Source organism: Brienomyrus brachyistius, chromosome 5, assembly GCF_023856365.1.
Source record: "Brienomyrus brachyistius isolate T26 chromosome 5, BBRACH_0.4, whole genome shotgun sequence".
In the NCBI taxonomy this organism is placed as follows: domain Eukaryota; kingdom Metazoa; phylum Chordata; class Actinopteri; order Osteoglossiformes; family Mormyridae; genus Brienomyrus; species Brienomyrus brachyistius.
Genome location: NC_064537.1, coordinates 11774098 through 11831664, shown reverse-complemented (window position 1 = coordinate 11831664; position 57567 = coordinate 11774098). Strand labels below are relative to the sequence as shown.

Below are 57567 nucleotides of genomic sequence, written 5' to 3'. Positions count from 1 at the left end.
ATATAGGGTCAGAGTTATAGCCGATTAATAGTAAGAGACCATACTGTGTCTTTTTTGGCCAATGAAATACGGTCAAAGAATGTATACTGTGTCTTTAGCCAATCAAGCAATTTTATGAAAACGCACGCTATATACACAAGCTGAATAATTGGTGATGACAGCAGTATCGCACATTGCCGCCATGTTCAAAGGTTAGGTGAATAAAAACAAATGCAGTTAAATTAAATGAGTGGTGAAACAGACAAGGGAGACCTGTTACAGTTACTGGAACACATTTCAGTTCTGATTTTCCATGTCATGTTCTTAGTGCGGAATTCCACCAAGCCGGCTAGAGTCAATGGCATTTCAAGAAATGCTGAAGTTGATTTAATAGATGTCTCATGTAACGCTTATAAAAGACTCACTGCTCACTGTTTTTTAAGTTGTCCACACATTTTCATAAAGGGGTAAAGCTAATTCATTTTAATTTTATTTATTTCAGTAATATACAGATCAGTAGTTAAATTCAAATGTGTAAACACAGTGATTGATGGAAATTGTATTATTAAAAGTATTACAGACTAAATCTTATATAGTTTTTGTATTAACTAAGGTGGCTTAAGTATACAAGTACAGGCTACTTGTTACAATACATTTTAAGAAATTATTTTATGTTAAAATTGAAGGGTGGGGTATGGGATCACAACTAATAGAATAAGATATTAAATTATAGAGTAAATGATCAGTTATCAATATATTCAATATATTAAGAGATTACACTACCATGTAGGATTATAGTTTCCCTATGAAACAGATCTGAACAAACCTTTGGAATGTTGTCGCTATGTGCAATATTTCTGGTGGATGTTCAGAATTATGTAGGATAAAGTGGCCCAAATGTTTTTGTGAAAGAGAATGTGTTTAGAGCTGGCTTTGGTGAAACGATGGATCAGAAATTTGTGTCCGATTAGGGAACATTGTTTAAAGTTCAGTGAATGTATTTCAGTCAGAGGCTGAGCTGATAAAATATTTCAATAGGATAGTGGTGGTGCAGCGAACATATTTGTCCCCGGTTTGTTGGGGCGATTATGCGGACTGGATTAAATTGTGTTTCGTTTAGAGTCTGCAAGCTGAGTACTCCTGATACAGAGGGCGTTTCCCAAAAGCATATTCGCTAATAACCTCAGCATCTGACATAATTGGAACCATGCAACTAAACAGCTCTATACAGCTCTATAGTTGTGTATGTTGCTAACGGGAGCATTTGGGAAACGTACCCATAGTCAGTAGTGATAAATACACGTAACAGTTTACAGGAGTTGGTTGTTATCATTTTTTTTTCCAGAGGGCGGATGGTATCCGCGTGATTCCTATGCCAACTTGAGCCCTGGGTTTATTGCATTAACAATTCAGAAAAACTGTAATCACACCAAAGCTTCCGCCTATTTGCAACATATCGGCCACCATCCCGGAAGTTTACGCCGTTTCTTAGCAACACAAGGACGCCTGGCAAACGAAGGTAATATCCAAGCTTTTTGGTTTCAGGGCTATTTATAAAGTAATTTTAGCTAATCAGTCTTTACAATCAAATATGTGAGTGGTTAGCTACGTTAATGGATAAATCACCTCATACTGAACGATTATCCCGCGGAGTGACAAAACTGCACCAAAAATAAAAGACAATCTCGGCACTGAAATAATTGATTTTTTTTGTATTGCTTTGTATTTATTCAAGTTCTGCAGTTTTACTCGGTGAAATTTTTCCTTATAATAGTTTGCTTTTTATTATCATTATCTTGATTTTGAAATTACATCAAACCAGACCTATATATTAAAATGACCTTTTTGTGTCATCTTGGTCAGATTAAGCACCAAATAACAAGATATACTGAGGAGAATGACAGTGAAAAATCGAGAGCAATTAACTGCTATTTATTTTATCCTGGTCTGGGGTGGGGGGGGGCGTTAAATGTTGTCATATTGGCTGCAGTGTATTGGATTCGACAGCAAATTAATGATCTAGGTTCCAGCCTACAATGGAAGTAGATGGAGAAAAAGAAAAGGAGATGGAAGTGTTTGCAGCCCAGAATGACAAGGACGGTGAACTGGCTTGTGATCTGGGGGAGACAGCAGACGGCTCTGGGATATCACTGCCCCTCCTGCATGAGGTAAGGAGGAAGGGGTGATCGGGGAAGGGGATTCACTGTTTGTTTCAGTCAGTTTGCATTATTGAATTGCAAGGTGTTATTATTTTACGATGTTCACATGCTGTAGCCTTACAGGTGACATGTACTGTGTTCTGCTTGACAGGATGGACCAGAAGAAGAATCGGAGATGGGAGGGACTGGAATCAACAGTACAAACCCCTTCGCACAGTGTGACTCCAATGGCAGGGGGGCCATACTAATCACTCCCAGTTACTCAGGTTAGCACAGAGGCCATATTACCATTGTTCACTGGTTAACTCTCCCTTTGTGTTATATGCAACCACTGGATTTCCAGCTGTTGCCTGTCACCTTAATCGTGCATGGATGTTTAGGCATATCACATGTTTATAAAGTGAGTCTAACACTAGGTGATATACAGCCTCTCCCCAGTTTACGATGGGGCTACGTTCAGTTAAACCTATCAAAAGGCGAAAATGCATGTCAATACAACACACCTAACCTATCACACATCATAGCCTAGCGTATAGCCTGCCTTAAACATGCTAAGAATAGTGATAAGCAGAATGGAATTGGAATATCCATCGTAAAGTCAATATATCGTAATATGGACCATCGTAACCCGAGGAGTGTCTGTAATTTAAACTGCTGCTGATTAACTGATTATAGTCCATTGATACATGACTGATGCATCCTTCAGGAGACACAACAGATGTCCCCATTGCACCTGAGGCCTCTTTGGACCTCACCATCCCCGTCTCTGCCAGCGAGCGGGAAGAGCCTAATGGCGGTGAGGAAGAGGAGCACGAGGAGCTGGCAGTTCTGGACCCCGAACATGTCAGTAACTGCTCTTTCACTCTGACTTATTTTTTCATTCACCTGGATTCTTGCATGAAGGAGTTAAACCACAAAGTAGTGTGACGACCCAGTTGCCTCATCTGTGTCTGTTTGCAGCCCCTAATGAGGAGATTCCAGTCGGCGCTGAAGAACCATCTAAAAAAGCAATTAGACGGGCTGAACATGGAGATCCGGGAAAAGGTTAGATCGTCTGCTTCCTTTTGTTTGCTCTTTATCTGCTATGAGACCAAGGGCAGCAGTGATGCTCCTCAAAGTGAGGTCTATGCTAGATAAACAGCTGATGTGGCCCTCACCACTCACAACTAGCTGAAGCTGTGCGCCGAGAAGCTGAAGCTGTGTCTTGAAAAGCCGATGCTGGATTTGCTAGAAAAGGTTGACTACACCAGCTGGTAGCTCGTAATTGTACATCTTCAGTGCATTTAAAATTAATATAATAGATTGTTATGTACTATATACACCCACTAGAGTCAGAAATCACCATGTATTCACATAGAGGCAATTCTGCAAAGAGTTTTTGGTTATATTTTGTACAGGCAAATATATTACCAATCAATTTTGCTTTGTGCCATCTTTGCTGGGAGGGACTGCAAGCTTACTGTGATCCTGTCAGAAGCAGTGCAGCAGGACACTGCAACTCCCCAGTTCTATGGAAAATGTAGTCTCTAATTCAGCTACGTTTCTGGACATGGAAAGGAACATGTAAATACCGGGAAGGTGTGCAAATATCACCCACACAACCATAGTCAAAACCATGAAGGTGTGAGGTCATCGTGCTCCCCACTGAGCTGCAGTAAGGATTTTATGTTTTATGTTTATATATAGGATAAGTGGGCAGAGAAAATGGATGGATGGATATACAGTCACCCCTTCACATTGGTGACGGTTATGGGTGGAAGTTTCCAACGAATGTGGAAAATTTGCAAATAATACTTTGGCCCATTATTAAAAATGCAAAATGAATGACACTGAAAACTTTAGAAGTTACTGTGAGAAACGTGAGATTCCACTGTCACAGAGACAGCTAACACACGTGTGAGTGAAGCGTGTTGCCAAGACACAGTTGCGTGGCAAACACAAGCTAAGATGTGAAGGTTCTTTTGTTTTTGTTACTGAAAATAATTTTTGATATTAAAGACCTCATATGCACATACACTAACAAATTTCAAATAACACTGATACTAATATGTGATTTTTTTTGTGATCCAAATTAGCTTCAGGATTGTATATATTTTTGGCTTACGCATAGTCCAAAAATATTACCCATTTAATTGTTCGTGGACAACTCGCAATTAACCAAAACTGTGAATGTTAAATTTACAAATCTGAAGGAGCAACTTTATATGTAAAAATACATGTCAGACGAATGTGTCTCATGGTCTTGTTGAAAACCCCAGTGTCCTGTACCCCTGTTACTGCACATTTGTTGCTGCATGCTCTTTCTCCCAGAAGTGAGCCTCTGACTCCGTCTTTCCCAGCTGGCCATGGAGCAAGTGGAGTGCGCTCAACGAGAGGAGCTGGGCGTGGAACTGTACTCTGTGCAGCAGCAGTTGGCCCAGTTGCAGGCCGCCCTGGAGGGTCGTCACGAGGCCAACGCACAGGCAGCCAAGCAGCGTCTATGCGCCCAGGAGCAGCTTGAGGAAATCCGCAGCCATTACCGTGCTGCTGTTAACAAGACTGGCCAGCAGAGGGTGCAGGGTGAGGCGGCACAGAGAGAGTAACATAAGGCTGTTAAAACAGTGAAATAGCGCGGAAGACCGTGTGCACCACCTGGAGGAGAAAAAATACACATCTCTGAATTGTGAAATCAGAATTGAGACTTACTGAGAATGAATTCTGAGATTCAGAGTCAGAACTGCGACTTAATAGGTCAGAATTCTAAGGTAATAAGTCAGAAATCCAATTTAATAAGTCAGAATTTTTTTATTACTTCATATGGCGGAAGTAGGCTTCTATAAAATACAGCAAACCCATGAGTGTAGAAGCCCAGTACATAATGATTTATTTTCATCAGTCAATCCGTAATTAATTAGTGGATCAGTTTGATTGCTGTAACCTGACGGTACAAGCAAGTTCTGCTGAAGTGCACAGCGAGTTTTATTGCCAAGTTTTCAGAATGCTGGAATAGAGTTGCCTTTGAAAATACCCGCATACCCCAGTGAAAATGTCTGGACAGTGCGAAATGATAGTTATGCAGGTACCTCCACACCTGCTCATGTAGTGCTCACCATAACTAGGACAAGAACTATATTTGTTCATGATTCGTTCTTGAGTAGTAAATGAGTTACTAAGTTACTTGTGCCCCCTCAAGTAAACTATTACCAAAAAATCTATTAATTAAATTCTATTGTATTCTACTTTTTTTCATTGAGCTCTGCTCTGTCAAAGGTAGTGCTGCCACCTACTGGAACCACGTAGTCATTTTTCTTGCATTTGCACGGTTGACACACATCAACGTGTATGATGTCCACCGGCCATAAAGGTCTGGGCCGACAGTCCTCTGATGGTGAAATTTTCATTACTCAGCCTGTGCGTGGACCATAAACACATGCGAAAAAGTATGAATTGGTATTGAGACGCTGGATGTTGTTGAGAGGCAGCACTGTTAGATAGTTTTAACGGTGCAGAGATGTGGAAGATGGCCACAGGCAGGGCCAAAGGGGGTCAAAACATTAGGAGGGAGCGAGGCCACAATGCGACAGCAGCCTTGTCGCATGGTAAGGAGAAAGTGCATTTCAGCATGCACTGTTGCAGCGCCTACAACACTTCAGAAACCATGACTGTGAAAAATTTCATCCTGGGCAACCTTTGTCCACAGTGTCTCAGCTGCAGACGGAGGTGGAGAACCTGGCCCTGCGCCTCTTCTACATGCAGGAAGTAAGCGAGGGCGTGCGATCTGACCTCACCACCATGAAGAACGCCTCTCGTAAGGCCCAAGCTGAGAAGCTGCAAGCGGAGGAGGAGAAGCAGAAGCAAGTAGGGTTAACACTCACCGCCGCTCCCATGACGGCCTGGTTGGCTTTGGCCCTCTTGTTTCGTTTTGACAGGATATGGGTGACTGAAATCTTTCCGGTTTGCTTCTGTTTCCTCAGGACCTGTATGTGGAGCGGCTGACCAAGCATGTGGAGAAGCTGACCGAGCAGATCACGCTGTATGAATTCCAGATCAGCACCCAGTCCAAGGAGACCCAGGCTGCCAAGCAGGTCCTTGCAGAGGTCCGTTTGCTTACCTCTACCTGTTGGAGGTCGCGGCTCTTCTCCGGAAGCACAGATTAGCCTTTGAGCCGCCCATGAACGCCCCAAGGCCTCGTGCCAGGACCTCATATGCCCTGTGTCACCCAGGCCCAGATGGAGATCGACTCCCTGGAGGTGGAGCGAAAGCAGCTCGTGCAGCAGTGGAACAGCAGCCTGGTGGGCATGCAGCGGCGAGACGAGGCCTACGCCGCCAAGCAGCGGGAGCTGAGGTGGGGGTCCATCCCGCCGTCTGCAAAGCATGTGATGATTGCAGATTACCCGGAACGCCCTGACACAGCAGGTTTCAGGATCAGTGCGCGTCATGCATGCACGCATGTCCGTCCCGTCCAGGATAACTCGTCACCACATGCAGTCACTGGACACAGAGATAGAGGGCTTCAAGAAATCCATTACGCAGGAGGAGGAGCGGAACGAGCTGCTGACGGCACTGCTGAGTCGCACGCAGATGGGCCAGGCCGCCACCCGCCGACTCATCGCCAACAGCCATGCCCAGCAGGAGGCGCTGCAGGCCCAATATAGCACCTATGCGCGCACACTGCAGGACACTGAGCAGACTCTGTCTCGCCACGAAGGGGTGAAGTTCCCCCCATTATCTTTTTCCAACCAGAGTATTGTACATGTAGATTATAAAATACCTTTTTAACTCATGCAATTTAGAATATAATGGTCAACCTAGTTTTTTGCTTCTTCTACTTCTCTGTGAAGAAACTCAGCTTCCTTGAGATCTGTTTCCTAATTAATATAAAACATGTTACTTAACCCTGGGAGCACCGCTGAATGCTAACTTGTCTTGAACGCGCCCCATCTCCATTTCTACAGGAATGTGCCGCACGTCAAACTGAAGCCGCTTCCCTCCGAAAGGAGGTCGAGAAGGAGTCTGCAATTCGGCAGGAGCTGGAGGAGAAGATCATGGCCAAGATGCAGGAGCAGCAGATACATGGCAACGCTGCCAAGTTCTCCCACGGGCTGATTGAGAAAATGGCCGCCCACAGGAGGGAGAAGGTGGGTGTTTAGGGAAGAGGTCTTTAAGGTCTCCTGGCACGTGTTTTCAAGGAGAAGTTGGAAGATGGAAGACATCCATGTGATCTGTGATTGGAGGAAGGGCTTCATTTGCGGGATGGCTTTTGCAATGTGGGGCTTTTAGCACGTTTACGTGATCCTCTTCGCAAACGTGCATGCGCATGTGTGCACCTGTGCATCCGAAGGAGGTACAGCTGGCGCAGCTGGAGAACGAGATGGCGCAGGTGGAGCTGGAGAGCGGCGAGACAGCACTGCGCTTGGACTTGCTGGAACGCCACCTCGGCGAGCTGCGGCAGGAGAATGCCCGTCGGCATGAGCTGCTGTCCCGCGGCGAGGCCGAATTCGACAGATGCGCTGCTGTGATCGCCCGCAAGCAATCAGCCATCAACGTATACAATAAGAAAATAGAGCAGATGGTCTTCAGTACTGGGGTCAGTATCACAGGGTCGCTAATGAAGAACTGGGCTGTAAAGAAAACTGGATGATGGCACATTGGGTAGCATTGTTGCCTCACACATTCAGAGTTAGGGGCTTGTTCTGTATATTTAGCATTTGCGTAATTTGTAGCTTATCAAGTATAGTGTTGTGCTAACAGCACAAAGGTTGTGTGTTCAAATCCCAGGGAGCAGGAGTGAATTGTATCCTTTCCCTGTACTGTAAATGATTTTGAGTAAAATCATCAAACAGATGAGTTAATGTAATGCTGCAGCAACACCCATGATATCCTCGTGGCCTGTGATGAACTGTCCTCCTCTCCTGGGTTTCTCTGTTTTGTTCCCCATCCTGCCTGGGATGAGCTCCAGGCCCCCTGTGACTCTACACTAGATTAGCTGTTGGAAGATGGATGGACAGATGGAATATTTATTAAGGCCTCTGCTGCCTTTTCTGGTTATATACTATATGTGTATGTGTGTGTGGGGGGGGGGGGGGGGGGGGGACCAGAATGTCCCCAAAGTTCGGTGAAACCTGAAGCTTCCTTACTTTCAGGGACACTTCTTCAGGCCCCCATTGGATAACCTCAAATTGATAGAAATCTGTGAATGGAAACAAGAAAGTAAAAGTGCCAAAAGTCTTCTATTTTGGTTGGTTACTTATGGTTAAGGTTAGGGCTGGGTGGGGGTTAAGGGTGTCGTGATCGGGATTAGGGATTTTCCCATAGAAATGAATGGACGGTCCCCATTTAGGTAGGAAGACCACTTTGGGTGTGTGTGTGTGTGTTTGTGTGCGGCTGCCTGTCCCATTTGGTGCATCTCTGTGTGTGCAAGCAGCATGCTGACCTGGGGCCTCTGGAGATCCGTGTCAGCACTCTGACCAAGCAGCTGGAGGAAGCAGCAGCAGGGATCGTGGAGCAGCAGCAGTTTTGGCTTCGGCACCAGGGGGAGCTAGTGAGGCTCACTCAGGAGAAGCAGGCACAAAGCGCCGCCCTGCTGGCCCAGCAGACTCGGCTCACCATCATGCAGCAGAGGAAAGTGCGCACGGAGGGTACGTGTCATGGAACCTCTCGAATCTGTCTAGCAGAGTATGTTCTGCTCAGAGCCCGAACGTTCACCTTCACTCTGAGAACACAGAGGGACCGCAGGTGAAGCGGCGAAAGTATTAAACAGCTGCAGTTTCTAATTCTGGATGTCTTTCTGGGCTCCTCACAGGGGAGATCCAGCAGGAGCAGCGGGAGCAGGCAGAGCTGGAGCGCCACATAAAGGGGCTGATGGCCGACACCGTGAAGCTCAACACTCTGCTCAGCAGGAACAGCCAGCTGCGCCAGGCGCTGGAGCAGGGCAATGCGCTCATGGAGAGCAACTTCCTGCACACGCTCAAGGTCCGCCTCCGCCGACGCCTTTTCGGGCGGGGTAGCCAAACGGCTCCCAGGTGACGTGTGCCCTGTGTTCATCTGCAGGAGGCTGAGAGGGAATCTGTCCAGATGCAAATGAAGCTGGAGGAGGTCCAGGAGAACAAGGAGAGATTGATCAGCAGACTGGTAGAGGCAGAGTAGGTCAATGAGACCCTGACTCAGAGAAGGTCAATGAGAGCTTATCACAGAATGAGACACTGACACCCTTTCGTGGAGTGACACATTGAGAGCCTATCACTGAGTGAGACACTGAGACCCTATCGTAGAGTGAGACACTGAGAGCCAATTGTAGAGTGAGATATTGAGAGTCCAACACAGAGTGACACCCTCAGAGCCTAATACAGGGTCACTGAGAGCCCAACACAGACTGAGACACTGATTCCCTATTGATGAGTGAGACACTGAGAGCCCAACACAGAGTGAGACCCTCAGATTATAACACAGGGTGACTGAGAGCCCAACACAGAGTGAGATCCTCAGATTATAACACAGGGTGACTGAGAGCCCAACACAGAGTGAGACCCTCAGATTATAACACAGGGTGACTGAGAGCCCAACACAGAGTGAGACCCTCAGATTATAACACAGGGTGACTGAGAGCCCAACACAGAGTGAGACCCTCAGATTATAACACAGGGTGACTGAGAGCCCAACACAGAGTGAGACCCTCAGATTATAACACAGGGTGACTGAGAGCCCAACACAGAGTGAGACCCTCAGATTATAACACAGGGTCACTGAGAGCCCAACACAGAGTGAGACCCTCAGATTATAACACAGGGTCACTGAGAGCCCAACACAGAGTGAGACCCTCAGATTATAACACAGGGTCACTGAGAGCCCAACACAGTGAGACACAGAGTCCAACACAGGGTGAGACACGGAGATTTAACACAGTATCCTCCAGTGGGCCTTATGGGCCACAGTTCATGGTGTCTTTACATCCCTATCAGCTTCACCTCTGAGAGCAGGTGCCACATTAGTGTGAGAGTGAGAACAGCTATAAGGCCTAGAATTTCATGCAGATAGTACAACCCGAGGGCTGCTGCCCCGCGATCACACTGACAACTGACACAGCCGGCTGAAGTGGTGTGCTTGTTATAGCTTTTATTTCTGCCAGTCGGGGTGATCACATTACCGTCCTCAAGGGGTGAGCCCACAAGTTTTTGTTCCAGTCGGGCACTGATCCACCTGATTCAACTAAATCCATTCATCCACCATTATGAGCTCTTGTGCTGTAATGGGAGTCATGGAACATACCGGATTCAGCCCTTCAGGACCATAACTGAATATTCCCAGTGAAGATGTACCCAAAACCTAAACCCGCTGTGTTGGTTTCAGGCGGCAGGTCATGTTGTGGGAGAAGAAGATACAGCTGGCCAAGGAGACCCGATTAGCCGTGGACTCCGAGGTCGGCCAGGGGGAGATCCGGCAGATGAAGGCTGAGATCCACCGCATGGAGGTAAGCCTTTGGGATGTCGCTGTGATGGTCTGTCTCATTCATCATACTGCCAATAGTGTGTGATAATGCGAGATGGTGAGTTTTACTGTTTTTGTGTATGTTCTGCGATAGACTGGCATTCTCTCCCCTGCCTTGTGCCTTCTGCTGCCAAAGATATGGTCCAACCCTATAGTGCATAAGAGGATGGAGGATGGATGGCTGAAGTACATCAGAGCCCATTACATTCACTTATATATCTTACATGGCATTAAAAATATGCTGCTGCTGATGTGTGGGAGCGCATGTTTATGCACATTTACTGGAGTAGCTCTTGGAAATACACGTTGAGGTTCCAGCAGCGATTTAATTTATAAACAGTGGGAGCTGTGGAGCAATGAGATGTGTGTGATACAGTGTGTGTGTGGGGGGGGTGTGTTTAAAACATGGTCAGGCTCTTAGTGTGGCAATGGGACAGTTTTGTTAACGTGAATCACTATTCATGTTGTGTTTATAGGCATGAAGCACAAGTCGATTGTCCAGCGGCCTCCTCTCTTTGTAAAACTCTCTTTGCTTTCTTACCACGTCAGTGATTGTGTGTGTGTGCGTGTGTGAGTGTGTGTGTGTGTGTGTGTGTGTGTGTGTGTGTGATCGGGTTTTGTATATATTAGATTGTGGGGACCAAATGACCCCACAATATGATAAGAACCTGTTATTTTGCATTGTGGGGACCATTTTTCCGGTCCCCACAAGGGAAAATTCAATTATGTAAAAATTTTGTGACTGCAATCAAAAAACTAAAAATGCCAAAAGGCTTGTGTTTTGTTTGGTTACTTATGGATAAAGTTAGGGCTTGGTAGGGGTTAAGGCTGTCATGTGGGGATTAGGGAGGGATATGTCCCTAGAGATGGATGGATGGATGGATGGATATGAATACAAACATATGTGTGTGCGTGTGTGTGTGCGTGCAGGTGCGCTACGCCCATCTGATGAAGCAACAGGAGCGGCTTGTGCGCGACATGGAGGCAGCGGTGGCCCAGCGGGAGGGCGGTGGCGGTGCGAGCCGCAGTGCGGGCCAAGGCGCGCCGCGGGCAGCCCACCCAGATTGAGTTCCAGGGCCTCCTGCAGGGTCTGCGCAGGAAGATCCAGGACACACAAAAGGTTAGGGAAGCTGCGCTCATCTTGTGCAGACCAGGCCTGGACATTTTCCCAGTGGGTCGATAGCGGCACTATGGGCCAGCAAAGTTCATTGCTGGTGATCACCTCCCACCCAGGAAAAATTTATTGTGCCCCCCCCCCCCCCCGTCAACAGATTTTATTGTAAGTATGTATGTGTGGTGGGCATCTATGCGCAAACGTCCAGGACCGATTTTCAATGTCAATCCAGCCCTAGTCTAGACTCTCCAGCTCATAAAAAAATATTAGTCAGGCAGGTGGGAAGGTAGATAGATAGACAGACAGGCAGACAGACTTTGTTGATTTTCAAGGGAAAATTAAATATTAACTTTGCTCTGACTTTAAAAGCCAGGTTCTTGTTTAATAGCTATAAATTAGTACATCATACGCAGACCTACCAGAGGATATTTGATTTAGGTAAGTGAGGGTGCTAACTGCAGCATGTGTGCCTGTGTGTTCCCAGCAAACGGCGGAGTGCGACGGCATCATTAAAAGTCTACAGGAAACCCAGACGAACCAGGGAGCCAGTTTCCGGGAGAAACAGCAGCACCTAAACCAGCTGCAGGACACCGGCGCCTCCCTGGCTGCAGACCTGCGCAGGCTGCAGGACAGCAAGGAGCAGGTGGGCAGGCCGTGCCAGCAGTCAGATGTGTGTCCCCTCGGTATCCAGTGTCTGCTTCAGTATTTACTGACCACATTCATGTCATCTGAACATTGTGCCTCGGCTTCACTCAAGTGAAATTATGTGCTGCAGAACCTGGCGAGGCTTGTGACACTGCAGGGCCGCGCCAAGCAGCTGCGGGCGGTGCAGGAGGGTCGCTACACCCGCCTGTCTGCCAGCGAGGAGGCACTACAGTCTGCTATACAGCGGCAAGAGGAGCGCCTCCACACCATCAGCACCATCCTGCACCGCGTCCGCCAAGACCTCCCCCAGCACCAGGGGGCGCTGCACCGCCTCTCCCTGGTCTTGAGCTTCCAGCTACAGGGACCGCAGGAGTCTGCGTGAGGACCCCACCATGGATGACTATCGACTGCCTGTACACTGTTCTGCAAACTGCTGTTCATTATAGCAACAGCAGGGTAGTAACAGCATCACTGTGGCTATCAGGAACTTTGATGTCATTTTAGAATTAAAAAAAATCCCCAGGGACACTGACATAGTCATCATACTCATGGAGCTCTTTATCCAGTGACCAGAATGCTATAACGTTACTCCGTCTTTCCATGTGACCTCTGCAGTTATCTGCACTGTTTTTAGCAGTGAGTAGATTTTCATTTTTGGGGTGTGACGTCGTCTGCAGCACTGAGAGTAATCAGATGTGTATCTCTGTAGTCGTTTGTGTACAGTGGTACTTTTACCCCATGCACTGACAGCCGACAGACAAACACGTCTCTCTCCTGCAAACTCTTTCGCATTTTTATCGCTGTCATATTGGTTTCCATCTTGTTTCATGGAAAAACTCTGGACAGCAATAAACTTAATTTAAAGGATTGATTTTGCATTGATTTGGATTTTTGGTTTCCTTTTTGCGTGCAGCTGAGCTCTTTGTTTTATTTTTATACTTATGTAAATGGTTGGATGTTTTGGGACCATATTTGAGGGCGTTTATGCTCCACGTGATGAGAGTACTTGTGGTTTACTCTATTGATGATAATACTTGTTGAACTGTTTCGCATTGCTGAGTTCTATGTTACCCTGTCTTTCTCTATTAATTATTAAAATTCGTTATTCAGCAGTGCTATGAAGGTCAGCAGTATTACTGCAGATGCTCTAAAAGCCATCTTCCATTAATCCTCATTTACTCTGCAACCACTGAATGAGATTATTTAAAATCCACTTATGATCTCTTATAATTACGAATGGAGATTGAATACAAACCCTGAATATTGCATGACCCCCTTAGAAGACACCAGTTTGCCACAGCATTAAAATGATCTCTGACAAGCTCGCAGCGCATTCCCAGTATCCCAGTTTACCAGGCATCCACCATTATCAACATCCTTATCGGAAATCCCTAACTTACGTCTGGCTTCTAGTACAGTGTTTCCCAACCTGATCCTCAGAGGCTCCTAAACAGTCCACGTTTTTGCTTCCACCCAGCTCCCAGTCAGACAGTCCACATTTCTGCTCCCTACTGGGAGCTGGGAGGGAGCAAAAACACGGACTGTTTGGAGGTCCCTGAGAATCGGATTAGGAAACACTCGAAACGCTCTGGAAGTCTTAGGAGTGCTTACTGCAGTCAGCCTGCCTGTAATATTAACTATCCACAGGGGTCACCCTCAGTACCTAGCTAGCCATCCATTCATTCATTTTGATCAGCTGCCTGCCCAGTACAGTCAGGCTGGAGCCTATTGCATGAAGCATATGATATGAGGCATGGGGCACTCTGAAGAGGATGCCCGTGAACTGCTGAAGCACACACACTACACACACACTATGGGCAATTTAAAGAAACCTATCCACTTAGCTGCATGCTTTGGGCTACAAGAAGAAATCAGAGTACCTGAAGGAAACCATTGCAACACAGGGAGAACGTGGAAGCTGCACACATGCACACACACACAGGTTTGTAATTACAGTATATCTTTGTGGGGACTCTCCATTTATTTCTGTTGGCAAAACCCTAATCCCAACAATGACGTCCTTAACCTCTACCCACCCTAACTTTAACCATAAGTAATCAAAAATATTACAAGACTTTTGGCATTTTTTATGTTTTGATTGCATTCACAGATCTTTGCGAGGACTTGAATAATGGTCCCCGCAATGTAATATAAGCATAATCCACACAGAGAGAACTGGGAATGAAGTCCAGGAACACTGTTGCTCACAATGCCATCTCTCGCCACCAACTGGAATATTTTCTCTTTTTATTTATTTTCTCCAGAAAATATTGTCGTAAGACTTTCCGATGAACACAGCACTTTAAAATGCATCCGAATCGCATCCTCATTCACCAAAGCTGGCCTTTTTTTCGTGCTCTGATTTCGTTTACCTTTGGCTATTTTAAGCCGTAGGTATCCCTGATTTCCGCCATTATCTGATACACGGCCGTGCAATCATAGAAAACCGGGTATTCTATTTGAAATATAAAGAAGCTGATTGAGTTACAGCGTGACCGGGACTTAGGCTGTAGGGCAGATTGTGGGAGATCTTAGAGCGGTATTCCGGTTTTGGTGACATAACCTGCAAAGGCACTGCGTCATCACCTCACATTGCGCCTTTGTACCACGGGCACAATCCCGCATTCACTGTGCTTTGCGGAAGGTGGAAAGATGACATACCAAGATATTTCCTGGCAGTGACCTGGAGCAAGAATTTACTTCCAGTAATATACCTCAGCGATAAACAAACGTGACTTACTGAACTGCATTTTATGGTGTGATGCTCAAACTAAAACAAAAAAAAGTTCCAAATCGTTTGGATAGTTTTCTTAAGTGTTACATCTGCCCGGAAATGATGACAAACGACAGTGTGTATTATTGAGACGAATTCTTCACGTAGTATAGATGACAAAGTTAGGCACATCAGCCGCGATTCATGTGTCAACACCCAAACTCATAAAATTCCTTGGGCCGAGCAGAGTTAGCACTTCATTTCCCGAAGTGTTCCCTCCCAGTGAAATGGGTGTTGGGTGATGAACTCCGTGGATGGATATGCCGCAGTGAATTTTTCAGTTGCACGTTGTATGTGGTAATATAACTAGATTGTGTAGCAATACAGGTACACCAGTACACTGAGGTGTTTGATGCAGTTTAATCACTCTAATAATTACTCACTTGTGAAATATCCATGGCAGGAAAAAAATCATGGAAGTGTAACACTGCAAACTTATCCATTGATTTTAGTCATGTACCCTGCCTGCCCCCTCCTAGGCAAAGTCATCAAGAATGTTGGGTGGTGGGTATACCTGAAGTGGGAAGGGTTGGGCTCCAATAAATCCGTCCAGCCTTTGTTGCCCCCCAGTTGGCGGTGCCACATTTAGGTCTTCATCCAACGTTGGTACCATTGCAGCATTTTGGCTAGAGGGTTATCTCACAGTGAAAGACGAACCCTCGTACGATATTGTACCACCAGCAACCGTGTAAATTGCCCCTGTATGTAATTTTTATTGTGAATACTCGCATGTGCCCTTGCCCTGTTACATCCTCACGTGTCTTTAGCCATGTGAATCACCCGCCATGTGTGTCCAGCGTCTGACCTCCCTGCCTTCCGGTGTGATGTAATGTCGGAATGTAGTTATTGCTATATTAAAGAATAGCTCTGTGTAACACCGTCTCGCCTTGTTTATCCGCTATGATGCCTCAGTCTGCCAGGCGCTACAGTATATTTTAGAGTAGGCCTACACTTCTGCACATACTGCATTTATTTAAGAGATTATTATTACTATTATTGTTATTGTTGTTGTTGTTAGTGTGTTGGCGACTGCCTAGGGTTGGTTCCCGACTGCGCTCATTGTCCCCGGGATAGGCTCCGAACCCGTCCCCCCCCCCCCCCCCCCCCCCCCCCCGCCCAACGACGGATAATTATTGTTGTTGTTTTTAGAGTGAAATTCTCAAAGAAAACATTCTTGTTTTATAGGTAAACAAAACCGCGCGCGCATTCGGTAGACTATGCCGTTTGCGCAACACACTGGAAACTCCGAAGACGTAAAAACTTCTCGGTAACCTGTTAAAACGCTGCGAGTAATTTATAAAGCTACGTGGGGCGTTTCCTCCGCTGACGGGTGTAAGTAACCGTGAAGAAGCCGTGTGAGAAAGGCGTTAAGAAATCAGATTAAGTGTCAGTGTAAGTAGGAAATGTGGATTATTTCTGTAGTCAAAGAAATAGTAGAATGCAAAAGGACTCTGAATTGTCCATCCGTGATTTCATTCTTCAAAGTAGGTCCCCATCGCCAACTCATCGCAGGGCTATATACATTTATGTGTGTGTGTGTGTGTGTATGTATGTGTGTGTATATACATATATACACATACACATATCATATATATATATATATATATATATATATATATATATATATATATATATATATATATATATATATATATATATATATATATATATATATATATACCCAACAACCAAAACATCCCCTCGCGCGCTCAGTATATGCAGGTATTTGCTAAACCACTCCTACCGTCTTTCTGGGATGATCGGGGCAGGCTGAGGACCTTGCCTCTTTGCTGTAGAGAGGTCGGTGCTCAGGATTTACAGCATTTTAAAAAAGCAGAAGTGCCGGAGTGCTTAAGTGGCGAGTCAAGTGTTTCTCTCTGACAAACACCGATTGCTCAGGTGCAAGATTTTGGGAAACGCGGCAGTGTGCCAGTTTTACGTCTGTTTGCCTGATAGATATTTTCGTTAAGTAAGACTAAGAGGTAAGATTGTTTCTGCCATGATATTGATTGCATTATTTCTAATGTCGGAAGAAATTAACGAAGTTGAAATATAATTTTAATGCTTAAACTGTGGACGTCTCATCCTTTTATAAACAGTATTACTGAGAGACTTGTGAACATCTACGTCGCTTTAGGAATAAACCTGATCGAAACTCTTGTAATTTGTTTTAATAAACCAGGTGGGAAACTTCGTTTTGATGAGAAAGTTTTGGAGATTGTACTTGAACTAGGCTCTTTTACTGATTTTGTCAAGTCCTTGCCGTCACCTGTCTTTCCTGTCATTGAAGTGCGTATTTATTGATCTTGTGTCTGTATTTGTGAGTAACACTTGGTTTTGCCATGAAAGTGTTTGTGTTGTCCCAACTATTGCGCCTTTGGTTATTCTTTGATTATACTTTAACTTTACCATGTGGAGTGAAGTCGGTTACCCAGTAACTATTGATTTTTCATTATGGTTTATACTTTATGAGCTTGCGGAAATGTCAGCTCCACACGCCCCTTCTTAGGCAACCTTAAGTGTTTAATTTAGTAATCGGAAAATTAACTCCCGGAAGGAAGTTTTTAATTTATCTTACTGTATGCCGGAGAAAAAGCCAAGTGTGTTTATTGCTTTTCAGTGCGTCATACCGTCTTGCATATGACCAGTGTTGGATTTCACTCCATAAACCTGTTCTTCGCGAGAGGGACCAACAAGAGTTTATTATTACCTGTGGACAGCTGTCATGCTGTCAAATTGTAAATATTATGGTACGTGCGAAATAATTTAATTAACAATAGTCTTGTACGGACAGGTCCGTCTTTAGGGACGCTGTGAAATCAGCGATCATACAGACTGATGTTTCTCAAACGATGTAATCATTTGGAGAGCCTTTCAGACACCTGCCAGCATTACTGCACCGCTGGTTCTGATGGCCGATCTCATTGTGAATGCTGCATGAATTAAAATTCTGTCAGTTAAAAAATATTTTTGAAAACATTACGCAACGTTTAATTATTCAACAAATTACTGCTTGTCTGCAAGCTGGGACACCACTGCTGTTAGCTCTGGATTTGTCATTCTTTGCAATCCTTTTTATATTTTCCCACTGTACACTGTAGTCAATCCAGAGCAAGTGCCCATGATGTGTTTACTACTGTTGATAATTTTTTCAGTATATAAAGAGTAGTCGGCATTTCACACAAAGGTGGCTGCATTGCTGCAGTAAATGAGAGCCCACGAGAGGCACGGCCTCACCCCGAGATCACCCCGAGAGGCACGGCCTCAACCCGAGAATCACGGCCTCACCGCGAGTAGCCGTGCGGATAGTGCAAACAAAGTAGTGCAGAGGTGAGCCGAGAAGGGAGGCAGCATGTGGGATGAGACCGAGAGGATATTTGCCTGATCGTGGGCCGCTTTAGTGGGGACAGCCCCCCTTTGATTCCGAACTGCCCAGAAGGAGGAAGCTGATTTTCAATTTTGATTAATGCCGCCAATGACGTAACATTAAACGTACAGCCTAAAAATAGAGTTAATTAGCTGTTTTAAAACCGCAACTTTCAGGGAGACAAAAAGGATAAAGATCGCTTACGGTCTATGTACAAGTCCCTGGGAGCACGCGCGAGTTTGAACCCTTCACTTTACGTTGCTATAGATAAAAGTATCAGAATGAATAAGTGCAAAAATAGCTGGGCCTGACTGCTCCCTTTCCACAGCCCATAATAAGAAATTACGTCTAGTATCGACTGGATTACTGCTCCTTTCCTTGTTGTTTCAAAATGATTTAAAAATTATGTGTTTATCGCTGACTCTGGCGGTGGAAATGATAGTTCTTCCAAGCAGTGTATGTTACAGTAGTAATATCATCATGGAATTAATGTTTAAGGTTAAGAAGACTGTATATTGACTTATTAAACAATGAAAGATAAAATTCTCTGCTGGTAGTGGCTAATCTAAAAACTCCCGATGATGGTTCTTTTCAAGAAACGAATTAACCGAGCTTTGGCCTGGCTGGTCAGCCGCCCAGATCAGCCGTCCATGGATGCCGGACAGAACCAGCATGATGCAGGAGCTCCCTTCAGAGCTGATGGGCGGCAGTGGGTCAGAGCGATGACTGGCGCTTCCCCACACTTCACTTTCACTTTTTTGTGGCAGGGTGTGCGGGCCAAGGTGCCCACCGAGCTCGCGGAGATGGAGGAGGACATGCCAGATGAGCGGGACCTTAAGGAGATGGAGGAGGAGGAGCTGTGGGACATGATCAACAACCACCGGTACCGCATCTCGCAGAACGTGAAGCCCTGCACGCTGATCCCCTACCTGCGGCAGGCCCGCGTCCTCAATGAGCTGGACGAGGATGAGATCCTCAACTTTGTCAAGTTCCCCAACTGGAGCCTGAGGACAAGTGAGACGCACAGGGGCTATGAGTAATCGGGGGGGGGGGGGGCAGTGTGGAGTAACATTGAGATTACCGATATAGCCTTCACTGACATATGTGAGTGATTTATTAGATGATGACAGTGACAGAGTTATGGCTGTGTGTTGGTTGGCAAGGAAATTCGGCGTCTGTTGCTTGTCCTATAAGCAAAAGCAGAGGAGCAGGGGGTTGGGCCACCTTTGCTCACCCATCCCTCCTGATGCACATTCCTCCTTCCCTGCCAGGCCACATGCTCGACATCCTGAGCATGCAAGGACGCAACGGCGCCATGGCCCTGCTGGAGAGCCTGATGATCCACTTCCCCAAGCTGTACACGCAGATCACCGGCCGCAAGCCCGCCATCGAGCCTTCGGGATTCAGCAGTAAGGGCCTCCCCCTGCATTCTGATACCCAGGCAGAGAATGTTTTCGATAAGATTCAACTTTGTCATTATGCTGAATACAAGAGCCCATCACATGCAGTTAGTATCTAACCAAATGTAAATAAAATATATACAAACAGGAGCATCAGAAATGGGGGGATGGGGGGGGTGCAGTGTTAGTCTTATTTTTAAATGATTTAAAAATCCTTTTGTTATCGCATCCTTTCATGATGTGACTATTGCACGGTCGCCCATTGCAATCGCATCCTCTCCCATCCCCACCGCTGGTCAAACACCTTCCAATGGCACTGCACATATATGTTTAGATGTTTAGATAAGTTATGAATTTAAATCTAAATTATTGTCCTATTTAAAATATGCATGAGGTGCTCCATAGAATAAGGTGCAGACAGGATGTACAGTAAGGTGCAGACAGGAAGTACAGTAAGGTGCATACAGGAAGTACAGTAAGGTGCTGACAGGAAGTACAGTAAGGTGCAGACAGGATGTACAGTAAGGTGCAGACAGGAAGTACAGTAAGGTGCAGACAGGAAGTACAGTAAGGTGCAGACAGGAAGTTCACAGAGAATGATTATGCTAGGAAATATGACAAGATGCAATGATACAAGTGCAAATGGGAACTATACATTGTGCAATGATGAGCAGTCAGTACAGACAAAGCACATGAAACTCACGCATGCACTGACACACTGAGTGAACGCCTATCCCCCCCCCATAGGCCTGATAAAGAACTCGGAGCTGACAGAGTACCTGGTGCGCGCAGTGACCAGCATGCAGCGTGAACTGCAGGAGGCGCGTGCCGAGGTCGACTCGCTGGCAATGCGCGGCGCCGAGCTGCGCGCCGAGCTTGCCCAGGCGCAGCGGCGGGCCGAGGACCAGCAGCAGCTGCAGGAGGAACACGTGCGCCTGCGCAGCCACATGGCCGGCCTGCAGCTCGACCTGCTCAAGCTTAAGGACGAGAAGTGCGACCTGTATGTGCGCTACACCGCAGCCATCCAGGAGAACTCCACCGTCAACATCCACTGCCGGGACCTCCAGCTGCAGGTCAGAGCAGATTCATCCGGAGCCTGGAATCGCAGCCCGTGTCATGATGAAGTGTGAATAACACCCCCCTCCGCCCCATTAGATGTACGAGCTGCAGTTTCAGCTGCTCAAAGCCCAAACTGAGACGGACTTCCACCAGAAATCCCTGAAGAGAAACAACGCCAACGAGATGCTACAGCTGCGGGAGGAGAACAGCTTCCTACGGCAGCGGCTGTTGGAGGCCGAGAAGTTCAGCCCGGTGAGGCTGCTGTCCCCCCCGTCGAGAGTTTGCTGTTTGGCCTGGCGCAGAGGCTCGGAGTACGCTTTCGGTGCTGTTTACTCTAAGGCAATTCTAGGATTCTTTAAGGCGGGGGGCATAAGAGGGGCCATAATTCATACAGAGGGGCCAACCGTACCATTAGCCAATGAATTAGTAAGTGACAGAGGAGGGGCATTCTGTAGGCCAATCAGCTTTCAGCTCGGACCAGCGTTCCTGTGGCCCCACCCCTACATACACTCCCATGTGGGTTTAGTTCCTGCCGGCAATGTGCATGTGGAGCAGTAGTAAAAAGTACTTAGTTTTTGTATTTAAGTATAGATACAACACAGAACTGAAGTACTTAAGTAAAAGTAAACGTCGTCGAGTAAAATAATGGTGAAGTAAAACTAAAAAAAAAACTGGTTTTAAAAGTATTCAAATCAATTGACCTTACAAGAAGCAACCTATCCTTTTAAATTGACTTAGTCGCATATTTTGTATTCAGTTAAAACAGTTACACTTTCTGAGCTGCTGCAGATTAGCGGAAAGATGTTTCTGGGCCAGATTTAATAATGAATTATAGAATTTTAGAAATTCTTAGAAATGGTGAATGAGCCCTACTAGCATCCGCTGCGGGAAATGGTATTTCAGTGGTAACTCTAGTACTGCTAACTTTGAATATTGATGAAGTTTAAATATTAGATGGCGACTTAGATATTTTAACCGATTTATCATTCATCTCTACATATTGTTTGTTCATTATCATAAAAATGACATGTAATAATAAAATAATAAAAAAGAAAGAAAGAAAGATATATTGCTCAAAAATTATGAGAGAAAATCACCATTTTGATTCTGTGTTAAAAAATTCAAGATTCAAATTTTACCTTGAATCGAGCAGCCCTACTTGGGCGCGTTGTATGCAATGGTATATTTTTCTATTAGATGATTAATGGGGGGGCGGCATGGTGGTGCAGTGGTTAGCACTGTAAGGGGCGGCATGGTGGTGCAGTGGTTAGCACTGTAAGGGGCGGCATGGTGGTGCAGTGGTTAGCACTGTAAGGGGCGGCATGGTGGTGCAGTGGTTAGCACTGTAAGGGGCGGCATGGTGGTGCAGTGGTTAGCACTGTAAGGGGCGGCATGGTGGTGCAGTGGTTAGCACTGTAAGGGGCGGCATGGTGGTGCAGTGGTTAGCGCTGTTGCCTCACACCTCTGGGACCCGGGTTCGAGTCTCCGCCTGGGTTACATGTGTGTAGAGTTTGCATGTTCTCCCCATGTCGTCGTGGGGTTTCCTCCGGGTACTCCGGTTTCCCCCCACAGTCCAAAAACATGCTGAGGCTAATTGGACTTGCTAAATTGTCCGTAGGAGTGCATGTGTGAGTGACTGGTGTATGAGTGTGCCCTGCGATGGGCTGGCCCCCCATCCTGGGTTGTTCCCTGCCTCATGCCCATTGCTTCCAGGGTAGGCTCTGGACCCCCCGCGACCCAGTAGGATAAGCGGTTTGGAAAATGGATGGATGGATGGATGATTAACGAGGGTGTGCATAATGTATAGGAGTAAAAAGTCATTATTTGGCTCAGAAATGTAGCCAAGTCAAAGTAAAAGTTGTAACAGCTTAAAATAAAAGTACAAATCTTACTTGCGTACAGTAACTTTGTTACTATGCGCCTCTAGTGATACTGTGTCTATTTCTGACTGACTCATAATGTAAATTATTGGCCATAACTGCCAGAAAACCGAATTAACATTCAACCAAGACAAGGCTGCCGTTATCTCTTTCAGTCACATATCCAGGATATTAGACAGTGTAATAAAAACACTCCATGCGGAACTATTTATTTTCATATTAATTTTGCGTGTGTGCGTCTGTGTGCGTCTGTATGTGTGTACGTGTTTGTGTGCGTGTCTGTATGTGTCTGTGTGCATGTCTGTGTGCGTGTCTGTGTGCGTGTCTGTGTGCGTCTGTGTGCGTCTGTGTGCGTGTCTGTATGTGTCTGTGTGCCTGTCTGTATGTGTCTGTGTGCGTGTCTGTATGTGTCTGTGTGCATCTGTGTGCGTCTGTGTGCGTGTCTGTATGTGCCTGTGTGCGTGTCTGTATGTGTCTGTGTGCGTCTGTGTGCGTCTGTATGTGTCTGTGTGCGTCTGTATGTGTCTGTGTGCGTCTGTGTGCGTGTCTGTATGTGTCTGTGTGCGTCTGTATGTGTCTGTGTGCGTCTGTGTGCGTCTGTATGCGTCTGTGTGCGTCTGTATGTGTCTGTGTGCGTCTGTATGTGTCTGTGTGCGTCTGTGTGCGTGTCTGTATGTGTCTGTGTGTGTCTGTGTGCGTCTGTATGTGTCTGTGTGCGTGTCTGTATGTGTCTGTGTGCGTCTGTGTGCGTGTCTGTATGTGTCTGTGTGCGTAAAGCGGAAGCTACACCCCCGCATGGTCCCTTTGGGCCCACAGTTAGGCTTCTGTCTGTCTTCGGATGCAGGCGCGGGAAGACATATTGGCACAAGACCTGGAGGAGGAGCGAGACGGACGCACCAAGCTGGTGGAGCTACTGCACCATGAGGAGAAGGAGCACGAGAGGCTGGTCCAGGAGAGGGACCAGGTGACTGCACTGTCAGCGGTGTTATCACGCCCGTATCACCAGCATTTTTGGATACATCCCCTCATTTAGTTTCTGTGTCTCATTATATATGTGGCCACTATATGAAAATGTAAGGGAAAACATTTCCAGTTTGAGCTTGTTTCACCAATGTTCCTGATTTGCCCGATTAATGCGCCGTTCCCCCGTGTACGTGTGCACGCGCACTGCGTACTTGCAGCTCGTGGAGGAGAAGGACTGCCTGGCCTTGCAGGTGAAAAAGTTGTCTCTGGACTGCGAGATGTACCAGCAGAAGAGCACGGTGATACAGGATCAACTGGATGAGCTGCAGGAGGAGAGAGACCAGGTCCGTCAGGCCGAGGAGCGGGAAGGTTTTGGCAGGGAATCTGCTCTTGTACCTTTGAGGGAGGCGCTTAGACCTAAATTTAAACATCTGGCTCGATTAATGCTCACTAAGTCAAGAGATTTTGACTTGGACTTCAGTACATGTTTCACATTTATTTATTTAGCTGGTGATTTATCCAAAACAACTCAGGGTTAGGAAAGCAGGGTCTGAAATTCCCTGGGAACGTTTGTGGTGCCCAGTGCTGAAATCACTTGGCTGATCATGGGATTTGACCCAGCAACCTTCTGAATGCATGCACAGGGTCATGACCCACATGTGACCCTCTAACCTTCGTAATAGACACTCCCACCCCCTAATTTAGTGCTTACTGTCTCAAAGCATGCAGTAATGCAGGAGTGAAGGCAGGCCTCCATGTTAGTATTGTTCAGCATGCAGTAGGGTTAGCTTACTGTTCAGAAAGAAATGTACTGAATGAGGTTGCGGGGGAGGGATAATATATTTCAGTATGTCTAAGAAAGGTCTTCATATTTGCTGTATTACCCTCAACCTAGGCGTACCTGTTGAGGGATGAGGCTCAGGCCCAAATTGCCCGCAGCCTGGCAGAGAAGGACACCCTTCGGGGGCAGCTGGTGGAGCTCCAGGAGAAGCTCTTCACCCTGCGCGCCCAGGGCAGCCAGAGAGTGGAGGAGCAGAAGACGCAGAAGGTGAGGCATTGGCCTCTTAGAGCAGCCGTCCTGCTTTCGCTGGGTAGGGATGGTGTTTAATTGAAGTGTGTGTGTGTGTGTGTCTGCACACAGCCCCGAAAGTTCAGCTGGGATTCCAACTTCTCCACCAGCATTGAGGAGACTTTGCTCAGTCCTCGTCCACGCCCTCCCCTGTGCAGGATGAAGGCCATTTTTCCTCAAAGCATGAGAAGCACGGTCAGTTTTGGCGCTCTTCTCTTGTCTGCGGTCTTTGTTTACTAAGTGGCCACTGGCCTTCACTTGCCTGAGCAGCCTCATTCTCATTGGCTTATCAGCCAGTATCTCAATGTCGGCACTGGACACTGTCCTCGATTTCGGGGTCGCGGCTGTCTGATCTGATAGCCCCTCGCCCTTGGCCAGCGACGCCGTTTCTTTCGTACCAACAGGACAGCATCGAGAGCTTTAGCAGCATTCGCTCTGGGACCGCGGAGCCGCCCAGCCTCGAGTCGCTACGCAGGCGGAAGCTTGACGAGATCTGCTGTAGCAACAGGTGAGCGGTTGGGGGGGGGTTGGGGTGGGAGGGGGTGGTTTGAAAACAAAATCAAGCAGGAGATAAGCTACGGTAATTGGAGCCAAATTTATGTAGTAGGGGCGAGCCAGGTGACTTCTGTGACGCAATAAGACCTTCCAGTGCGTAGCACTTAGGGTGGAGACCATGTGCTTGACTTCCCTTTCTCCTTCCTACGCCTGGCAGAGGTTCCTCTTTGGTAGGTAGGCAGAGGTGCAGCAGAGTAGCCCTTCTGCGTCGTGCTCGAGTGGCGCCAGAACCAGCTTTACCGGTTCATTCAGAGCTGCTGGCTAGAAATGCGAGAAAGAGGAGAGCTGGATTGAGAGCGAGCCTGAAATGAGAACACTGCCATGCCGTGCCTTGCTGTGTTAAAGAGCCCGCTATCCGTTTCTGTGCCACAGTTTCAAGATGTGGGACTCGCTCCCGCCTGTCTCAGACCCAGATAACGACTTTGAGATCATCCATAAAGGTAATGGGCTCTGGTAACATTTTTTGCATTTGATCCCCGACTGTAATCATCATGCTCACAAAGGCACTTCCGTCTTTGTGTGTTTCTGTGTGTTTCTGTGTGTTTCTGTGTGTGCTGACCATGAACATCAGTATGGTATTTAAAGGGGCCCTATTATGCTAATTTTCACTGTTCATAATTTTATTTTTTGGTGTCTTCTAAAATAGATTTACATATTTCAGTGTTCCAAAAACACAGTATTATTCTCATACTGCACATCTCTATTGACTTTTATAACTATGAATTACTCTGTTAGAGTTTTAAGCCCCACCCCCCTACGAGCCCAGTGTACTCTGATTGGTCAGTTTCCCGACTGGTGAGTTTGTCTGACACATTATGTCATGGGCGATAGCCCCAAATATTTAGAGCCTAACCCCGAGTATTTTAACCCCGAGTTATTCCCTTTGCAAGTACTTTGGGCCTTTGCAGACCGTTTACATGCACATACATGCTATACATACTACATGCACATACATACTATACATACTACATGCACATAATACTATACATACTACATGCACATACATACTATACATACTACATGCACATACATACTATAACACACTAAAAGAAAGGAAAAAGCTCGAAAAGCGTGATAGGACTCCATTAAGTCCACCTCTATCTATCTTGTATGTTACAGTGGATGAGGAGGCAGCACCTCCATCTTTGTCTTCTCTCCAGAGTAACACCACCCGGTGAGACCTTCCTCCAACTCAGCTTTGCTATGCTTTTCTCTCTGTATTTGAAAGCCTCATCCCCCCTCCCCCAAAAGCCAACGGTTCAGTATAAACCCCATTTATGAATTTATTTGTCCTGTTTCTTATGTAGACTTTTTTTGGGTGCAGGAAAACAGCTCCACCATTCCTGGTTCGTTCCCGGCCTAAGGCACTGCGCCTCGGCACCCCCGGCTATGGCCTGACTATCTCCTTCCAGGGGGAGGAGCTGCTCAGTCAGTTGCGGGTGGTTGGTGGAAACAAGACAGGGGTGTTCATACATGAGGTTAAAGAGGGATCCCCAGCCCAGAATGTGGGTCTCAGGTCTGGAGCCCAGATAATGGAGGTAAGGATAATGCTGTTTAGAACCATCACAAACAAAATTGATGCTTAACTGTGTTTTGTAGACTACGCCATTTGCTAAATTAACAAAGTTGATTGGGACCAGGTTTTGTAGACTCATTTACTGAACGTGTTCATGCAGTGCAAGCTAAAAGGGTCTCTTTACATCAGTGCTAGATAAGATTTTAACAACTCTGAGCTATTAGTTAAGTTCTCCCCAAGCGAGCTTGATGGGCCGAACGGCCTCCTCTCGTTTAGAAATTTCTTATGTTTTTATGTTCTTAACAAAACTGGCACCATGTTTCGTAGACTCATTTACTGAACAAAAAAGCTGCTTGGCACCGTGTTTTGTAGACTCATTTACTGAACAAAAAGCTGCTTGCTCTGTGTTTCGAAGACTCATTTACTAAACAAATAACTGCTTGGCATCACGTTTTGTAGACTACTCCAATTTCTAAACAAAAAGCTGCATGGCATTCCATGTATGTTGTATACATTGTTTACTTTAATAAACAAAAAGCTGCTTGGCAGCATGTTTTGAAAACTACTGTGTGACGTAAACAGAGGGCTGCATAGCAACGTGTCTTGTAGACTACAATTGGCAATCCCAGTCGCTCCACCGGTCCGTACTTAGAATATGTTGTGCTTTTAATAACAAGAAGCTACTGTACACTTAACTGTGGCACTCTGCTGTGAACAATTGATGGGTGACTGTCCAACAGGCTGTGAGCCTGGATCCAGCAGCAGAGCACTCAGGCATTTGTGGCAGAAAGCATCGCAATACCTGTCATCTTGGATATTGCTGCGCATTTTAAGAAACGCAGCAGCCAGTCGGAGTCGCAGTCAAAGGTAGCAATAGGAAGCTGCATCAGAGACTCGCAAGAACTAGACATCATGAGAAATCATGTTACTGCAAATGACATTTAGGACTCAGCACTAAGTACTGTATTCTTCATCCACTTACAAAAGATAGGATTGGGATTAGTTGCTGGTATCTAGGAGATGGGTGGACTGTTGACATTGGTCTATTGAATTTTGAAGATGATGACAATCTTTGTGCTAAACATGGAAAAAAAGTGAAACCTTCATCTCGCTCCCCTGCAGATGCAGTACGATCAGGGGCGACACTCATTACGCATGGTAATGGAGGATTCTACTCTGGAGGAAGCACTGTGGGCGCTGGGTCAAGTCCGTGGCTTCTTCCACCTCTCAGTTCGATACAATCAGGACAGTGAGTCACAAACCTCTCGTGTTATTCTGTTTGGGAGTTGGGTAGTAGGGAGTGATGGTTTGGTGATGCTGTCACTAGTACAATGATGTATTGCTGCCAGCAGTTAATTATTTTAATTTTGCTGTTATGTTACGGGATATGATAGGAATTCATAGTTAACCATTCATTCAAGTTAGGCCACATACCTGAGAGGTTATATTTATGCAGCGAGGGTGGAAGTTTAACTCCATGTGCTCTGACACCTCTTGCTTCCAGCTTACGAGAAGCTGCTGGCCCAACTTCAGAGAGGCGAGGTGACCTCAGGAGACTCCTTTTACGTGCGCGTCAACATGGGCCTGCCGCGCGGGGCCGGGTACACGCTGGCCATCCGCTGCAACGACATCCTGCACGTGACCGATACCCGCAGCGCAGACGGGTCCTGGAAAGCCAGTCACGTGCAGCCGTGCAACCTGAAGGACCTGGAGAGTGGCACCCTGCCCAACTACTACAGGTGAGGCTGCTGCCAACGTCCCAACGTCTCTCCAGGGCTGCCAGTCTGGACCATCTGCAGTTCACAAAGTCTCCAGAAGGGGCATCCTTAGTCGCAATACCAGGGGTGTCCGACCTTTTTTTTACAGGGACAGCTACTTCTACTAGGAAAATAAAGTGGGTGGCTATTTGGAGGGGGGTATAGTAATGATCAAAGTTATCGACCTGGGGGAAGGGTTGACAACTGTAAAATTTATTTGATTTTTGTAAGTGTTATGCGGGCTACTGCTTGGTTGCCTGCGGGCTACCAAACGTGTTGGTGACCCCTATGCACATTATTATGGACGTACACTGAGAGGGGAGAGCTCATTCTGTCTGCTACAGGTTTGCCTTGCATTTTATGGCATTATGCACTCTTGTCGATCATAGTTTAGTGAAAAATACCTCAGTATGCCAAGTTTTGAAGTTAACGAGTAACTCTCGCTCAATTTTACCCTGTTATATTTAGCAGTTGGGGATTGCTTTTTCCAATAAGATTCTTTTGGCAGTAGGAGCATGGTCACTGTCGGCGGCGTGTCTGCATGAAGCAATAGTTCTTTATTGTGAGATGTAGGTATAGACAGTAAATGAAATCTGTCATTAACTCCAGAGCTCAGCGCCTGCTGATAAGGGCGATCGAGGACATGACCTTGCAGCAGACATCACTGCGGAGGGTAAGAAGCAATGACACTAATGCGAGTTATTACCGGAACACAACATTCACTGTTGCCATGGAGAGGCGCTCTCTGATAATTCCCCGCTCCCCTGTGCCCCCCACCCCAGGTGGACCCCTGCAATGGTCAGGCGAATCAGAAGTCGGTACGGATCGTCAGCACGGGCCGGCTGGGGCGCAACCCACTATGGGTGTCTGTAGAGGAGGATACCTCGGAGGAGGCTGAGGGGACAGGTGGGTCCTTTGGTCTCTGCGAGAGGCGCCCCCTGCTGACACAGTCTATGTGCGGCAGGCGTTTTACCGATACCCGTCGTCATGGCGATAAAAAACCGTTGGTGATGACTGTTTATTAACGTGCATAAAGGAATGCGGAACTAAAGCAGAGCAATTAAAACCCTGTAAAACCAGGAGAAGAAAGAAAAATACAGAAACTGGATACATTTTGGATATAATACATGTGGGGGGGGTGTGTGACTCAGCAGATTTGGACACTGTACCTGTGATTGGAAGGTCACTGGTTCAAATCCCATTATTTCACCATTGGACCCTTTGAGCAAGACCCTTAACCCCCAAATGCTCCAAGGACTCAACTTTGTAGATAAAAGGCAAGGCTCTGGTGAATAAAGCAACTGTAATTTCCACACTTACCTTTCAGAAGACATGAAAATATTATGCTGCTTTCTTGGTATTGATTTATTTTAACAAGATAACTACACGTTTTAAATGAATCACTTCTTACTTTTGCTTAATTATTTCTTAAAATACGGTAATGTCACTACAGGGCACATGTTGGTACCGGCGCTGTTGATATGATTTGAAGCTTGAAGATTTGTATAGCAGCTGAGCATTTGGTTCAGGGTTCCCCAGTTCTGGTCCTAGAGGGACACAATAAAACACAGTTTGCAGGTTTCCCTGCCCAAACACGTCATAATCAGCTACTCATGAGGTTCAGCACTTCTGCTTGAGCAGAGGAAATCTGATGACTGTGCTGGATTTGGGCCCTCTAGAACCGGAATTGGAGAACCCTGATTAAGTGCGCCGTGGACGGCCGGTTCTCATGTGTGATCTTACAGGGAACGGCGTTACGTCCCGGGGCTGCGTCACACTCATGCCCTACACCCTCGTGACTCCTCACCACCCGCCGGCCTCTCGGCCTGTCCTCCTCCTCCCCTCGGTGTGCGGCCTCCTCCTGAACAACAAACTGGGAGAGCTCCGGGGCTTCCAGTTATGCAAACCAGGTAACGCGGATGGTGTCAGGCACCTAGGCCCGTGCTGCCTGACGCTAGCAGGCATTCGCGTGTATCAAGAGTATCAGAGAAATAGCACAAAGCTAAGCATTTTCATACAGTGACGTCATTTGTGTAAATGATCTCTGCACATACGTCCGATTGGTTGAATTACAAAATAGGGATGGGGTTTAATTGTCCTTCCAGTGGGTTTTCAAATTTCTTGTGAAATCTGATAGAGGAACACATCAGTGTCATTTGGGGGAGAAACTATCATAGGCAACGTTTCAGTTTGTAGACAATTGAAATATACTCTTTAATAACTGTCAGCAGAAATTTAATGTTGATATTATTCATTCTGAAATAACAGCACCAGTGTTCATTAAGGTCAGAATATAAACCAGAAAACAATCAATCATATTTAGTCACATATTTGTCATAGAACAACTGTCAAAAGTAATTGCTTTGATGTCGTTCTATTTATTAGTTCAGATCACAACTGCAGAGCACGTATTAAAGTACCAATCATCTGGACAGGGATCATTGTACTGTAATCAGTGTCACACGTAAGAGAGCCCCCTGGTGGGCAGTTTTAAGGAAACAAATAATTCTGCGTTCATTTACATGGAGTGGTGTGCACTGAAGAATTCTTGGCCCTGTCCTCACTCATCATGCAGGCTGTAATGAAACATTACACTGTACTTTCACTTGTTTTCAAATGCAGTGGTTCCCTTGTATTGATGCTGACCACTCTGTACTGGACGCTGATCAGCGTCCTCCAACTCTCTTCCCGGTCGCCAACTCTCAACTTTCTCCCCTCGCCTGCAGAACTTCTGAGCGCTAGCGAGTGCGCCGCACGGATGCAGAAGTCGGAGATCCTGGAAGACTGTGAGCGGGGGGCCTCCCACTGCTACACCCTGCAGAGTGTCGAGAAAGTGATCAAGCAGGTGCGTGAGCCCATGCCAGCTGCCGCGTGCCATGGAAAGTGCACGCGGTGCTCGATTGATAATGCCTGGCTTCTGAGATCCACAGGTTATAAACCTGTTTCTGTTACTCAGAGCGCCGTGTGCACGCGTTGTCAACGTAAAAGGAAAAATCCTTGACTGCAGGGAAGACTCAGAAAAGAACGCAGTGAGACTTCCTTTCTGAGCCTGCCTGTGAGGAATTTCAAAGATCACCTTGTCGTGATGTTTTTTCTTTCTGTAGCTTTATATTCACTCGGGGCGTGTGTCTGCCTTATTAGTCATGATTTGAGGTCTGACTGATATAGAGTGCTCTAATCAGCTCCTGCTCCCAGCTGCTCATTGTCCCTCGTCGCTCTTATTGATGTTACTGTGAGTGGCCAGTCTCTGTTCTGTTTAACTGGCAGAGTAACCAATGAGAACTGGGTCAAACCACAGACTTACTGGCAGTGCAGAGTAACGCCAACCGCCTGTGATTCAGTCTCATTTCCTCCACTGCCGGTTTGAGGTGCCTGCTGTTCTGCTGACCACCTCCCACACCCAGTCACTGTGAGCTAGACCCCAGCTGCACTAACCAGACCCCCATGTGTGTGCCGTCCTCACAGGGCCTCCACTGCGTGCTGCCCCTGGGACTCGACTGTGTCAGGCGCCTGCACAGATCTGAGATCTTCCCCATCATCATCTTCATCGCGCTGTCTGAGCGCAGCATCCGAAAACTCAGGTACCGCCTGAGGTTGTCGATATGGGAGTTCAAGGAGACCGTGGGTGTTTCTCAGTACACGAGGATTGTACTCAGAGTTAAGTGATTCAGGTCCAGAGAGTAAAAGTCCAGACCAGGATTTTGTTTCAACCAACCAGCTGAGTTACTCTGTGACTGTGACTATTTATGCTCAACTGGTTGGTTGAAACAAATTCTTGGTCTGGACTTTTACTCTCTGTACCTGAATAACCCAACTCTGATCGTATTTGTGCACTTAGCAAGACCAGTCTTGTTAAGTTGATTCCCAAGAATGAACTTGGGGCGCAGTGAATCATGGGATTGGTCTAGTTTGGTGAGGATGCAACCGATGCATCGTAGGAATTTGGGGCGGAGCCAGAACGACATCTGGGGATTTTTACTGTCCTCTGTGCTTCTGTTCTTGAGTATTAGAACTGGTCTTCGGCAATGGAAGGTGACGTCAAACGAGTACCTGAGAACACACGTGCGGCCAAGTATGCATGTTGAGAAACACCTCATGTCTTTGCTGTGATCCAGCAATTGATATTAAACGATAAATCCTTTATTTGCCATTCGCACAAGTACGAGTACAGGTACACTGAAATCCTTTTCTTTGTCTAACTTCAGTGGTCTTCATTGTGGCTGCAGGCCAATGTGGAGCCCCATGACCGAATAATAAAATAAGCAAATTATCCTGTCCATCAGATTAATTTTTTTTTAATTATATATATATATATATATATATATATATATAATAGATATATATATTTTTTATTTATTTTAATCTACATGCGATTTTAATATAGATGCAACTTCCTTAGTAATGTGCAGCTATGTAGTTTACTAATAATCAAGTGACATAGTATTAAAAAAGCTATCGTATTTAAAAGCTTTTAAAAAAGAAAATGGTGGTCCTGAGCCCCTCTCCATACTGGTGGCCCTCATCTAAAACTCAGTGAAGAGCATTGGTCTGCCCCATCTTGCTCTCCATAGCTTGGGGGTCAGCCAACGTGTACCTCCCCTGGGGGTTATGGGCCTTGTTCAAGGGCCCACAGATATGTGACTGGTCTGCCGAAGCTAGGGCTCAAACCGGTGACCTTCCGGTCACAGGTACAGAGACACTCACCAGTCATACTATTCATCCTTATAATAGCCGTACTAGCTAATAAAAAAATCATCCTTCCATTCAAGCTCGCATCCCTGACAGTGAGAAGCTACGATGCAACTCGACGAGCTACAGTGCTGCCCCAAAATAACATTCCGTTCAAATGCAACAAAACAACAAAGAGCATTCAGTACGTTATAAATATTCTGATAGCTTAGTGTGTTTTCTCATTTTATCTGTTAAAGCAGCTATGATATCCATGCAGTATATTTTATCTGTAAACTGTGGCCTGGCATTGTTTATCAGTAGCTTTGAAGTTCAACTCCGGAGCAAGTCGATGGGGGGAAAAACCCAAGTGCATGGCTCCATAATTCATTTCAAATTTCATAACACTTTTGAGCCATCTTCTGGCAGGAACCCACGAGCGGAGTCAAGGAGAAGCGAAACGGTGCCGGATGTAATTGCGAAAGTGGGGGGGGGGGATGAAAACCTGTCACATGACATCGATGACGGTCAGGTGAGGCAAGCCTGGTGACACTCGGCCGGGATTCTCCCCGCAGGAGCAAGCTGCACAAGCTGGGCGTGACGGAGGAGCAGCTGCTGGACTGCTACCGCAGCGAGGAGACCCTCCTGGACAAGCTGCCCTGCCTGTACCGCACCGTGGCCCCGGACAGCTGGAGCGACACCTCCAACCTGCTGGCCGTCCTGCAGGCCGTCATCCAGGAGGAGCAGCACAAGATCGTGTGGGTCGAGCAGGACCTACTGTGAAGGGAGACCAGGGTGGCGAGAGGGAAACCTGCCCAGACTTTAGCTCTGTGTTTAATTCTTTGTACCGTCTCCTTGTCGGGTGCAGGTATGAAATTGCTGAGAGCCAGTGTGGGGTCACCCCCGTCTGTGGCTGGAGATCTGGACAAAACAAACAAAACAAACGCAAAAGAACAGATTAATAGAACACACCACACCAGCATATCTTTACATTACAGCAGCTGCTGACAACTTTAATCAGGTTAACCAGGAATTGGTATGAAGGAGCCCCTTTTATATGACTGTTTACTGAGGACATTTATCAGTAAACATTTTAGTGTTGTGTTGTACTATTTATACGTGTGTGTGCGTGTGTGTGTGCGTGCGTGTGTGTGCGTGTGTGTGTGTGTTACTGTCTTGTTTATTAAGGTTCCTTTGCTGGTTTTTTCCCAGCTAAACGTAAACCTGTAAGGTTCTTAGGTTATGCCAGTTTCATGGAGCCAGTCAGGTTATAGTCTAAAATGTTTAACTGAAGCTTTCATAAAGCTTTAAATTCTAAGGAACGTGCTGTAATACCAAGTTCGGGTGTAATAAGCCTCACGCTATTTTTGGAGTGAGTGTACGTCAGCACCCGGACTGTCCCTGTCGCCATTCCACCTTAACTCTGTTTTGGACTCCTCCCAAATCGCTGGAACGGTCTAAAGCACATCAGCTATTAAAGTTGAAGGGTTTATATCATGAATCAAAATAATGTTCTTTTTAAAATGAATTAGAAATCCTATTACTTTGTGCCTATATAGTTGAACGCAGAAAAAGAATGAACAATCTTTTTGAGATTTTACATGAGCAGGGAAGCAACAGACAACAGTAGCTCTCTTCAAAGCATATATGTAAGTGCTGTGGTAACTGCAGTTGTTTGCACATTCAAGCAATATATGGTACTTAAAATGTAAGAACTGTAAGATAAATGTAAATAAATATACTGTAAGAATGTAAATGTGTATCTACTGTCATACCCACTGTGCCCTGTACTGACTATGAATATTGTTTTTTGTGTATTACCCAACAAATATCCTTTTTATTGTATGCATGTGTGTATATTATTATTATTATTATAATTATGTTTCCAGGAGTTGCCAAACATTATTAAATATATAACCCCGAATAACTCATTAAATGTATGCAGCAACTATCATGATATAAAGCGAAAATCATTTAAATTATACTTAAACACTATTTGGTCTGTGGTCACAACTTAATACTTGAATTGCGTAATAGACACTCTCTGGACACAATTTAATGAAGGGTAAGAGTAATCCAATTCCATATAGCGTTTCTAAATGCGAGTTTATTGCTCCCGGCTTAAATTTAATGGCTGAAATCTGAAATTTAACAGATTGCGCGCCTATTTAAAATGTTATTAACTTTGTGTGAAACTGTATAGGTTGCAGTATCTGAAGATGTTCGAAAGAGCTACTCTTTTAATGACTTAAATTGGCAGCTTCAATATTTAAGCTTAATTTTATTCATTAGTAAAATAATTATTAAAATAACAACGCCCAACTGTGTGAAAGGATCAGCCAAGTGACAATAAAAAGAATCTAGATCACAAAGACTGGTCCTTATTCTGCCTCCACGCTAAACGCAGAAGCGGCACCCGAATCACGCTCTCGCCGGAGACAGCAGATCGCAGCTCGCTGCCGAGCGGGACGCCTGCTGCGCTTGCTTTCCGCTTATTCCGCGTCGATCCGGCGCTCGTCCGGCGGCCGGAGAAGCGGACCTTCATCCCGGAAGCAGCGGCCTGGTGGGTGGGGCTAAAGGCGAGACGCCGCAACGTGTTGTAGCGGGACTCTCGGGTAAACACACGTACGGCTACGGTTTAATAATAATAATTATTAGTATTAACAAAGAAACAGTACGAGCCACTTTGACATTCAGGTCTCCGATTCCCGCTAAAGATGGATGAGTGCCTCTGACCATAGTCGCGGGCGGCATAGAGGGTGAGATTAAATTCGTATGCCTTTTATTTGTATATGTGCTTAGGAGCTTGCCTGCTGTTTGTTCTTGCACAGGTGTATAGAAAAAAACATGTCTATGCGGACAAGGATTCGTGAACCTATAATATCATTTAAAAAGTCTGCGTACTGCTAATGAATCCTTGTTTAAATTATGTTTATAGAAGTTAATATGGATGTGAAAATAAACGGAGGGGGGAGATGACAGTTTGAATGAGCGCGGCTTAGCGGGATAAATAGGTAAATGCTACAGTGTATCTTTGGGTGTTTTAACATCAAATGGATGGTTGTGTCCTTTGCAGATCGGCTTGATGGCCAGTAGTTGCCTGCTGGGATGATCGGCGGTTTCCTCTTCCCCTGTCACGGCAGCGCATGTGCTGCGTTCGCGTTACTGATATCCCGATTAGCCACCTATTGAAACATCACTGCATGGGAAACTTAATCTGCTCCTTGTCTAGGGTAACGGGCCGGGTTCTGTGCTGTAGTCTTTCTAATTTTCATAGTCGGCCCGTTAGACCTTGGGTGAGTGCAGTTAATGAAACGGCGGAATGTTTTTTTTTTTTGTGGATTGGTGGAATATCATATTTAATATCTATCGCGGAATTCCTAGGGCTCATCATTATTCGATTATTCGCCATAGTACAGTTTTGTCCTGTAGAATCGGGTTGTTGCTTACATAAGTTGAGCTATATAAATTGGTGATATGATGGGCTGCATGCATTAATTTGAAGAATGATGTGTATTCGAGTAACACAAACAGCCAATGCGAGGCGACTGGAAGCATAGACTACCCAGGGGAAAAAAAAAAAACTTAATTTAACACTGTAATTTTATATCAGTGTTGGCTGTAGCTGCAGTACTGGTACAGACAGTTAGACTCCCAGGGCAGCATATAGTTAGAAGGTGAAGGACAATCGTTTGTGACCTAGAATTTACAACCTTCTGCATGAAGCAGCTGTTGTACCCTTGAGAATCGAATCCAACCTGACTTGCTTTATGTAAAACCAGGTAAAACTGCAAGTCACTTTGGGTGAATACTTAAAACGAGACAACTGTGTGATCACGCAGTCGGTCATTTTTTTTCTGTCCTGGTCAGTGAGTAGTATATAGGTCAATCATTCAGGCTCCCTGCAAAAAAAGAAAATGTTTATCATCTAAAGCACACATTCCTGGTGTGAAGTTGTTTCACTTTGGACAGTCATTTTGCTGGGTAATCTCTGGGGTACATCATGCCATTTGATACATGATGCAGCGGCTTATGTATGTTTTTTTAATCTCAACTGTCATTACTTTGTTTGATCGTTTTACTTTGTTTGTTTGTCCTTTGTTTAGTTCCATACGTTTGTTTTATATTTGCTTATTTATCAACTCCATTGTTGTTCTCGTGTTTATGTAGCTAATTTCCTAAGCAACTGTAAAAGTACCTCTGAGTTCCATATTGTAACATTTCAGATTCCTTTTATGGGGATAATGGTTTGTTGTTGGTGTTAAATAATATTCATTAATGTAAGAATAACGTGCCGATGTGAGGATGCAGAGCGCAGGAAGCGTGTCGGACTTCCTGGGATTTGCCTCGTTGACCTCCGACGCCCTGGCATTTCCTGTAATGCGCCCATCTTCGTCTTGCGATTTCAGCAAACGAATGAAGTTTGGTGTGGAAAAAAAACACACAGCTGTGTTTGAGCCACACATGTCAGCATATGACATGGTCTCGGCGTGACTGGGAGGAGAGAAAAGGACTAACAGCCATTTAGTGAACTGCTGAAATAATGTCAGCATGTGATTTTGTAGGTATGCATGAGGACACTACTTTTTTCAAATAATTGCAGTAATGGCTCTACAGCGAAGCTGACTGAACGACATACTAAGTGTGATTTGTCTTTGTGTTTCCATTCATCTGACTTGTTTCAAGATGATCGGGGGGGCAAGAGAAGTGCTGTATTAATGGGGCACCCTGACTTGTCAGCAGTTTCAGTTTTTTGAGTCGCAATCCTACCCCCGAATCTCACCTTTGGTGTCCATTTGTCCTTTGTTGACAGTCCTGTGCAAAAGAATTTCAATTGAGTTATATTTTTAGTAGCATTTTCTTTAGTCAAAACAGGATCTTCCCATGTTCAGGAACTTTCTGCTGAGGATTTGTGTGGAACTGCCTGTTTGCACTGGTGTGGTTTCCAGTAGGACTTGCGTTTTTGGTTTTTGGGAGACCCTTCCTACCAGCTTTACTGCACTGGTACTACTGGTCTTGGTCCTGAGTTAGCCCACCAAAGGACTGTATCCTACAGACTTCAGTCGTGACCACATCCTCCGTCCATGACACAGAAGGGCTTATTTGCAACCTGATCTGGCTCAGTTCGGCGACATGGAAACCACGTGCGCCTCTTCAGTCATGTAATTACGAGAATGCAGTCCTTAGTGCATAAGTGCTGGTGCAGTGTGGGGGAAGCCCTCCGTGCAGAAGCACCTTGGGGCTCCTCATGTCCGGCTCCGAAACGGGAGCACTGGACTTCCAGTCAAATTCCTTATGAAGGAAGGAAGTGGTGGAGCTTTCTCTGTTCAAGAAGGAGGGATGAGCTTCTTTGTTATGAAGATAAGGAATGCAGAGTTTTTGGGATTTGCTGGGGGGGGGAGGGTGGTGTTAGTGAAAGTTAGACACTTGCTCCTGGAGTCTGACGACGGGGAAAGTTGGACGTCGACACGGGAGCCGGTAGTGAGGACGGATCCGTGCGACTCCTTCCCGCGCGTGGTGTTTGCTGAAGGTGGAGCACCTCCTGGTCTGGGCGCCGCCCGCTTGGAGCGTATAGTGACACTCCTCATAAATACCTCAGAAGCTTTGTTTTTCCCAGCCACCTCGGCCCCATTCCCCCCGACCGCAAAATGCAGCATAAATAAAGACAATCTAGCCCCCCATGGGGTATATTACATGCTGCTCTTCCTGGCTGTGAAACCACTTCTGGACAGTGCAGGTGCCTTTTTCTGTTTTACAAAAGCCAGCACAGATGTCATACTCTATATATAGTTAAAAAAAAAAGGCAGGATGCACCAGTGCGTCAGGGTAGCGGAACTGTGCGCTGGGGAATAGCGTAAAATCAGCACATGCTCTGTGGATGTCCTGTAAGGAGCCCCTGCAGCTGGGATGGGAGAACCTGATCATGTGTCTCCACCCCCCCAGAGAATGGGCACAGTGTCCGGGCGCTGGGGGAGATGTCTCTGGGCCGACTGCTGCGACGCGCCTCCTCAAAGGCCTCCGACCTCCTGACCTTCGGCTCCGGCTCAGGAGGCTCCAGGGGCCTGCTCGATGGGGAGATCATCTTCTCCAAGAACAACGTGTGCGTGCACCCCAGCGAGCCGCTGCCGGGCCTGGCCGAGCACCATCCAGGTAGGTGTGGGGGGGGCTTTTGGCCCACATGGGTTAAACACGCTGTTCTGACCTCAGAAACATTTAGGTGGTTGTCAAATACCGCATCCCATAGAAGGGTGGTGGTCTCTGGTTTTTGTGCAGCACGACTGCTTCACACAAGGGGCGTAACTTTGGGATGAGGATTGGAAGCATTGAGGTTTCCAGCCGTGGGGATCCAGGGGATTGTATTGGCTTGTTTTTACACCACAATTCACACCTATGGCCTCACACCTCTGGAGTCCAGGCTTCGAGTCTCGAGTCACACTCCCCATGTGTGGAGTTTGCACGTTCTCCCTGTGTCATTGTGGGGTTTCCTCCGGGTACTCCGGTATGCCCCCCAAAAGTCCAAAAACAGGCTGAGGCTAATTGGAGTTACCAAATTGCCTGTAGGTGTGAATGGCGTGTGTGTGAATGGCATGTGTGTGACTGGCATGTGTGTGAATGGCGTGTGTGTGAATGGCGTGTGTGAGTCCTGCGATGGGTTGTTCCCTGCCTTGTGCTCATAGCATTCGGGCTCTGGACCCCCACAGCCTCGCATACGACAAACGGGTATAGAAAATGGATGAATGGGTTTTAATTTTCACTTAACTAGTATCTCCATGACGTGGCACAGGTAAAACACAGGTAAAACACAGGTAAAACGTTCCTTTTTACACTGCTCACCTTTTAAGGTAGTAGCTGAATCATAATATCCTGCTCGGTAACGTAGCATTCAGAGTTAAACGAAGAATATCGAATGATTCTGATCAGACTAAAAGGGAACTCCTGAATCAGAAACTACAGCTGAAGGCTGCTGTCAAAATAGCTGAGAAAAATGCCTCTTTAAAACAAAAAAAAAAGACCTATTCCCTTCCCAACCATCCAGACTAGGGGGAGGGGTGCTGGAGGTCGTCCCAGGCAGCATCGGGTCCAAGGCAGAGAAATATGCTGGATGGGATGCCAGTCCATCACAGGGCCCACACTTATACTCAATATCAGTTTTTGGACCGTAGTGGACGTCCTGTGTGACACTGGGGAACATGTGAACTCCACATGTGCAGAGAGGAGACAACATTCAGGCCCCTAACTCTGGTGTGAGGCATCCACTGGGGCCACTGCGCTGGCTACAGATCTACTGCCGGAAGTTAATGGCCACTGCAAGAAGAACACTGACTTTCCGCAGCGACCTTAAGGTTACTGAAGGACAGTTAGCATTAGCAGCTAACCTGTGGTCGCTAATGAATTAGCGTTAGCAGTTGTTTGCCCCATGCCTACCCAGCATCCCCCTCCCCAGTCTGACATTAGTAGCCTTGCTCTGATTCATTTCACCCTCCCCATTCCCCCAGGTTACCTTTGTGTGCACATGGAGAAGGATGAAGAGCTGGGCACCACCCTGATCCTCACCTGGGTGCCCAACTCCCGCATCCAGCGGCAGGACGAGGAAGCGCTACGCTACATCACCCCCGAGAGCTCGCCCGTGCGACGGAACCCCCGACGCCGGCCTCGCCGCGCGCGCTCCCGGCCCCCACCCACTTCCGGGGAGGATGAGGATGAGGACGGTGCAGAGGACGGGCAGACTCTGGAGGGGCAGGGTGCCGAGCCGCCGCAGCTGCTGGAGGAGGGTGACGAGGGCTCCTGCGATCTGTCCGCGGACGAGGTCAGCCGCGACAGCACCCTGGGATCCGACTCGGACACCTTCTCCTCGCCCTTCTGCCTGTCACCCATCAGCGAGGCCCTCGGCGAGAGCAGCAGCTCTGTATTCCTGGACAACGAGAACCGGTAGGAAGGAGCGTGACTCCGGATGTGAAGCGGATATCACCGCTAATTGGAGCCTTTTTACACTTTTATACCGTGAAAACCCTCCCCTTGTAACTTGCCATTTTGTATGTTGCATCGTACTCTGGGGGGGATGTTATTTTATGCTACTGTATACCAATATGTGGATGGCATGACTTGAGGCTGATACAGGCAGATGTTGCTTTTGCAGATGGCCACCAGGGGGAGCATTAGACATGGCCAGCATGCTTTTGTGATTCCATCCAGTAGCTCTGTGTTTACTTATTTATTTCGCAGAAGCTTTTGCCCTGAGAAACTTGAATTATGTGTTTCTGTGCCCATAGCTTGATTAGTACAGGGTACCGTCTAGACAGACATGGATCGGGTTCTGTTTCGCGGCATTTGGTGGAAAATACGTAGCACTTTCTGGAATTTGTTTGGCTGTTTTTTTTTATGAATTAAAAACAACGGATTTTTGTCACTGCTCCATATTCTTTTAATACTGGTTTGAGTATTAAATCATCGTGTGTAATAATTTACAGCGACGGTCTGTACTGAAACGGCTTCAGTCAAGCGCAGTTTCTCCGCTCTGAGCGAAAGACATTAACGGAAAGTGTCACGTTACAGAGTAAACGCCGCACAGAGCGCCTGTACTCAGGAAGTACAGGGATGCTTGAGATGGGTCGTCCTTTACGATGGTCTGTCAAACAAAGCTGCATTCCCAAATGCTAATGAAGCCATAAAGTAATTGTCATGCTTCTAATTGCTGTTAATGAGCTGATGTTGCTTCATTGGAAACGGAGCTAATAGGTAATTTAGACCAGAGATAATTATTGTGATGTGAAAGGCTTTATGTCCTTTTAATGTGTTTATTCTCGCTCTTGTTGGAAAAACAGCTGACTGCAGTTTGGGCCGAGCAAAGGTAAAACCTTAATCTCCGAGATGGGAGTGTCACATAAAATCCTTCACAAAGGCTTCTGAGCAATCGTGTTATGATTAATCCTGTTAAGGCATCCGATCATTCAGCTTTGCTCTTCTGCCTGAGGTGAAATAGAAACAGTGCACAGTGGGTTTTCGTTCTGGCGTTTTGGTGTTTTTTTTGCGGAGAGGGTGACCCAAGCCGTGAGATTGCTTCAGAAATAGACAGCCAGGAACTCAAGACTCTGTAAATCGACAGAAGATGAAAAAGGTTTCATGTGTGTCTTCGGAATTCCAGTCATGGCGTCCAGCCAAACATGGCTGCCGGCATCTCGATGGCGAGTTAAACAGCTCTTTTTGCTGCATTTTGCTTGCCCTGGGCTACGTTTCCCAAAACCTCCTGATAGCAACATAGCATAGTTGGAATTATTCAGTTGCATTGTTCCAACTATGTAAGATGCTGACATGTTACATTGTTTCAACTATGTAAGATGCTGACATGTTACATTGTTCCAACTATGTAAGATGCTGACATGTTACATTGTTCCAACTATGTAAGATGCTGACATGTTACATTGTTTCAACTACGTACCTGTCGATGGTAAATGCTTCATTAGACCCATATCTGGTGTCCCCAGCAACTCTGCCAGGAATTAATTTGGTTAATTCATTTGGCTTTTCCACACCCCCCCCCCCCCCCATGTTTTTACCCAGGTGATTGTCCTGGCATCACTTAAGGAGTTAAAATGCAACAACTGTTTAGGGGAACAGACAGTTAGTGGCTCCTGTATATTTTAAATCTTGAGGTATCAGTTCCCGATTTTGTTGGTGATGCAGAACTGAAATGTAATTTGAGCCCCACCTCCATGTATGCAGGGAAGTGCGTCTCAGGGTGAAATCTTGCATCACTCTTCCCAGTAGCGTACAGTTTAATCACAGGAACTAATATTTACAGCTTTGAGGAGGTGTTCTCTAGTACGTGGCTGTTCAGATAAGGAAGCTGAATGGCCGCAAATGGGACTGTTCACACTCTGCATATATTGATGCATGAAAAACGTTAATAAGACCTTTTGTCTGGAGTTTGACGTGTTTCACAACGGTGCATTCAGAAGACTTTAATTATTCAAGTCAGGTACAAACGCTAGTGTTTGTGTCTAGAGCAGCGTTTCTCAATCCGGTCCTTGGGGATCCACAGATGGTCCATGTTTTTGCTCCCTCCCAGCTTCCTGCCAGATAGTCCACATCAGGAGCTGGGAGGGGGTAAAACCACTGCTCTCGAAGGACTGGGTTAGCGAATTTGAGTTTGGCCTTTTGAAGTCAGTTTGATTCAGCCCTGTATTGTCATCGTTGAACCGCTGGACGAAGTTATAGTAAGCGGAATTTCGCTGTCGATAAGGAATGACGAGCTGTAGGTGACTTGAATCCGCAGCTGTGTGCTCATTGATGAGCAGTTTTTTTTCCTGTGCATGTGCAGTGATTACACATGGCCACAGGAGGGAGACAAAGAGAAGAAGATAACAATGAGTGGGAGTGGTTCAGAAACAATATGGTGGAAGGGATGGAGAAAGAACAAGCCCGTGTAAAAAAAAAAAAAACAAATGGTGCTGGAAAGAAGGGTTTTGCTTTTCTTATTTTTGGAAATGGTTCATCTGGAAATTAGCACGGGATGGACAAAGCCGTGCTTCGTTCAAGCGTGTGTGGCAGCTTGGGGGAGGTCACGGGCGTTTCTGGTGTCTGCAGGACACGAAGGCACAATCGATATCCTCCCCTGCCTGTCTCATTGTGCTTATTGACTCGCCTGTTTCTGATGACCGTCAGCGAATCGCGTCTCGCAGAGGTGCCTTTTTGGCTGAGCTCGCCCACAGGATCCCCACTAGTTGCCGGGAAACAAGTCGGGGTGATTTGTGCTTTCTCAGAGTCCATTAAAAACTGTGTCACTCCTGGGCTTCAAGAGCAGCCGAGCTCCTGCTTTTGAGGAGCAGGCGGCCTGGGGGGGAGCGGAGGGGGTGGGATGGAATGAGCATTTTGGCCACAAGAGACACTCTCCGCCTCTGTCTCTCTATCTCAGTCTATGAGGGTATCTCTCTCTCTCTCTCTCTCTCTCGCCCCCTCCCTCTTTCTCTCTCCACCACTCCACCTGGTGTTTTTATCAGTCTTGTTTTTGTTTTTTTTTTTCTTTTCAGTTTTTTTCCCCTCAAACTGAATTTTGCACCAAATCAGAGCTCAGTTCAAGGATTAGGAAAAATAAAATAGCTCTTTTTCATGCCAGAAGCACGTGACGTGAATCTTTGTCTCTGTCTCTCTCACACACACACACACACGCGCAGAATCTCCCTGTCACTCCAAGCTGTCTGCCTCGTTCTACTTAGGAGATGCGGGAGAGTCATGGAACAGACAACTGCCCAAAGTAACGCTAATTTGTTAGCAGTTACTGGTTAGCTGCTAATGCTAGCTGTCTTCTGATAACCATAAAAAAGTCCCAATTAACTTCTGCCAGTAGATCAGTGGGGGGCACGGTAGCCCAGTGGATATAACCACTGCCTTATTTTGCCATAAACTACATATTTCTACGTGTTTTTTAATAAAACAGTGAGGCTTTTTTTAGCTTTTTTTTGTAGACGACCGAGGCTGCCTGGATTCCCCTGCCAGGCCCCCACACAAATGAGGCCTATCTGTCAGTCTTTGGAGCCGCTTGTGTCTCGAGTGCCTGACTCAGGTGACCCTCGGGAGTTTTAACAAGCAGCACAGGAAGCTCCAGCTGAGAAACGCGATGTCTTTGCTTGTTTAAACCAGAACCTTCTGGCCCTCTCAGGCTTGCTGATATTAGGGCTTTTTGCCTTGTGACATTTATTTTTTGATAAACTCGGGCAAATCATCTTCATAATTGCATATTAAGATTATGGGGAGCCTGTTCTGAACCATTAAGGCAGGAATGTCTGGGGGTGTATTTCCTGGTGGGTTATCAGACTGTAGATGCTTTTCGGTGTCGCTCAGATGTTTATAATGTCACGGACTTTAGCTTTCTTGTTAATGCGATTCCATGCCTCCTAGCGGAAAGCCACAGTGCGCCGTGCGGGTTCACACAAGAGGCGCTCGTGCTGAAGGTCGTGCAAAGGTGACGGCATGGGGAAAGCGGTGGGTCACGTTGGTGGTGAAGTGTGGCAAGAGGGGAACTATGGAAAGCGAGGCGTGGCGGGGGCGGGGGGGGGGGGGGGGCGGGGGGTGATCCCTCACAGAGCAATGTGTTGTTTGCCAGGCAATTAAGTGACTGAGCTGCAGGTGGTGATGGGAGATGGGAACCTGCCTACTGGCAGTACAGAGAGCCTTGCGCCACAACACCCCCCCCCCAATGAAATTAAGCTGACGCAGCCCCATGTTATGTTGCCGCGCCATGTCCCGTTGTTGCTGGGGCTTCAAATCCGGTCCGTGGGCGGCCACTGCAGGTTCTCTCTCTGACTGCAGCGTCAGCGCAAAACCACTGGCCCCAAGGGGCCCAGATACCCGAGTGTGTGTGACGTTTCATGTGACCACGTTTGCTTCACCTGCCCGGCTTCTTCTCTACCTTCCACTTCTGCCCTTTCACCGGATGCTTCCATGTATCTCAGCCGCAGTGGCAGAAACCGCAGAAATGGAGGATGACTCGCGGTGACTTGGCGACTCATTTTTCTGCTCGGTTTTGCACTGGAGGCCTGTTCCTTTTGTGCCAGTGGGAGCTGGAAATACCTAAAGTGCTGCTTAGTATTTGGTAGCGCAGTGTCCTTTGAAGCCAGAAGGTGTAACTGGAGATTGATATTTGTCTGGAAACCCACCAAGGCTGTACAGCAAGTAGAGGCCAGACTCCCGCTTCCTACATCTGTTCTGGAGGCTGAGAAGCACTGGAGACGGCCCTACTCGGGTTTCCCGCCCGTAGCATCACGGCAATGCCGGGAGACAGCGAGAGACGAGCCGAGCTGAATCGGATGTCAGGAGGAATTAAACGTCAGACAATTTGATTAGAGTCTGCCAGACTTCCATCACAGGAGTAGGAAGAAGCAGGCAGCTGGAGATCTGCCAGCCGATAGGCGTGAGGGGTTACCGTAAAGGCCCATAAAAATGCTCCATCTGCTTATCAGTCCGAATCACACCTGATATGTTGGTGGCATCTTAATCAGGATGTGTCAGAGGTGAAGGCTCTGCTTGGATGGAAATACCCAAAGCTAGATGCTGGGACTTCATAGGGAAGACCCATATTTCTAAAAGTAAATCTAAATAAATATCATAATGCAGGTCAGCATTGACTGAGGTCAATGAACAATGCATGTCTTACTGTCTGTATTCAGTCAGTCCCTCCCCCCTCCAGAACCCATCTCCTAACTAATCGTGTTAAGAGTTACCTGGAGCCTAGCCCAAGCAGCAGAGGGACACCCTGGATGGGGTTCCAGTCCATTAACGGGAACATATACACATTTTGGGAAATTTCCAGATTCCAGTTAGGCTAAATCCATGAATTTGGACTGCGGGAGGTAACCCACATAAGACAAGGTGAACATGCAAACTCCCCATGCGGCGCCGGGGCAACGTGCGCGCTCTGCTGACAGGGGCCACATTCCAACCCAACAGTGCTGCCCTCTCAGCCATCATGCCGAGGTTCTCTGCAATGTAGCAGAGCCAATATGTATACTATGTAATACGCTGCATATACAGCAAATGACCTTGGAAGCACTTTTCTTGTCAGATGTCGTTTTATTAACTTCCGGAGATTCTGTTTTTGCCCAGAGCCTTCATAACATAGCATGTCACACTTTGACCCATTTGGACGCTTCTTAGTGGAATTCCAGTGCATCGTTTTGTAGTCCCGCCCATCTCTTAACTCTTCCATAACTCACCTCTCTGTAGATAGTAGGTAGATATCGGTGAGTGAAGAAGGCACGTAGCGCTTTATCTACCTTTGCTGATTGTGAACCGAAAGTATAATGAAGGATCATACCTGTCTGTCAGCAGTTGGTATCCCTGTGAAACAGATTTATTAATATCAAAACTCTCTAAAAGGCTACTGAAGAGATTTCGGAGCTGTAATGTACCAGATTGACAAGAAATTATGTTTTTACCCTCCCCCCCAAAACCCCCACCTTTTATTCCAGGGAGATGTGTGATGAATCCATGACCCATTCAGCTAGCTCCGCCTCCAGTCTTGACAGCCACGCCCCCTCTGAGAACAGCCAATCACAGGGAGTTCGGTGGGAGGAGCAGCAGAAGGTGCTTGCTCTGGAGCAGCTGTGTGGGGTGTTCCGAGTTGACCTGGGTCACATGAGGTCACTGCGGCTCTTCTTCAGGTTGGACCCAAACGCCGTGCCCTTTAAATACACTGCAGTTTCTCTTCACTGCTTACATGTTTTGCTTAGCCACATTCAGCTTCTGAATGAAAACACTTTAATTCATGGTCCGCCTATATATAGCATATCATTTTGGAATTCCATGCATTTGTGATGGGTTCATAATATATGCAAATCTCTCTTTGGCAGTCCTCAGTGCCTGCCTTTAACCGTTAATTACATGTAGGCTAGTTTTGATTGCAGTTGAATCGCCTGTAATTGTTCCATTGTCAGAAACACACCCGACTTGGACTCTGTGACCAAATTATTCATTTTTTCCTTGTCTATCTTCATTTAGTCCATTTAATTTTCAAATAGGGTGTCCTCACTAGTGCACGACTGAAAATAATTACTCTGCGACCCAGTCTGCCAGACATGCCTTTGTTAGCAGGTAGTCTTACAGACGCATGCAGAAGTCAAAGTGATCTTTTTTTGGGGTGGGGGGGGTGCAGATCTGTTTTCTGGCCTTCTGTGGTTCTGTGCTGAAATCACCTAACCGTTAAAATGCAGACCATTAACGTAAAAATAAACGTGCTCTAAGTCTCGGCTGGTTGTTGACATGGGGTCACTGTATGGCACTGCGACACACTGGGAGCCTCGTCAGAAGCACCATCAACACGCCGCCATACTGAGTCCCCCTGACTCTCTCAGTTGCAGCGACTCTAGCATGAGCCTGGAGAATTAACGGGAGGAAACGGGTGGTTCGTTTTCTTTTGCGCGGTGTGTTTACATATAACTAATCTCTCGCTTTGAAACGGCTCCGGGTTTTCGTTGATCCCTCGCCCTGGGGCTCTGGTCGCATTTTTGATCGTAAAAAAAATAAATAACCCCCTTTGGATTCCACGCAAACTCATCTTTCAATTTTGGCTTTCAGTGTTCTGCAGTAGAAAGTGATTAAAAACTGCACGTTAAAGGTTTTACCGTACACTGCTAACGTTTAGCTTAAACGAAAAGCTCCATCCGCACATGTGCTTAAGGTTCTGCGTAACTTAAACCTTTAAGGTGGAATGACTCGTGCCCCAGCCCCCAATACAACTCCCAGTCTCTTACCCCATCATGAATGTTCAGAGCTGATTATCATGGGGGCCTCGACTCCCCCCTGCTCTGTTCCAGTCGCAGCCCAACCTCGACTTGACCTATATAGTAGAATGTTAAAAATGTCAAATGAAAGATGTTTTTTTTTTTTTTCCGAACGTTAATCTGATTCATTCCATTATTCAAGTGAAATAATTCTTTTTAAACATTTGATATATCTGAATGTTCTGATTGTACAGATTGATAGACAGACATTCACGTCACGTAGAGTTAATTTGCGTAAACCTCCAGTACAAATGGGTAGCAGAGATGTCACTCTGTGACATCGGCAGGGTGCACAATTGGGTACGTGGCAGTATGATCTAATGATGGGGGATTAATGCTGTCCTGGGAAGCAGAACGGCTCCCGGCGGTCCCTGACCGATGACCTTCGACCTTTACCCCTCCCGCGCGGTGTCGTTGCAGCGACGAAGCCTGCACCAGCGGCCAGCTGGTCATCGCCAGCCGGGAGAGCCAATACAAGATCCTGCATTTTCACCACGCGGGTCTGGACAAGCTGGCTGAGGTCTTCCAGCAGTGGAAATGCTGCCGTGAGACTCAGGCCAAGGAGCAGGTGAGGTGGCCAGGTTCTTACGCTCACGGTTCTGTCTTCTTACACCCAAGCCCCAACCCATTCACTACAAAATCATGTTAAAACTGGTGGTGACCCCGCCCCCTTTCCGTGGCCACACCCACCCCACCACGCAAGGTGCATGGCTGTCAACCCTGCTACCAGAACCCTCTACCTGTCTGGACTTCGAGTTTCTTATTATCACCCTGTGCTGCTTGATTGGCTCCAGATGATGTTATCATTAAAAGCAGATGAATTGTAATCGTCTTCCGAGTTGGGTGGGCTGCTCAGAGTCACGACATTAGCTCGTTATTTACCGGTCTGCTTTGGTCCGTGCTGTGCCACCTGGGAACTGAGTGCCGTCGACATTCACGCTTGCTGGTGTTTTCACCCACGGGGCCACGTTCTGGGCGCCAGCTTCGAAAGCATGGCATTATGAATATTTATTAAGCTGGGCGTTTGTTTGTGGTTTGGGGGGCAGGGGGCAGAGCTGCAATATTAAAGCCTGAAAACAAATAAATTCAGTGGAGAGAGAATTAGATTATATTGCTGCCACAGTGATGTGTGTGTGTGTGTGTGTGTGTGTGTGTGTGTGTGAGAGAGAGAGAGAGCCCTAATTCTGTTTCCTGCCTGTCTGCAGTCTCTCTGATATCCCTCCCACACCCAGGATTTAATATGTCAGGGAATCCGTCTCAGGAAATTATACTTTCAATCAGCACTTTGCTAGGCAGTCCTTTATTAACGATCTGCTCTTCCCGGAGGCGGCTGCAGTGCTGATAATGGCGTGCCGGCACTGACCCGCTTCCCCGCCGCCCAGGTGTCGGATGAGAAGTCCTGTATGCAGTTCTCCATCCGGCGGCCCACACTGCCCTCCTCAGAGACGCACCCCGAGGAGCGTCTGTACCGCCGGCTCGACGTCGCCACCTGGCTGCGGCACCTGAACCACAGCGGGCAGGTGGAGGAGGAGTACAAGCTACGCAAGGTGAGCTGGCAACGGGGGACCACCAGGGGGCGCGTGTCTGTCCTTCACTTGCCTCTCATCCTTAATTCACCTGACGTCAATGAGAACGTATGGACCTCACATGTATTTTAACAGTGGGACACACTGTGGCCTTCTGCCTCCAGGGTTACGTGTTTGAATCCTGCACCAATCTCTATGTGGAGAATTTGCACATTCTCTACATGACTGTGTGTATGTCCTCCTCGTGCTTTCTCCCCCTACCTAGGTATCTCACCTGTATGGATAGATGAAGTGTCTCTGAATTACCCCTAGTGTGTGTGGGTGTCTGTGTGTGAGTGTACGCCCCACAGTGGACTGATTTCCTGTCGAGAGTACCCCCCGTCAGTCCTGTGATTCCTAAACTGGGTTCTGGGTTGAGTATGATTATGTTTTGATAGGTGGGGATGGATGGATGAATGAAAAATTAGCTTTGCACTGTTTTAAGTTGTGAAAGGGGACCTCTGTGTGTCCTTCCAAAAACCACCCTGCCGACTCGCCCCGACAGGCCATCTTCTTCGGGGGGGTCGACCCAACCATCCGTGGGGAGGTGTGGCCCTTTCTGCTCCGCTACTATACCTGTGACTCCACCTCGGAGGAGCGCGAGGCCTGGAGGCTGCAGAAACGTAGGGAGTACCAGGAGATCCAGCAGAGGAGGTGAGCTCTGCCCCCCCCCCCTCACCCCGCCCCACCAAGCCCTCGTGGTGGGCCGCTCGTGGCCGGGCTCATTACCTCCACCATTCATCAAACCATCACACGCGTGGGTGGGGGTCGGGTGGTGTTCCTCTCCCGCCTACGCTCCCCTGCAGCTCTTCCCAGAGGAGGCGGCTGGTTTGTTTTGACCTCGCGATAGCAGAGATGTTATTTTTGCTGGGTTCCCTGTTTTTCATTTCCTTTCAAATGTTCTTTACTTGCATTTCACTCGGTTCTGTTCAGGTTCTCGTTCGACACCCCCAAAAAAAGCCATTCTAATTTCCTCACCTGCATGAATTGTCACACTTGCCTGTTTACGCTGCCACATTCCGTATGAGATGTGAAAATGCTGTGGTATGAGTTTTGGCACCGTGTAGCAGCATGCCATCACCTTAAAGTGGGGGAGGGGGGATATCCAACATCTGTAATATTCTTCTTGGGGTCATACTGATTAGGAGACACTGGGCACTTTAATTTAATGTTATCTCAATTTAAGGTTTTGTATCAGGTCTGACATTCGGTTTGCATTTACTGACTTGATGTCGGCATGAAGCACTGCCTATGCAAATTGAAATGATTGAAACTGCAGCCGAACACTGTTATTCGGGAAAGATGACGCAGTGAGGCAGCAGATAGTGACTGTGTCTGTTTAATAAGGTGCAGTGAAGTGGCAGTAAATGTCTTGGCTGTCTGACCAAACACTGTGTCATCATTAAACACAGCTGGCGTGCTCTCTGACTGCTTCTGTCACAAGCATCTTATCTCCCCCTGACGTCAGAGTTAGCCAGAAGCGGACTCACGAGGGGAAAGTCATCTATCCCGAGCGTCACTGCGCTGACGTACGCAGAACCGGTCCGTAAATTACCTGGCACCGTGCCATTAACGGTGGGACATCGAGAGGCAGATTGTCATCCCTCACCCCCTTGGAGAAAGATCAGTGTGGTCAGCTGATAATCAGCAAGCCATATTCAGGTACCCTGTGTGGACAGTAGAGGGAGAGTCCCGTAACCATCTCTGTAGGCCCCCTATTGGCGTCCTTTAAATTGCCAGTAAGGACCTCAAAAAGCCAGCTCCTCCCAGATGACTAGGGGGTGGGGGACACACATGCAGGCTCTCGATCCCAGGGACTGAATGGTTGCGTGGGGTTGCATCAGTCTGGCGCTCTGCGTGCCAGGGTGGGAGGTGGGATGGGTGCTGGTAATTGAGTTGTGCTTGCCGGTTTGGGCGTCTCAGCTCGCCTTTTGTCCTGTCAGCCAACTGCCGGAGCCTTTGATCTGCGTCATTCCAGCGCGGTTCAGACCATCCAGAAGATTTTCTCATGTGCTTGCTCCGTCTTATCTTCTCTTCACCCCCTCCTTTTTATTTCCCCCATTTCATCTGCTTTACTCCCCCTCGTCGTCCCCCCCCCCCCATCCTCCTCATCCCTCCACCTCCACCCGCCGCCTAAATCCTTCATCTTCCCTGCCTCAACGACAACTTGCTCCACCATAAATTGCAGGTTGTCCATGAGCCCAGAGGAGCACAGCGAGTTCTGGCGGAAGGTCCAGTTCACTGTGGACAAGGACGTGGTGCGGACCGACCGCAGCAACCTTTTCTTCAGGGGCGAGAACAACCCCAATGTGGAGAGCATGAGGTCGGCAACCGAGCATCTTAAACCCGAACGTTTATCGTCATGTGAATTAACATCGTTATGATGTAGAATGGGTGGTGCCTTGCTGCTGTTATTAAACACACTCCTGGATCACTGGGTTTGGAGGCTTGTCAGACCTACCAATCCTCAGCTCATTAGTCGCGCTGTATCTTTGCATATATTCCATGTCCTCCTTCTGTGTTTTTCTCGGCCCTTTGTGTCCGATGACCCTCCCACAGACGCATCCTGCTCAACTACGCCGTGTTCAACCCAGAGATGGGTTACTGCCAGGGCATGTCGGATCTGGTGGCCCCACTGCTGACGGAGGTGCAGGACGAGAGCGACACCTTCTGGTGCTTCGTGGGCCTCATGGAGAACACCATCTTCATCAGCTCACCCCGTGATGAGGACATGGAGCGGCAGCTGGTGAGGCCCAGTGGGAACTAGTGGCAGCCAAATGAAGCTTCATTTGGCCATCGCTAGCGAGGACAGGAGGGCGGGCAGCTGGTGTAGAGGGTGCCGAAAAGAGGGTCATAAAGAAAAGACGGTATCTAGAGTTCATGGCGTGTAGTGTTGATAGTCTTTTGTGTTGACAGTCTATTCCATTGATGGCTTTTGTAGAGCTGGAGACCTATAGTGTTGATCTGTAACATTCAGGGTGCCTTATATTGATGGTGTGTAGAGCTAATAATCTGTTGCATTGTCGGATTGTAGCGTTGACATTCTGTACCATTGAGAGTCTGTTACTTTGAGGGCCTGTAGATCTGACTGTTTGGGGACCGACGGCCTGTAGTGTTAACGGCTTGTAGAATAAGTGACTTGTAGCGTTGCTGGCCTGTATAGCTGTGTAGCGACTTGTACTGTGCACTGTCTGTCGCATTGACGGTAGGATTGCATGATATCGCATCACGATATAATCGTTGTATAAAATCAATGTGTCGGACTTGAAATTGTAAAATTACTGCCGCGCCGCCAAAGTCCTTTATCTTGTTTATCCACAATATCTCCTCTTTTAAAGTATGTTGGCTGCTGAGCTGTCTCTTTCTTCACCACCACTTCAGTGCTTTAAAAATCACTTCCATGATTTGCAAAACGGTAGCATGTGGCGTGCTCCACTAAATGAGTTCAGTAAACATAAAGTTACGCTGAATTCATACCGATCACTAACTTTTGGGTGTCACGATACGACTCTCATTAATATCTCAGGTGCAATATCCCATCTAACCTGATTACATCCATATATTACCAAAAAGTCAGCATCTGGGCAAACGTTTATTCCCGTCATCTGAAGCCCTTAGTATGTGCGGCATATAACCCTGATGTGATATTCCGCAGCCCTTGTAGTGTTGGTGGCTCGTGGCACTGATGGCCCGTAGCGTTGGCAGTGTGTAATGTTAAGGGCACGTCGTGTAGAGCTGACAATGCGCCCACTACCCGCAGATGTACCTGCGCGAGCTGCTGCGACTGATGCTGCCGCGCTTCCACCAGCACTTGATGCAGCTGGGTGAGGACGGCCTGCAGCTGCTTTTCTGCCACCGTTGGATGCTGCTGTGTTTCAAGCGGGAGTTCCCCGACACCGAGGCGCTGCGCATGTGGGAGGCCTGCTGGGCACACTACCAGGTGGGGGCCCCCATCTTCATGGCTGTAACTGCGTAGGTCTGCAGGGGACTGCATCTCTGCGTACATGTGTAGGAGGTGTCTGTGTTCAGTGAAAAATGACATATTTGTATTTTGTTTTTGTTTTTTAAGTACTTGGGGGACTGATAGGTCGGGGTCCTGTTTGTGTATTTTCTTACCAGTGGTTAAGTGTGAATCAGACGATGTTTTTTGTTTTTTGCCGTCTCTTGCAGACAGACTACTTCCACCTGTTCCTGTGCGTTGCCATCATCGTGCTCTACGGTGATGACGTCGTTGAGCAGCAACTGGCCACGGACCAGATGCTCCTGCACTTCAGTAACCTCTCCATGCACATGAACGGGGAACTTGTGCTGCGGAAGGTCAGGGGTCAGGGACGCGGTAGCAGAACTTATGGCCTTTTGATTCATTCTGTGCGTTGCTGCATTTTTTTTCAAAGGGGTTTTGTCGTATTATTATGGCGTTTTTATTTTGTAGCACTTCGAGGTGCATCACACTGTGTACACAGTGTGATAAAAACCTGTCATACTGACGTTGTGGGGACCATTTTTTCAGTCCCCACAAGGGGAAACTCAGCTTTATAAAAATCTGTGACTGCGATGGAAAAACTAAAAATGCCAAAGTCTTGTATTTCGTTTGGTTACTTATGGTTAGGGCTGGGTAGAGGTTAAGGCTGTCGTGATTGAGCTTAGGGTTTTTCCCATAGAAATGAAAGGATGGTCCACATTTAGATAGGAAGACCAACTTTGTGTGTGTTTGTGTCTTTTTTAAATGGTTTTCTCAGTTTTTCTTCTTTCACTCCTGTTTATACACAGTTTCAATCCTATTTAAAATTTTTATTTGGAAGTAAATGCCATGTTAATTAAAAAACAAAGAAGGTCCCAGAGCAGATGCAGAGAACTGGCAGAGTTTCACTCCGGAATCCGGGGTCGTAACCACCATGGAAATGTAACATTGTCGTCTGGGGTTATTTTTAGAACATCCTTCAGTCATAAGGATCCTCGCTTGATTTCCAAATTAAGAGCAGGTAGATGGATAGCTGCTCTGTATTAAAACACAAAAGCGCCCCATTGTAAGTGGTAACAAGGCTTGTTATAAACGGGCCCATTTGTTCAGTTGTCTGCCTTTTTTTTCCCTAGACCCTTCAGTTTTAAAGTGTTAATTATCTTTGTGATTGATGGTAATGGGACTTTGCTCTTTCCCTGCTCCACTCTTTCCAAAAGATTTATTATAATGAGGTCAGCAAACATTTGGCCTCAGCAGAGCGAGTTCTGTCTCATATATTTAAGTTTATTTAGGGATTTTTATGGACTAATAACATTGTTTACGTTTAGTCGTAATGAGCTCTTTGTCTTTATCCCCATTCCACCCTATATCTTAGGCGCGGAGTCTGCTTTACCAATTCCGCCTCCTTCCCAGAATCCCTTGCAGCCTGCATGACCTGTGCAGGTTGTGCGGCCCGGGCATGTGGGACAGTCGCTACATCCCAGCAGTGGAGTGTTCCGGCGAGCACCCAGACTCGCAGAGCTGCCCGTACGGAGGCACGGCCACGCCACAGCCCCCGCCCTCTCCGCAGCCCCCGCCAACCCCTGAAGGCAAGAGGGGCTCCAAGACGAGGGAGATTTTCAGCTTCCGTAAACAGTCCTGAGTAAGGTTAACGAGAAGTACTTGGGACCACACCAGGGGACAGCAGAACAAGGCCTCGGTGCTTCAGCTACGGGGGGCCTGGAGGAGGGGGACACTGGCATTTTCTCCTCCCGCTTAACCCCACCCCTTCACCCCACTCCTTCCCCATACATTCAGCATGATAATTATTTTTTTTATATATATATATTATTTTTTGACCTTGTTAGGATACAAGGTGCTACCTTATTAAAATCCACTGTTTTGGGAACATCAGCTGGCAGTCTGTCCCAGGGCCACAGTCCAGCTGTGGAGGAGGCTGGCTGCTGCAGGATGTTGTCGTGAGAAAGTCTTCGACAATCTTCACTGCCCCCCGATCCAGCAGGGCAACTCCGATGGTGTTGCTGAGATGCTGAGAGGACCACACGCCGACCCTGACCTCTTAGCTGGTTAGTGTGCATTTCAAAAAAGTGCAGTACATAACCGTACCGGACTCCTGACACATGTGGTCCCCCATTTCTTAAAAAGGTCAAAGCGATTGGAGTGGCAGTATTCTCACAATTCACTGACCTTTTTATGTTTGTTTCTTTTTGCATGGGAAATGGCACAATTTTGGTTTCATTTTTGTTATCTCTTGCAATAAAACATTCTGAAGGAAAGCCAGCTTGTTCAACAGCAAAAACCTGTAACCATGTGAGGTGACGATGCAACACCAGAGCTGTTCCTTCCTCCTCCTCAAAAGATTTCGTCTCATGAAGGGCTCTCTTATCCACACTCTTATCTCCCGCCTCGGTCCTGTGATGGCAGTAAATGTACCTAAATGTTGATTATGAATAGGAAATATCTTTTGATCACTCATACAGGTATCCATCATTTAGGTACCAACACATTCCTAGCCCAATTAAGATCCACAAAGCTCTGATTTCAAATTTGAAGTCCCAGTTTTGCTTTTAAGCTCCGATTTTCAAATTTGAAGTCCCATCTTCTCTTTAAACAGTTGGAACTTTAAGTATGAAATCGGAGCTTCGTGGATCTTAACAGTTGGGCTGAGGAACGTGTCAGGTGACCTCACGGATGTTCAGTATTAACGAATATGGCGTAGTCACTTCACGTTAGGGAGACTGGGAAACGAAAACTGGTTTACCCCCCGCCCTCACTGTAATAAGCAGCACACTGGGAAAGTCACATCCTCGGTTGCCAGTGCACTGGCATGTTATCAGGTCAGCAGCTGTGAGCAGTTTAATTTACTGCCTTGTTTCGTTTCATTTGTTTGTATTTACTCCCTATTAGCTTGATATATTTATTATATTTTTTTGTCTATGAATTAACATTTCCAGCGCATCCCGTGAGCAGAGCTTCTCCGTTATTGCCAGTGAACAGATGAGTGAAAATCTATACGGAAATGTCTGTCCGAATTCCCATTTAATCCGTCTTCAGCAATAAAAAAAAAAAAAAGTAGTGGAGTTGGGTTTCGGTGAGCGTAGCCAGCGTGGCGAGGTGGGGGTGCCTCGTGGTCGGTGGTGGGGGCGGGTTAGAAGCCAGGGCTTACAAACCAGAGTCTCTGGGGTGCATTTGAGTGCTACTCCAGGGGTGTATAGCTACAAATTGCTGTTAAGATGTAACAATAGTAACTCGAAGCCCCTTTCCCTTAATGTGCCATCTCCCCAAATGACATCTATTACTGAAAAGACCATCTTTACCCATTAGCGAGACTCCTGTTCAGGGAGATTACCTGAAACACACGAGAGGCTGGCAGGCAGAGTTGGAGGGGGGGGGTGGTGA

At 46.9% G+C, this 57567-nt stretch overlaps 3 protein-coding genes across 7 annotated transcripts; all 3 read left to right on the top strand.

Moving 5' to 3' along the window:
* Positions 1-1475: 1475 nt before the first annotated feature.
* Positions 1476-13466, top strand: ccdc40 (coiled-coil domain containing 40). Its single transcript, XM_049015872.1, is given in 20 exon segments — positions 1476-1498; positions 2003-2147; positions 2290-2404; positions 2845-2981; positions 3099-3182; positions 4478-4697; positions 5818-5975; positions 6092-6214; positions 6341-6462; positions 6584-6827; positions 7073-7255; positions 7459-7704; positions 8542-8755; positions 8920-9089; positions 9168-9259; positions 10464-10584; positions 11532-11605; positions 11607-11721; positions 12200-12358; positions 12491-13466. Coding segments are annotated over 19 exon segments (2961 nt in total). The 5' UTR covers positions 1476-1498; positions 2003-2015; the 3' UTR covers positions 12743-13466.
* Positions 13467-16332: 2866 nt separating this feature from the next.
* Positions 16333-35212, top strand: card14 (caspase recruitment domain family, member 14). Of its 4 annotated transcripts, none has more exons than XM_049014547.1 (21): positions 16333-16465; positions 19268-19514; positions 19772-19909; positions 20648-20973; positions 21056-21211; positions 23684-23803; positions 24021-24146; positions 24698-24850; positions 24944-25066; positions 25276-25379; positions 25799-25866; positions 26546-26600; positions 26751-26964; positions 28065-28191; positions 28447-28681; positions 29309-29372; positions 29482-29605; positions 30445-30609; positions 31426-31544; positions 32165-32280; positions 33943-35212. In XM_049014547.1, the coding sequence occupies exons 2-21, from the start codon at positions 19304-19306 to the stop codon at positions 34148-34150; spliced, it is 2952 nt and encodes a 983-aa protein (XP_048870504.1). In that variant the 5' UTR covers positions 16333-16465; positions 19268-19303; the 3' UTR covers positions 34151-35212. The 4 variants fall into 4 exon arrangements, with proteins under 4 accessions (XP_048870504.1, XP_048870505.1, XP_048870501.1 ...); XM_049014548.1 differs by lacking the exon at positions 16333-16465 and adding an exon at positions 16476-16525; XM_049014544.1 differs by lacking the exon at positions 16333-16465 and adding an exon at positions 16533-16617.
* A 116-nt stretch (positions 35213-35328) lies between these two features.
* On the top strand, positions 35329-56444 carry tbc1d16 (TBC1 domain family, member 16). Of its 2 annotated transcripts, none has more exons than XM_049014550.1 (12): positions 35329-35982; positions 39311-39517; positions 40864-41296; positions 47332-47523; positions 49063-49210; positions 50025-50189; positions 50713-50861; positions 52396-52530; positions 52767-52953; positions 53968-54147; positions 54378-54524; positions 55544-56444. In XM_049014550.1, the coding sequence occupies exons 2-12, from the start codon at positions 39343-39345 to the stop codon at positions 55808-55810; spliced, it is 2178 nt and encodes a 725-aa protein (XP_048870507.1). In that variant the 5' UTR covers positions 35329-35982; positions 39311-39342; the 3' UTR covers positions 55811-56444. The 2 variants fall into 2 exon arrangements, with proteins under 2 accessions (XP_048870507.1, XP_048870506.1); XM_049014549.1 differs by having other exon boundaries at positions 35329-36126.
* The last annotated feature ends 1123 nt before the right edge of the window (positions 56445-57567 follow it).

Coding starts and splice junctions, on each gene's coding strand:
- card14 (XM_049014544.1), top strand. CDS start 16,537: ATGTGGATTATTTCTGTAGTCAAAGAAATAGTAGAATGCAAAAGGACT. Junction 25,067..25,275: donor CTCAAAGCATGAGAAGCACG/GTCAGTTTTGGC, acceptor TCGTACCAACAG/GACAGCATCGAGAGCTTTAG. Junction 31,545..32,164: donor TCGAGAAAGTGATCAAGCAG/GTGCGTGAGCCC, acceptor CCGTCCTCACAG/GGCCTCCACTGCGTGCTGCC.
- tbc1d16 (XM_049014550.1), top strand. CDS start 39,343: ATGTCTCTGGGCCGACTGCTGCGACGCGCCTCCTCAAAGGCCTCCGAC. Junction 52,954..53,967: donor AGGACATGGAGCGGCAGCTG/GTGAGGCCCAGT, acceptor CACTACCCGCAG/ATGTACCTGCGCGAGCTGCT. Junction 54,148..54,377: donor CCTGCTGGGCACACTACCAG/GTGGGGGCCCCC, acceptor CGTCTCTTGCAG/ACAGACTACTTCCACCTGTT.